This window comes from Maylandia zebra, linkage group LG6, assembly GCF_041146795.1.
Source record: "Maylandia zebra isolate NMK-2024a linkage group LG6, Mzebra_GT3a, whole genome shotgun sequence".
Classification (NCBI taxonomy): Eukaryota; Metazoa; Chordata; class Actinopteri; order Cichliformes; family Cichlidae; genus Maylandia; species Maylandia zebra.
The window spans coordinates 29,538,266-29,592,369 of record NC_135172.1 but is presented as its reverse complement, the minus strand read 5'-3'; the positions used below and the strand labels follow the sequence as shown (position 1 = coordinate 29,592,369).

Genomic DNA, 54,104 nt, shown 5'->3' with positions numbered 1-54,104 from the left:
AGTCGAACACAGATTCACTGAGCGCTCAACACAGACAGCATCGTCAGAAGGAAAATTGATAAAATAAATTACAAATGTTGTATTGTTCGATACATATGCGTACCGAACCGAAAGCACTGTATCGAACGGTTCAATATCGATACGAATATCGTTGCACCCCTAATATATATATACACATACATACATACATATATATATATGTATATGTCTGAAAAAACTTTGTTCCACTATGAGTGGTGAAAAGTAGTTACTCAAAAGAGCAAAGGCCAAATGCCTTACTGTGCCCTTTGCTCATTCACACACCAGAAAATACTAGTGTATTTAACAGCTAAATGTGACAATGCATAGTAAATGGGCTCTACATCTTCTTTGAGATGTTAGCACCGCCAAATGGCCACATGGTAAAAGGACCTGTGACATAAAAATATGAAAGAAATACAACTCTAATCAGTATCACTAAGATGACACACACATGCAGGCTGGCAGTTCCTACACAAAAATCTGCAGGGCCAGATATTGCAGATTGAAAAACAAAAGCAGAAGCATCACGGCATTGGCTGGGGGCTTTTCTCAAGCCTTGCCCTCAAACCTCAGTGCATTGTCCAATGCAGCAATCACAAGATAAAATGTTATGTTGTGTTTGCTTATACTCTTTCACATTCTAATCAAGTGTTAAGCCACTAAAGCAATTAGGTTTGTCTAATATGTCAGTAAAGCAGTAATATGTACGATCACAAAGATCAGACAAAGCCTCTACACATCTATACTGCTTATCTGGAGTATGGTTGAATATAATAGTCAAAAGGTCCCATATGTCTTTTCCCAGGAATATTTTCCAGCATCTCTTGAAGGAGCCCAAAGTTTTTGCAGACCAGATGGTGTTTATAATTGCTCCTGCATATTCTGATGTTCCCTGGGTCTACTACCAGCTAGAACATGAAGAGTGTCATTCAGAAAATCACAATGCTGACTGGCATGCGGATTCAGCTAGGAAAGTGATTGTTCAGCACTCTTTTTGACACAAACCCCGGGACAATCCTTCAACCAATATGTTTCTTTTTACATTATTTGCCTTGATAAACAGTTTCAAACTCATTTTGTTTCTCTGAAAATCAACTGTTAAAATGTCTGAAGGAAAAGCAAGGCAATGAAACCATAAATAAAACAAAAGACAACTTTTTTTTATCTTTATAAGTGGTTTTTACTAAATTTAAAAAGCTGCTCTACAACTTACAATAAATCATCTCCAAGTCATTAAAAAACATGGTCAGGAACAGAAAGTTAAAAAGCTTTCAAGATAAAGGTTATTGGCACAGACCTTTCCCCAGCTTATGGACTTTCAGGCCTGATAGTTGCACATAACTCTGTGACTCCACAGGAAGACGGGTAGGGGTCGTGGCAACATCACACAAAAGCTCAAGACTGTCAGTCTCTAAAAAACACATTCAGTGAATTCATCAATAATGAATAAATGAATGGCAAGTCAAAGCATTTTACATAATAATCAATAAATAAACACTGAGCTATTCACACACTCTCTTTCTCTCACACACACGCACACAGGCAGACAAAAAGTGGCTTCCAGATGCCACACGATGACATGTAAAACACCAAAAAAAAAAAGGTCTGGGCATGTTTGAGTTGTCTGGTCATGTTACACTAAAAGTGGGTAAAAGGTCAGCAGAATGAGACATGATAGGTGCTCAGTTATGGGGATAATGGCACAGACAGACTCTCCTTCGAGACCTTTGTGACATTGCACTTGTTTTTAAGGTGCAAAAGCTGACGGTGAGAAAAGTAACAGCACAGAGCTTGAAGAGAAGTTCACGTTCTGTGGACTTTTATTTCTGACCAGACCCCTTGTGAAGTGGGCATGACTGTTTGAAACAGAAAGTCTGACAAATTGTTAGTCACAACCTCTGAACTGTTCGTTCTCAACACAGTGGTAGATAATTTTCCTGTCATCTCCTGACACTTACAAAAACCATTCAACAGAAACAAAAACCTGAAAAATGTTCTTGCAGCAAAACTGATGCAAAAAGAAAATGGAAAATAATTTAGTGTTTCTGGTATATATGTTAAATAAAGGTTAGGGTGAGGAGGTATTTGTTGGTTGTGCTCTCTGGACTGCCTGTGGGGGTGACCACAACCTCTCCAAACACTTTTGATGGGCTAAAACTGGTGATACTGGTCTATCGACCAGTATCACCATCTTATATAACTGATAAGATGAGAGGACTCTGCAGCTGATAGGCTGCTGAGTGTGAATAAACCTGCTGCCAGAGTTAGTTTACAGACTACTTTAAATCAACTTAGTGGAAATCAAGCTGCTCATACGAGTAGTATGACTGACTCAGAAAATATCTGCTTCACTCTAACTTCTGGGAGTAACCCAATAAAAACATCCCCCTCTTCACAAAATTCTGACATTACTTCAATGACTCTCTAAACAGATACATTAAACCGGACCTAAGACAAAACAATTGCAGCAGATGTCATGACAAAGAGTCTTGCTGGACTGTATTTCCTCCTTAGAAGCTTGATGAATGTGAGGTATAGGTGACAAAGTTGGCCTACTGTGCTTTTTTTGGTCTGTCTCAAGATGTAAGATATCTAAAACCTGTTACACAGTAGCACTGGAATTCATGTTAGGGATTTTTTGCGCAGGAGCCACTAAAGTCCTTGAAGATATCTGAAGATCAAGATTCCTTGAATAGTTCATGCAGTTTTATTTGCAAACTCAGAGGGAGCCAGACTGAATTTACAATGGCATGCAGTGCAAGGAAACAACACCAGACAAACGCTTGCCATTACACAAAGCCGTAGCTTGTAATAGCTTCTTAGTCTATAAAGAAATCAAATTTTTGTGAAAAGTATTTATTTTAAGTTTAAACTGACATCTCAAAGCTAAACTTTAAAATAACTGACAGAACAATCTGATAGAAAATTGGAATTTTCGAGTCATTACATTTTAAATGCAATAGTACGTATAGCCAATAATTGGCTATATACTGAACACATTTATTTTTGTTATACAGTTGTGGTCAGAAGTGTATATACACTCAGCATGGTAATTTTGGTCTTTTAATGAATTCTTTGAACTTTCTTTTGCTACAAGCATGCCTCTTACCATATATTCCAGGAGCTGGAACAAACCATTTTAGGAGGGGGGGTTATTTATACTTTTGTTGTCAAAATGTTTCGTCTCAACCAAGTACTGTATGCTTTTTATATTTTTAGTAGTGTGTCACACAAACAGCAGATATTGTCAAAATTAAGTAAGAAATCTTTGGGGGTGCTTTGATTCAAAAAGCACCCCCAAAGATGGGCTGAAATCGCCCAAAATGGGCTGAAATCGCCCCTGGCACCACGTATTAAAATGTTTAAGAAAGCCTGTATAAATGCACACACTAAGTATGTATAAAGTTGCATAGAGGAAAAATTTTAAATAAATTCACACTTGTGCACCCAGTTCTTTTTTTCTTTCTTAGGCATTCACGGTGTATAATGTAAAGTCGCTCCACTGCAGTGAATGTACAGCAAAAGGAGCGTAGTTCAAAAGAATGAATTGAAAATCAAAGTTACGACATTCATAAATTTCTGATCTCAGCTGCATGCTTTTTGTGAAAAAAAAGACATATAAACGCACAAATACACAAAAAGCTGAGATTAAAATATTATACTGTCTAAAAAAATGTTTTCAAATCATCACATGATGGTAGGGTAGAAATGTAGATTTTACAAATACATACAGTTTGAAGCAGGGAGCGCAGTGTCCCATTTATCCGGAAGCACGTGAAGGCAGCAGAAGTCACGCGTTGTTTGTACAAATATGGCGGACTATGGCGAGTCATTGGAGTCTTGGCTTAGTAAGTATATATTTAAACTCTTTCCCCCCGCTATTTATTCCTGACAGAAGTAGTCGGGTATGCTCTACGTTAACTTGGTTGTGCTAAATATTAGTTGCACTCGTATGACACAACTGCACTTGGAATTTACCATGCTAATTCATCTGTGTTGTCACAAGAGGTTAGCACGGTCAGCTGCTGTCAACTGATGGTTGATACACGACAAATATTAACCCTTTTTGAATTATTATTATTATTCGTTTCCGGTGGTTATAGTTGGTATGCCTAGAAAGATATGAGTGTTTTGTATTAAACTGGGTCTCCATAATGCACTTATACGTTTGCTTCCTGAAACACCTTTAGGCTTTAACCGAAGTTTAACACAATCTGAAAACGACAAACATAAACAGGATCAGTAAAGTGTCTTGCGGTTTAGTAAGAGTGAATTCACATTAAGCTGAATATTTTGAACAACTAATTGTTCGTAAGGTGGTCTGGGAATGGAGGGAGCTCGATGCTGGAGGGCTGATTGGATTCTTGGTAGTAAACAAATCTGTAGTCTTCAGTGGCTGTCCTTGGATTTAGGTGAACCAAAGAAGCTGTCAGAGTTGTATGTTCATGAGATTTTATATTTTTTTGTTTCAGACAAAGCCACTAACCCTTCAAACCGGCAGGAAGACTGGGAGTATATTATGATGTTCTGTGATCAAATCAATAAGGAGCTAGAAGGGTACGGCCACGTACATTTAATAACCCCAGCCTCTCCCTGCACTCATAATCAAATCGTGTGTCCCCTCCTTGTGGTAAACACACAAGCCTTTGTATTTCTTACATTATTGAGTTTCCATTGCATTGTTTGAATTGCCTTTCTGGCATATTTTCAGTCCACAGATATCTGTCAGACTGTTGGCATACAAGATTCAATCACCACAGGAATGGGAAGCAATGCAAGCATTAACGGTGTGTGGTGGATTTATTTCACTGTGTTTTTCATTCTGATATTAGTAAAGATACTTGTTTGGGGGTTTTTTAAAGAATATTTTTTGAGCTTGTTTTTGTTTTTGCAGGTTCTTGAAGCTTGTATGAAGAATTGTGGGCGAAGGTTTCACAACGAAGTTGGGAAATTTAAGTTTTTGAATGAATTAATTAAGGTGGTTTCACCCAAAGTAAGTACCAAATGTTTTACATTTGCAGACAGCATCATACTTTGAGTTGTTGTTTTCCTTTATTAAGCAGTTCGTCTACATCTTTTTTTTAGTACCTGGGAGATAAAGTGTCAGAACAAGTGAAGAAAAAAGTGATAGAGATGCTGTATAGTTGGACAGTGTCTCTGCCAGATGAAACAAAGATTGCTGAAGCATATCAGATGCTGAAATTACAGGGTGAGACATACACAGCTTCAAAAATGATTAAATATACTGAGTGAAATTTAAACATTATGAAGTGATCACAGTAAAATCCAAAAATCACAGCGTGCATTGTGCTATGAAGTCCTGAAGCTGTCTTTACCAAAGTTCAAAGCTACCTGTTTTTATTTTTAGGTATTGTTTTAGCTGACCCAGAAATTCCTCTTGATGCCACATTAATACCATCACCTTCTCCACGACCCAAGAATCCTGTGTTTGAGGATGAGAAGAAGAGCAAAGTAAGAGAAACTATTTTAGGATATTGTGTGAATGCCGCTTCTCATTAACTGCAATTAATTCTTGTTTTCACTTCTCCCGTCTCTGTTACGGATGTAGGTTTTTAATTATAGGTTATTCGGCATTATTTAAGATGGTATATCACTTATACCTCAGAAGATAATAGTACAATAGTGCATTTCAGGATGGAGCTCATTTGGTAGCTTAGGAGTCAGTGGCTATATGAGTCATCATGGAAAAAATGTGGCCCTGCAAACACCTTTTGTTGCACACTGAGAGATGTTTATATGTCTGGATTTATGTTGGTGCATTTTGTCAACGCAGTAGCATCTCAACTATGCATTATGCACCCCCGAAACTTTAAAGGTGTGGCGTAGGGATGAAGAATGACAAGATTGTGCTGATCCTAATGTTGTTATAGGTCTTGTTTGTAGTTCAGTTGACCTATTGATTCATATTCTTTTCTTTCTGTGCTGAAAATAAGTATGCCTACGCAGGTTTTCAGTACCACTCGGTCTTCATATTATGGCCACACTGCAGAAACTATACTGAGAAAGACCTGTATGCGACTCAGGTGTGCAAAAATGCAGCAGTTCTGAACTTAACATTTCTTTTGCAATTAACAGCAAAAACAGCAAGCACTGGTAAAATGATTAAGCTCACAGGCTAATGATTCCAATGGATTGGGCAATTAAGCACTGGTTGTCAATTAGAACTTCCTGATTCCAGCTTCTAGTCAAAATAAAAGTGCGATGTGAAGATCAATGGTCAAAGAAATGAGTCGTTGAATAATGCAGTAATTAACACTATTAAATATGTATGGCATAACCGTGAGTTGAGATTATCTGTGGCCATAAATTGCCAGAGTTACATGAGAACCATTCTGATATATGCACTTAAATACAAAGCTACAGGCAGAACACAGTTAGAGTAGCCTTGGGCAGTCAGAGAAACCGTTTAAAAACACTTCAGAGATATGGATAAAGTTCAGTGAAAAAAGTCTAATGCTTTCAGAACAGATTTTGAATAATCTTTGCTTTGTGACAGCTGTGAGCTAGCTTCTTTTCCCAAGGCCTGTTATGCTTCACTTACTATCTGATGACATTAACTTCACAAGCTTTGGCCCATATCCCAACTGAAGCCCTGAAATACTGGCCGTTTGTCTTCAGCAGCTCAGCTAACAGATTCCAGCTGATGGCTTTTCAGTCTGTTCTTGCCAGTACCTCTATGCCGTTTTCATGCTTGAATAGGAAACTTTGATTATTGGATTTTCTCACTACATACTTAAAATCGAAACACTCCAAAAGATCAAACGAAGAGATTCTCTCATGGCTGTCTCTTTGGGGGGTTTTCAAAATCCTTTCTCACTCTTGCATCATGATTTTCATTGTGGCATTTCACAGAAATAAAGACCAACTTTGTACATTTATGATGCTGCTTAACTAGCTCATTGGTTGCTACAAATATATTGGGTTTACAGGTAGGTGTGTGGGTGTTTACTTTGGGTTCACAGCAGTTGATCTAATAGTTCTCCTATCTCTCTGCAGAGATTATCAGAACTGCTGAAGAGCAAAAAGCCAGAAGATCTGCAAGAGGCTAACAGGCTCATCAAGAACATGGTCAAGGAGGTGTGTCAATGTCAGATGAAATGTTTTTGTTGTAATATTTGAGTATGAATGAAGTCGGACCTCTGGCTGCTCTCTTTTGGAGACATTTTACCTCCTTACATCAGGAATAAAGAGTCTGATCAACAAATACTAACAAATGTAGTTTTTCTTTTTCAGGATGAGGTGAGAACACAGAAAGCAACAAAGCAAAAAAGCACACTGGAGGCGGTGAACAACAGCGTCAAACTACTTAATGAGATGCTTGCACATTTCAACCCAGAAGACTCCACAGACGCAGACAGGGAGCTTATTAGGGTTCGTTATTTACTGGCTAAGATTCAAATGACCTTTTTGAAAAGATTAAAATTCAAATTGATTGATCTGTCTATTATTAGTTGACCTTTCTGGAAATACTAATAGAAAATTCCAAATGTTTCCCATACAACCCTTAAGCAGTTTGAGGTAATTCTGGGCTTTTTAATTTATAATCCCCTATGAATAATTTCTGAATTAGTTTGAAATTCTAAACTTATTTTATTTATTTTTATTATTATTGTTATTATTTTTGTAGTTTAGTCCCTTTTTAAATAATGATTTCTTTTTCATTGTTTTCCAGGAGCTGTATGGTGATTGTGACAAACTCAGGCAAACGGTAGTTCAGCTTGCTACTGAGACCGAGGATAATGACAGTAGTTTGGGTAATAAAATATTTGATTTGTTTATTCTGCTGAAATGTCTTGCTCAGTTTGCTTGGGTGTGATTCACCCATCAGACCCAGGTGACTCAGAATCATTCTGCTCACAGTTTGTAAATTGTCAGTGTCTTCACTTGTCTTCTCAAGGTTATATTAAATCTCACCCTGGTCTAATTTATTTTGAAATTCACATGTTAGGAGACATCTTGCAGGCCAATGATGACCTCTCTCAGGTTATTAATTTATATAAGAAGATTGTGGAAGGACAAACCATGAATGGAGAGACTGGAGGACGCCAAACACAAACGTCAGTCAGTGCAGGTAAATTTGAAGTGTAGGTCATTCTAATCAGAGAGAACAGTTCCTAACTATTCTACCATTTGGCATGGTTGTTTGTGACATGTTCTCAGTGGGGTGTATGTGGTATTGACTTTAGTGTTGTGCCTGTCAAAACCGATTAATGCACAGTCAGCACTAGCGTAGCCACACTGAAAGCTTATTGCGTTTGAAGCAGGACTTTGCTGAGAATCCCGACTACCATGTTTTTTAAAATATATTATAATGTGTAAGTACACATAAGGATAATCTTAAGAGTGGATATCCTGTCTAACCTGAGAAAGGAATAACACTTTTAAGTGAATGGCCTTTGTGCGCATTGGAATGGCGTGTACCGTTTACAAGCAAGGTTTGGTCTCAGTATTATTTTTAGGGGAAGTTTTATTGGTGAAGACTGACAGTACTACTGCTTTGAGTGCATTTACATACTGTATCTGATAGGCACTGGAAGCACAAATCAATCAGAGATTTTGATTGATCTGGTGGGTCTGGACATCCAGAGCTCCTCTGCATCTGAGCAGCAACCTCCAGCATCTTCGCAGTCATTTCCTGCTGACCTGTTGTGTGGATCAGCTGCCACTGACCCACCGTCCCAGAGTGTTAACGTACCCTCCACAGCACTGTCACTGCTGGATGAAGAGCTGCTGTCTTTAGGTAACATTCAGCATGATGTGGATTAATCACACTGATTTATTTTTTAATTTTGGAACTGAATGTTAAAAGGACCTATTACGCTTTTCTTTCTTTTTTTGTGTTACTGTGTATTGTTGCTATAGTGCATCCATAATATAGTGGTTAACACATTTATCTTAAGACTCATGATTTGAGACTAGGGTCCCAAGCTAGTGTACTTCTAGTGCAGGTCCCAAGCCTGGATAAATGGGAAGGTTGCATCAAATCCAACACAAGCGTGTGACCCCTTAGGAAACAAAGGAGCAGCCAAAAGTACCTTCTTCTATAGTTGTATTTTCACAGTGCTGATACATGAGCCAAAAACTCAGGCATCAGACTGCTCTAAACACTCATGGAAGTTGGTTGATAAGTGAGTTGGAAACTATTTTGTTTCAGGTAGTGTATGAACTTTGGCCTGTACCGTGAGCCTGTACAAATTTAACAAAGCTAAACTGTATGTTATGCAGCGCTACTGTGGTCCAACAATGAAAATTTGGAGTTAAATATCAAAATAATGGGTCCCGTTTAACAATTGTATCAGAATTTATAGATTTTGATGCAAATTCTGTCACAATTGTTTTTATTTACAGGCCTCAATGAACCTATTACTGAGCTTAATAAATCAACACATGGAAACCCAAGCAATCCGTTGCCATCTACACAGGTATTTAAGTGAATTAATTTAAAGTCATTTGAAGTATTGTCTTGTTGGTTAGAAGTGTTTTTATTCCCTTGATTTCCAGGATTCCAGTCAAGATTTGGATCTTTTTGACACTTTACCCACAGTTCCTGTGTTTTCTACGCCTTCTCTCTTTCTGGATGCCCTCTCTACAACAGGAGCCCCAGCTAATCCTTCCAAGACTTATACACCAGCTTCTTCCTTAAACTTCACTGGCCCTGTCTTTTCTACACCTCTGGCTTCTACAACATCCCTTTCAACAACACCCATTTCAACAACATCCCTTTCAACAACATCAGTCATATCCCCACAACCCTTCAGTTCTATATTGACCACCGTGGCTCCAGCTGCTCCTCCTCAGTCATTCAGCTTGACCTCATCTGCTCCCTCAGCCGCTGATATCACCCCTCAACTAATTTCAACTTCGACTTTGGGCTTCCACTCTCCATCGCTTTCTCCAGGTCAGATCCTGCAAGATCTCACTTTGCTGGATCTGGGCAACAATAATAGGTGAGTAATACATGTGCTGTTGTGTAAAATTCTGTAGACTGGGTCACTCCATCTGTACACTTTCACACATTTTTATTTTTTATTTATTTTTTTTTATAAAGAAACCCAGTATATGGTGCAAACTCTTCATTCCATTAAGACTGTGTCTCTTAATCAATTTTAAAGATGGTATTTATTTATGGTATTTACAGACATGACTGAGGGATAGGAGAGAGAGAGAAAGAGAAAGAAACTCTCTTTGGGACTCAGATTGAGATTACCAGTCAATAGCAACAAGCTCGGCGCTTCAGATCTTTTGTGTTTAATTTGCATTGAAAAAATGAGGAGACAGACTTAATCTGGCCAAGAAACTACTTGTTAGTCACTTGTCCAATTACAGTTGAGTCTCTGAAAATAGGGGGCGTTGTATAAGTTGTAGTACTTTTGTTAAACTCACCAAATCCAATTTATCAGTCTGCACTTACATCACATTTTGATTGTGGAATGTTAAAAGCCACTGTGGTGGTGTACAGAGGCAAAATCACAAAAAATGTGGGTTTTTTCCAAACATTTTCTTTGCTCTTTGTCTTTCAGTCTTGAAGCCACATCCACCCAAATTATATCAGAAGGAATACATGCATGGTCTGCTCCTCTGTCTATCAAGAGTCAGGCAGATGACAGCCCTCTGTTGCGCTCTCTGTCCCCTGTTCTACCCCTGAGCCAGTCAAGTCCAGGTAGAGGACAAGAGGTGTCCCTGGCCAATGTATTTGTCCCTCTTGATACCATTAAGCCAAGTGAGTTCACTAAGTGGTCTTTACTGACTATATGTTTATCTCTAAGTGAAGGTTTTTGTAGCCCATTGGAGTGTTTGCTCAGGGTCCTTGACAAGATTAATTTGAGGTCAAACCAGATCATCTGATGTCTTTCTGAAGGTTTTCAGTGATGGAAAAATGGTGTTTACTCTATTAAGCACTTAACACTATTTTAAGTGCTTAAAACCTATTGGAAATATATATTTCTGAAGTAGATTTTCACTGAAAAGGACCAGTGTAAAAGCTGTTCAAAAAAAGCTTTATGTTCTCAAAATGTGAAGATGTATTTTGTTTTTATTAGGACATTTTTGTTTTGCCAACCAGTAATTTGAAATTTTGGCTGCTATTTGACCATCTATCTACTTCGATAGAAAATCCTGTAGAGAGAATAATCACCTGAGAGATTTTGGGAACGCATTCGTGCCTGCGTACTGCAGATGGTTCACTGACCTCCAGGTGTTTTTTTTGTCAAAACATAATTGTTAGATGGGAGAAAATGAACATATGGTCATTACTGGTGACAGTGAAAAAGTGAATAACAAATTGACAGTGAAAAACGTACTAATACTGTTAGTTTTATGTTCTCACTGTGGTCAGAAATTAAGCATCGCAGCATGCACGAAAGGAACGATGTGCATGAAAGCAGAAATCTCTTCTAGCTGACTCAAATGACTGTGTTGAGGGTCGTGTGTACTGACTTATCAGTTTATGAAGTAATCTCAGTTTATTCTTTTTCTTTGCGCTACCTACACTTTTAGGTAAAGTGTGCCCAGTGACAGCTTATGATAAAAATGGTGTTCGCGTTCTGCTGCATTTCGCCACCGACTTTCCACCAGGCAGGCCGGATGTGCTGGTGATGGTGGCGTCCATGCTTAACACAGCCACTCAGCCGGTGAAGAACATTGTTCTGCAGGCTGCTGTGCCCAGGGTAAAACATGACGTGCATACGTAACACTGTTCCTCCATCATGAGATTAGATTTCAGTAAAAATTGAATTTGGGTGGGATGCAGCTTGTGTTTGATGTATGTGGATGTCTCTTCTGCCAATTCTCCAGACGATGAAAGTAAAACTGCAGCCACCCTCAGGGACAGAGCTGGCCTCTTTTAACCCAATACTTCCCCCTGCTGCCATCACTCAGATCATGCTGCTTGCCAATCCTCTCAAGGTAAAGCTCAGCCTTGAGCTTTTCTGGTGTCCATGCATTTAAGCATTTATTTATTGACAGAGCGCTTACTCAGTTGAGCTGTTCATTCAATAAAGCACAGTGAAACATCTTTTACTGTCTTCCTTGTCAATCAATATGAGAAAATAATGGTTAATGGCTCAGTGTGATCCTTAACTGAAATGTTCTGCTTTTATGTCTTGCAGGAAAAGGTCCGGATGAGATATAAATTGGGATTCACGCTGGGAGACCAGCCATTCACAGAAGTGGGGGAGGTGAATGATTTTCCACCTGTTGATAAATGGGGAGCTCTATAGCTCTGTAGGCTGATCGCTATAAGACTACTTGAACGATTTGGCTTTCAGTGTTCTGCTATGGTCAAAAGAAGGCAAAATATTAAAGCTTTCAGGCAGAGTTTCAATATTTGATAAATGTTGTTGGATTTCAGAGAGTTGAAGATGGTCTGCTGATGTAGCACAAATACAGTAATTTTATTACGATACCAGAGGTAGTCAGTGTGATGCAGTTACTAACAAAATGAACTGTCTGAATGCTAATGGTGGTTGTTTGGTGAATTTTAAATATTGTCGTGCTTTCAATTTTTTTAGTACCCTTTTGATATAATTTTAATGTTCCTATTTGTGTCTCTGTTTTATTGGAGAATAGTTGCACTTTTGAAAACGGCAGTCTTGCATAGAGGTTGAAATGATTATGAAACTGTGGTTGTATGAGCAGGTGATCGCAATCAGAGTTTCACATGATTTCTTGATGACTATGTAAGATTTTTACAGTTGAGACAGGCTGAAGCGAACAAGAGCCCCTCTATTTCTGAAAAATCACTCCAATATTGGCTGATTGGAAATTGGTCACTTCCAGTCTGGCTCAAAACTACAACTGAATACTTTTCTTCTTCTGGGTTTTACAGGAAATCACAGCTCAGCCTCTTATACTCACCACTTATGTTTTTTTTAGTATTTCAGTATTTATTGTCATGAATGTATTTATTTTGGTTAGTGAGGAAGCTATCACAACTCCTAACGTAATGTATGGTGATGCAGTTGTCAGCTGTATTCTGCATACCCCTTATTAATAGATACTTTGAGTATTGTATTAATAGATTAACAAGTTAGTGTGCTTTTCAGAGTCTTTAATGTTACCAAATAGTCATACAGATTTGTTATAAACGTTACATTATTTAGCAAACTAGAGATGGGCTTAACAAGGAAATTTAATTCCTGTTAGAAGAAACGGCGGCCATAGGTCAAGGCATAACCACTGGGTAACTTTACATGTTCATACAGAATTGTGACCTCTTTATCTCTATCTTCTTGGAGTTATGTGTGCTGGAGGTTCTCTACATATTTCTTATAAGTTTATTTATTTGTCATATTGTTAAATTACCTTGTCATTGCATTTTTGAACAACTACTTCTGTGCATGGATAAATAAAGACTGGGATGGATTTTATTTATGTTACACCTTTTAACATGACTGTTTTTTTTTTTTGTTTTTTTTGTTGTTTTTTTCAGTGTTCAAAATCAGTGTAAATGCAACTGAATGTTTTTCAATTTTAGAATTGTTATCTCAGGTCCTTAAATTAGCTTGAAAAATGTCTAAGGTATGCAAAACTGCCACATTTTGCCCCATTGAAAGTCATTGAAATACAATTTTTGATCCTACATTTATTTTTGACATTGACTAATTCATTCCGTTATGTTAAGGTTTTATTTTGGAGTACTCTCCTTCAGTTTTTTATTTTTATAGTTGCCCACCAGGTGGTACTGCTTTTTCCCATTCAAAGCAAGCAGCAAAATTTTGCCTTTTCTTTTTTTCTGCAAGGCTGCTTTGCTACTGAAATAAATGTTGTTGGATAATCGTATGTGTGAGAGAGAGGTCCACCTTTAAGTCTTTTGTCTTAGTTTATAATGCAGGGTGTGGCTTTCTAATTCAATAACAGTAAATGTATTGTATTGCATTTTGTCCATCTCCATATTTTGATATTCTTCAAATGTTTGCCTCCCACAAAGACTGCAACAGTCTGAGTTTGAACCTGGGACCTGCACACCATGCCACCAGCTATGCACTGCTGCTGATTGTAAGTTGTGGCCATGGGAAACACTCAGTGGTGTATATGGACACAGAGGAACTACAGCCTATTTAGGGATGCTCATTTCAGATGGTGTTTGCAGGTAACAAAAATTAATCAGTTCAACTTAACATGTTTCAAGCTGAAGTAGTTTTAAAAGACTGTCATTTAAAGTGGAAAAAGTAATACTATATAATATTTTATTGGTGGGAAGTTACTTTTTTAATAGAACCTAGATTATACACTGTAGAAAAAATAAAATGCTGGAAAATCAATGTTTCTGCCAATCATTAACCTATCCCAGGGCCTAATAAAATCATAGTAATATACTCCTTAAAATTCTTTTTTTTGCTCTTTATCCTGTTGTTTGCTGTATGTGAAGTGCATTAATATAACCAAACATAGTCCATGTGGTGTATTTATTTATTTTCCAATGCCAGATGGTGAGTACGAACTAGAGATACAGTTCCTGTATCCCCAGATTATATGCATCTAAACGTCGCTTACTCATTTTTATTAACTTGACGATACTGGAGCCATGAACTATATTGCTGTTAAATGAAACGCGGGCTCTTCGCTCACTGTATTGCGGCCGACGCAAAGTGGCGCGCTACACTGCGCAGCCGCAGCAGAACAGGCGAGACGCAGGCAGACAGTCCTCAGCAGCAGCCATGGCAGATGGAAAGGCCAAGGTGAGGATTGGACTTTAAATGAATCAGAGCCCATACAAAGTTGAATGTACACGGTAAACTGATGGAAAGGAGTTCGTACAATTATTTCGAATCGTATAACACCAAAGACCGCTTCAAACATGCGCTAACTTTACGGTATTTGCTAGGAAGCTAACGGGTGAAGTTAGCATAATAAGCTAACGTGGCTAACCGACTCGATCCATTTGGTGTATTTTCAAAAAAATCTATATTTTCTGTAAAATAATTTTTAATCGGCACCTCTAAATTTTTGCCATCGTTATGAGTAATGCACATGTAATGGAAAATGTAGTTATCCGATATCCGACTAGATTAAGCACCAGTTCAAGAAAAGCGAGTTAACGCTGAGACAGAACAGAACAACATAAACGGTACAAAACAACAAAAGCCGTAATGTGTAAACGAATCTTACGTTTAAAAAAGGGTACCGTTGTACTCAATCGCTAGCCATACGCCTGGGTAAAGAGATAAGGGTTTTGTTAATAGCACAAGTAGTATAATTTGAATCCTTGCTAGGCCGCTGTGCATCTTGTTGTATTGAAGGCCATTGTTGCTTGAGTTGCCTATAGCTAATGCTAACGTTGAAGTTGTAAATCCAGTCCTCATTGCTCTCGGTACCCACGCTAGTCTCCCGCTCTACGCACATCAGGCAGGCTGGTGTCGCGGAGGATTAAAAAACAAGCAAAAAAACGTAAATCCACACACGTATTGTGAAATTAACTTTTGTTTGAAGACAATGAGGTATCGCTGAGATATGCAAGACACCTATGACTCGGAATTTGAAATGGCGGGCGCAGTTTCTTGTAAATAGTCACACCTCCCCCTTTTTTCTAAATAATCTGACTTTCTATGAACTTGTTTTTTGTCTTTAGGAGGGAGTAAAGACTGAGAACAACGAGCACATCAACCTGAAGGTGGCAGGACAGGATGGCTCAGTGGTGCAGTTTAAGATCAAAAGGCACACTCCTCTCAGCAAACTGATGAAAGCTTATTGTGAACGGCAGGTGAGACTGGGACACAATTTTAACTGTTTCTTATAAGTATCTTTAACCTCCTAGGACCTGGTGTCTACATATGTGGACATCACATTTTGGGATGTCTAGACGAAAATACTTAATTTTTCTCTACAAGGGCCTGATATCCACTTATGAGGACATTATACTGCCACTGTTCTATCAAAATTTAAAACCAATGCCTCATATGTGGATCTCATTTGTCTCAGAAAGAAAAAAAATCTGGTAATTCTTTGTTTTTACATTCATCAGGTCCCAATCAACCCAAATAGCAAAGAAAATTTTAAAATGCATGCCATGAAAGAGTTTGGGTCTTAGGAGGTTAAATGTATTGCTGGTCTTCTAAAATTGGTCATCCCTATTCCAGAGACCAAGAAATTGACATTTTAAAAATACATGGTTCTTGCCAAATCAGAAATGGAGGGGGGGGGGAAAAAGCTATATTTTGACATCCATTAGGGCAAATATTCAAAACTAAGGCATATGTTTTGAACCAGTATTTTTATTAATTGGCTTAATTTATTTATGCTTATATTATGTTTAAGTATATCAGATGGTCAAAAATATCAGATGACGCATCAACTTCTGTTAGCTATGGTAACAAGGCTCTTTGCTTTAACTGTGTGAAGACCAATTGTTTGTATGTATTGCCCCCCTCCCCCACCATCTTGACTTTGTTTTGGCCCTATAGAAGCACATCTTTGTTTTAATTTTGTCATTACTCACATGGTACCCGGAGGAAAGGTTTGGCCCAATCCAGACAACCTTAAATTTATCTGAAAGTTAAGAGTCTTAAAAAACACCTAAGGTCTACTTTATACATAATAGGTGTGCAACATCAGTCCTTCCCCATCTAATGCGCAGTACACAGTGTGATAGTTACCCCTTCTTGCACGTCCTCTGTACTGAAAATAAAGGATTGCAGATTAGAGTAAAATGTCAATCATAACTTTTGCACTGTCCACTTCCTGCTGTGACAAAACAAATTTCCCACGTGTGGGACTAATAAAGGTTATCTTATCTTATCTTATCTTATTTAATCTTTGTAAAATTCTAGATCTTTATAAATTGTGTTATTTGTATATGTTAGAGCTATTTCTCATATATGTAACTTTGTAATATATTGTATTATTTAATTTTGGTCAGCGTGTTACTGTTCTTATTGTCTTGGAGCAAGTTTAACCACATAATTTCCTGTTATCCCACCCTCTTTATTTACATCTAATTTTGAAGAGGTTTTTTAGTTTAGCGGTCAGTAGTGAGAGATGGGGAACAACAAAGGTTCTCCTGAAACTGGAGGTATTGCACTTCACAGCCAGTGTTTTAAACCTGCGGTCACAAAAATGCCTTGTGATGTTTAAAAGTAAACATTTGTTTTTCCACTCAGGGGCTGTCAATGAGGCAAATACGATTTCGATTTGACGGTCAGCCCATCAATGAAACAGACACACCTTCTCAGGTATGTGTACACGCTCTTGTTTTTGTGCACTTTTGGAATCAATTTTTGTTATTGTGAACTACGGCTGAATAACCCTTGGTCCTCACATTCTTGCTACTCCGGATCTTACATTTCATATTAGTTACTACATGTAAACTCACTGCATTATGCTGCAGTACTCACAAACCAATCAGCTGTTTGGGGGATTCCAGGCCAGGCCAACACGACCCTTTTTTGGTTTGGTTTGGTTTGGTTTGATTTTTTTATTTGTTTTTGCAGTCCTGAGATTGCATTTCAGCTGATATGTTATCAGCATATACCATTTACTTTCATAAACTCAAAGACGCAGTAATTCTGCATTACAACTGTACTACAACTAGACCAAGAAAGAGTTTATAATACTTAGTTAGTGTCGTATACAGAAAAAGCATAGAGTTTGCATAAGAGCTGTGATGAACAGATCTAACTCCTTGTTGCGTTTGCAGTACTCCCTTCATGTCAGTGCAGAACATAATGTTTTTACTATGATGTTTAGCGGAAAACAGTCAAAACACTGGGTGATAAATCAGGTATGATACATGAATATACTGATACATTAAGTATTGTTATATTCTCATAACAGCCTGTCTACAAGCACCTTCACATAAAAGGGGTGACATTAACAACATATGACCAATCATGCATATGGACTTTGTAGTGACAGCACACACACAACAAAAATTAAAAGCTATGATATTTTAAAAAAAATTGAAGAGGTTAAGCACACAATAGTAACTGCTGTGTAGGTTTACACACAAGTATTACAGGTCTGTTATTAAAACACGGGACGAGATGATGGATTACAATTTTTATTTCATTGAGTTAATGTTTAGATATGCTTATGTTTTAGGAGAATATTAATGCTTATAGGATAATCTTCTGAACTTGCGGTTGACAAGTGGGGGAAAAAAGCAGAAATTAAGCTGCTTCCCAAGAGCAGGTGGGAAAGACAAAAACTTTAGATGCTATTAAATATTTTTGGACCTTCTTAGGAGGAGATCTGAGGAGATCTTCCAGAAATGGTGATGATACTTTTCCAGAAAAGTGAGTGCTTAGTAGGCAGTTTTCTACCTGTTTATCTCTTATCTTGAGTATAACCTTCTCCAGAACAGCAAGAAGTGAACAGCTTTCAGAATATATCAATAAATAACCCTGAAGTTAGTGAGATGGGTACAAATCCTGCTTCATAGTACAGGCCTCAAGTCTTAAAAAAGTGTAGTCAACATGGATGTGTCTTATATTTTAATGGCCACTAGAGGGCGAGCAATCCTTTTGTTGAAAAACTTTTGATTGTGGGAAAATGGCCCCTGGCTTCCTCCCTCTGTGACCTCGTTGAACACTTTCTTGATGAGTTTTTGGGCTTGGGAAACAAACATCGAGTCCATTCAGAAAGAAGTAAGATCTGTGGTTCATACCGCAGCTCACTGAGTAATAACTTGTTTGTCAAGTCTTTTAACATACCAGTGGGTTGCATCACGGTGGCTTCGGCCACCTTTTAAAGCATTTGTACTTCCTTCTAATATTTAAAAAGTTTTCTTGTCTTTTTCTTTTGCAGCTAGAAATGGAGGATGAAGATACAATCGACGTGTTCCAACAGCAAACTGGAGGCTCTCCTCTTTAAAGACTGTTTCCTATGAACATCCCTACCTCCCCCTTTCATCCCTGAACATCTTTGTTATACCCAGTCTTCAAATGCTCATGACCAGTGTTGATACGATCCAGTGGAATATTTACACAAAATACTCAAAGGCAGCACAGTTAGTGTTGAGTTTGATCACACTGCCATGTTACGTGACATGTTAACATGTCTGAACAGCGCAGTGCAGACAATAAGTAGGCTGCAGTCAGTCTAATGTGCCGAAGAAATGAGAAACTGTTTTTGTTTGTTTGTTTTTTAATTTCAGAAGAGAACGCTTGGTCCTGCTTTTGCTTTTATACTTACCAAGGCTTTGATTAAAGATGGAGGTTTGATTGATGTAACCCGGTGTTTTAAATTCACTGACATCTGTTGTTATTATAAAAATGTATTGTTGGAATAAAATGAGTCTTTTTTTTTCTTCTTTTTTTTTACAAATCTGTGTGTATGTGTGTTTTCGTCACATCTGAAAACTGTTTGCAGGTACTGCTGCAGTCATTTAAAATTGTAGGTTTGAATGTCCTCAGTTATTTGTTTCCATGCAATAAGAGGAAATGCTGACACGTCTTCAAATTATAATCATCAGATAGCAGTTTTCATGTGTGGTTATGATGTAAGCACTTTAAGCAGCCAAATATATAATTATCCATTATTCCATAGCCAATAAAATACAGTGGATATGTAGTCAGTTTTCAAAAGTAATCAGTGTCTAGATAATGATCTCTTGAATGACGTAATGAGCTGTGTGTGCATATGCATGTCCCCACTTGCCCTGCTATTGTCTTTATTCTTCAAGCTTAGTCCCTCTACCAGATGCCTTGGAGTTTGAGTCTTGCGCAGCGTCTTTGCTGTTCCTAGACTACACTACACTTTTCTGAACATAGATCTTTGTCATCCCTACAGTCTGCTGGACGCAAATCTTGTTCTTTCCATTCAGCTGACTTTCAGAACTGGCCTTACTGCAGGTATTTCATAGTTTCCCACGGGTCTCTATGGCTCCAGTTTGCTGGGGGATTCTAAAGTACTGTCCTCAATATATTCAATCTTGCTTTCTAATAATAGTCCTTTTGCTTCTCACTATGTTCCTTCTCTTTATTTACCATCTGACTGCACTTAACCAGTCCGAATGGCATTCCGATGATGATGCTGTTGATCTTACTCAGGAATTGATGTCTCATTCGTGGCTGGCATACAGCTTGAGGTCATCCATGTAGAGGAGGTGGTTAACGTTTGCTCCATTCTGTTGTCTGTATCTGGAGCCAGTCTTAAGAATGATATGGCTGAGAGGGTTCAGGTCTTGGTAAATCCTGCAATTGTACTTTTGCACTAGACGGCCTCTAGTGTTGTTCTCAGGGTCCCTTTGATTGTTCATGTCCATTTGTGACTCATTGTGTCATAGGCTTTCTTGTAATTGTAATTCTAACTACTCTTGTGCAGAGTAGTCACTTTTGAGGCCAGACTGACCAATGTTCCGGCAGCATGGTGTTTTTTCTCTGTTTTTTCTCTCAATTCCTTTCTGGGCCCATGTATTGAGTCCTACGCCTATTCATCTGGAACAGGGGTCTCAAATTTGCAGCCCATGGGATGCTTGCAGCCAGTATGTTGACAAGAAGAAATTCAATTTTGCAGTTTGGCCCTTGAAGTTCCTTTTTTTGTTAGGAAGTATATGTTTTTTGTTGAGTGCAATGTTCAAGTAAGCTCTTTAAAAAGCAGAAACTTATTTAATATGAAGACATTATGAGCAGAGAGTACAAACATGTTGAGAGTTTGGGTGTGTTAGTTCAGTGAAAGTTATTTGTAAAGAAAACAAATTTCACTAGCAGTCAAAAACTAATGTGTACACATCTCTACATTTTTATTTTGTTAAATACAAACAAAATTATAGCCCAAGTGCTGCCACGTGTCTGGTTAGAAAGAGAGTACCAATTAGTGTTTTTTGGTAGTTCAATGAAAGGCTTCAGTTAGTTAAGAGAAGAAGAAGTTTGCTGATGTCTTCAACCTGTCATTATCCCAGGCTTTAGTCCCATGCATTTTCAAATCCTCCACAGTCATACCAGCCCCCAAAAGACTGGACATATCCACCCTAAATGACTTCAGGCCAGTGGCACTCACACCAGTTGCCATAAAGTGCCTAGAAAAACTGGTTCTCACACATATCAACCACATGGTCCCGGACACTGTCCATCCGCTCCAGTTTTCTTGCTGTCCCAATCGATCAGTGGATGACACAATAGCAATAGCCTTACACCACACTCTGCAACATCTGAAGAGTAGCAGAATGTAGAGCAGGATGCTTTTATTGTACTCCAGTTCTGCTTTCAATACCATGCGTCCGGGCAAGCTGACCAAGAAGCTGACATACCTTGGTGTCCCAACTCCCAACTGGATTCTGGATTTCCTGACAGATGGACCACAGGTGGTGAGAATGGGAGGACGAGCGTCTGCTGCGCTTACAGTCAGCACAGGGTCCTCGGCGGGCTGTTGCCTCAGCCCCAAACTCTCCACCCTGTATATGAATGACTGTGTCTCCACCCAGGATAACATCTTTGTCATTAAATACGCTGATGAGACCACCATCCTACGGTTTATCAAGGTGGGCATGAGTCAGGGTACAGCCCTCTTGTAAAGGGGGTATACTTTATAATTTACAATTTATATTAGTTTTGTGTTGTCTTGTTTATGTCCTTCAATGCACATATTAAACAAATATATAAGACTGCGTTCTTCCACTTGCGCAACATCTCTAAAATTAGAAATATCCTGTCTCAGAGTGATGCTGAAAAACTATTTCATTTATTTATTACTTCCAGGCTGGACTACTGTAATTCATTATTATCAGGATGTCCAAAAAACTCACTGAAAAGCCTTCAGCTAATCCAAAATGCTGCAGCAAGAGTCCTGACAGGGACTAGAAAGAGAGAGCATATTTCTCCTGTTTTGGCTTCCCTTCATTGGCTTCCTGTTAAATCCAGAATTGAATTCAAAATCCTGCTCCTCACATACAAGGTCTTAAATAATCAGGCCCCATCTTATCTTAATGACCTTGTAGTACCATATCACCCTATTAGAGCACTTCGCTCTCGCTCTGCAGGCCTACTTGTTGTTCCTAGAGTATTTAAAAGTAGAATGGGAGGGAGAGCCTTCAGTTTTCAGGCCCCTCTTCTGTGGAACCAGCTTCCAGTTTGGATTCGGGAGACAGACACTATCTCTACTTTTAAGATTAGGCTTAAAACTTTCCTTTTTGCTAAAGCATATAGTTAGGGCTGGACCAGGTGACCCTGAATCCTCCCTTAGTTATGCTGCAATAGACATAGGCTGCCGGGGGATTCCCATGATGCATTGAGTTTTTCCTTTCCAGTCACCTTTCTGACTCACTATGTGTTAACAGACCTCTCTGCATTGAATCATACCTGTTATTAATCTCTGTCTCTCTTCCACAGCATGTCTTTTATCCTGTCTTCCTTCTCTCACCCCAACCGGTCGCAGCAGATGGCCACCCCTCCCTGAGCCTGGTTCTGCCGGAGGTTTCTTCCTGTTAAAAGGGAGTTTTTCCTTCCCACTGTTGCCAAAGTGCTTGCTCATAGGGGGTCATATGATTGTTGGGTTTTTCTCTGTATCTATGAAGCGCCTTGAGGCGACTTATGTTGTGATTTGGCGCTATATAAATAAAATTGAATTGAATTGAATTGAATTTATTTTTGCCTATTTTTTTCAAGCATGCTTAGTATGACTGAGAGAGCAAAAGAATTCCAATGTGCCTTGACTGCTGATTTATGCACATATGGCAAATAATGAACCTTGAACCTTAATCTTAGCTCCTATGATGCCTGACAGGAACTTCCATTTTTTGCTGAAGCAGGTTACTGGTTGGTAGATGGATGGGGCCAATCCCTTCTGGGATCCTTGGGCTTCAGGAATGTCTGGCCTTCAGTTAATCATTCTGGGTGTTTCATCCATTAACAGCTGGTTCATTTATGCTGCAAGATGCTCATGAAATGCAGTTAACTTCTTTAGGGAGTAGGTGTGAATCATGTCAGGGCCTAGTGCTGTACAGTGCTAGGATGTCTGCCACTGTAATGGTTACTGGGTCCTGTTTAGGGAGATAGAGTGACTCACACTTCAATAGCTCTGAGTAAGTTTAATATCCATCTTTTGTATGAGATGTTTTTCGTATGGTGTTGAATTTGAATTTATCTTATTGTGTGTCACCTCCTGTCATGCTTCATTTCCTCATTTAGGGACATTTTGTTATACATCCCTTAAAATTTGGAGAAGTGCACTTGTAGTGAAAAGTTTACATACACTCACCATGAGCATGATCATGGTAGTTTGGGGCTTTTAGAATCAGAATCAGAATACTTATTAATCCCAGAAGAAATTATGTATAAGTGAACAGTCAGCATGCTGTTAACGCATCCTCGGGCTTCTTTGTACTGCTCTTTGTCCATGGTGGAAATATTTTACAGCATACATCTTAAATGACTTTAAAAAACAAGAAATCGGTGCGCAAATTTGAAGATATTTTGGATTTGGATTTTCTCTAATCCACAAATTCAAAATATACATACGGTCCAGCTCTAATCAGAGAAAACCGGAAATATGAAAATTGGCTTCACACTTAAATTCAAGGTGTCATTTTTGTTAATGGTTAGATAGCAAAGAGCAACTCCTCAGCTGCAAAATTTATATCCCTAAGCACACTAACATACAGTTTCACGTGAGCTAATTGAACCACAGAATCGCAGCCCCTTTTTTCCCCACAGTTGTCTTATTTTATTTTGAAACAACAGCCGGAAGTGAGATCTCTTTCGTCGTTTAGTTCTACACTGGTCCTCTCAGACTGGAAGCAGGTTGACTGGGAGCCACCAGCTAGGGTGGATAGTGATGAGGTGGTGAAATACTGCTTATGAGAGTGTAGTTTGGTTGCATACTGATAGGCTTAACATACTGTACGACATCTTGTGCAAAAATGACGACTACTACGACATTTCAAGGGATGGAGCCCGGTGCTAAAAGCAGTTCCAGGTAAAAGGCGTCTTTCAGACCTCTGTGTATCCGTTAGCCATCCACCATGAAGCCAACAAGTCCAGCATCCTCTGACTTTACCCCAACGCGAAACACAGGCTAACGGAGAAAAATAGACGACCGTTTTGTTGTTGCCCCTGCCTGTAATTGTTACTAAGGCGCCTAGACATAGTTTGAAAGTAAAGCCGTCGACGATACAATTATAAAGCTTGCTACCACGCCTTCCCATTTTGCCCATCCGGATATAGCATTCGAACGTGAGCGTTAGTTAGCAAGACAACACGTCTGTACCGCTGCCTTTTGTGGAGAGAGGATGCTTAGCGAGCTGATGCAGACTAATCGTGGTTCCGAGGCCTTTTATGCCTTCGTGTGTTTGTACTGCATTTCCTGCTTGAGTATTTTGTGGTTATTGTTTGGAAAACGTAGGGGAGTAAATATATATTCATTCAGCTGGGTGGGGTTCCCGCAGATTTCTGATCAGGGAAGCGAGATTATTATCGGAGGTGCAGTAAGACATGCTTTAGTCTGTCTTGCATATGGTCTGATTGAGGCGAGGGCCATGTTACTGCTGGCCACACCTGACATTATATAGACCATACACTGAATTCCACGTGTATTGTATTCGTTTATTAGATGCAATGAACATCTGATTTAAGACCAATATAAAAAAATAAATGAGCACTATTTAAACGAATGAGTTTTCAGAAAGTTATATGGTTATTGTAGCAAATTCAGTAGCACCATAATTACAGTGCACTTGGACGAAAGCATATTTTAATCATCATCACGCTGTAAAAACACAAACTGTTGTTATCTTTAGTGTTTTTGGAAACGTATACCAAAATAACATTGTTAAAATCTGCTGCATGTACAGCATAGAAAATTTAAGTTTCCTCAATTATATAGTCTCAATTACCCATGTATAAGGCACATCTGTATAAGGCACATCAGCTGGAATTAATTTGGTGCTAAAAGGTGCTCATAATACATTGTATTAATATAGTTTCGCAGCTGTTATAAGTTAGGTAATACAAAATGCAGTAGGAGATATGAGGATTAAAAAATATTTACTTTCACAATATTTGAAGAATCAAGGTATTCTGACACCTGTCATTTATACACAAACCATAAACACGCATATGCCACACCTGTGCATAAAGTACAATCCACATATTTAACACTGTTAAATAGCCTACTCCATTTTTAAGCATAACTAGTATAATGTATCACATAAATCACAGGTTAGTAATAATTATTGTCATTATCATATTTAATTGTTTTAGTGCACCATACATGCCATACATTATTGATTTGAAACGGCTCCTGTTATTTTCTAAAACTATATTTTTCCAGTTTTGCTTGTTTATTTTTATCAATACTGTTCTTACTTTCAGATAAATGTAGATTATACCTTTAGTGCAATAACTTTATATATTGCAGATTTTCCACTGCCCATTACCCAGAGTTCTTTAATAGAATCCCATAATAGACTGGGGGGGGGGGGTTTGCACCAATTATATACTGAACATGGTTGTATTTATGAATTAAACTCTTCATATACCATGATATCACATCTATAGATCTGAGGTTTCAGGTGTTATATTTATTTGATAGATATATCTCTCAAGTCTGTCTCGGTGTATGATATTCTAAACAGCAACTGAGTTGTGAGGTTATGTGGTGTAAAGAAAATTTTAGCCATTTAGTAATTTACATTTCTTTCTCTACCACTTAAAATCTGGCAGATGTACAGAAACCCATCGCTTAGTATAATAAATCTGTCTGATTCATTACTGGGTTAATCTAGTTTTGTTTTCACTTTTACTTTATGTTTCATTAAGAATTTTTAGTTTCAGTTAGTTTCACAATGGAGCTTGCTCATTTCGGTTTAGTGATTTTGTTTTCTTTTTATTCGTTTATTTGTTTCGTCATTGTCAGTGTCCCCACAGCAGGGAGATCCGCATTTTTCATATGGCAGATTATTATTTTTGGCTGACCTTCCTGCTCATTGCCCAAGGGATCCATGTTCCGTTCTTGGAATGAACCTAATATGTTAGTTTTCAGTTTTGTTTTAGTTGATTATAAAAAACTGTAGTCGTGACTCTTACACACATAGGGGTGATCGTGGCTCAAGAGTTGGGAGTTCGCCTTGTAATCGGAAGGTTGCCGGTTCGAGCCCTGGCTTGGACAGTCTCGGTCGTTGTGTCCTTGGGCAAGACACTTCACCCGTTGCCTACTGGTGGTGGTCAGAGGGCCCGGTGGCGCCAGTGTCCGGCAGCCTCGCCTCTGTCAGTGCGCCCCAGGGTGGCTGTGGCTACAATGTAGCTTGCCATCACCAGTGTGTGAATGTGTGCGTGAATGGGTGGATGACTGGATATGTAAAGCGCTTTGGGGTCCTTAGGGACTAGTAAAGCGCTATATAAATACAGGCCATTTACACTCCCCCCACTGGGATGCTCATTGTTGTACGAGCCAAAACACAATTCACTGAATTTTATTGATATGAGTATAAGCGAAGCATTAATTCTAAGGCATAACATTTAATAAATACATATAAATATTGGTAGAAAAGTGAGAAGAAACAGAAGAGTCTCTCTCTTTCCAGGGTTTTGCGCCCTCCTGGTGGTGGCTCCAACATTTCGCTTGGTGCAGATGAGGAGAAGCCGCCTGTCCGGAAAAACAAGATGGCGTCTAGCGTTTTTGCCGAGCCAGAAGACCCTTATGCTAATCGAAGGAACAACCCACCAGGTAATATCTGCATCACATCTGCACATATGTTGCTTTTGTCAAAAAACCTACAGCTCAATTTGCCATAGCCATCTTATTTAGAAAATGTATCCAGAATCTGTTTCCAGTCATGATAGTTCACACAGCAGGTTAGCTTCCCAAAAGATCGTGATTATATATTGGACCAAAAGTGTTTGTCTCGTAAGCAACAAGTTTGCAGAAATCTTGAATATTTGTGTAGTTTTGACTGCTTCAATTCCTTGTTAAAGCACAGGGTTTATTGTTTAAAATGAAAATGTTCAGAATGGCCTTTTTAATTTAATTAATTATTTTTATAGCGCCAATTCACAATAGCAGTAATTTTTTATTGTAGGATGAAGACCCTGTAATATTAGACAAAAAAACAAACAAACAAACAAACCCAAACTACAGTATATTAAATGCAGGAGTGGTGTATAAACGAACAGGGAATGAAAAGCAATGAGTGAAGAAGAAATACTCAGTAGATCACAGGAACCCCCTTAGTAACCTAAGGCTATTACAGCATAACTAAAGAATGATTCAGGGTAACTTGACCCAGAAAGGAATGTTTTAAGCCTAATCAAAAAGTAGAGAGGGTCCCAAATCCAAACTGGGAGCTGGTTCCATAGTAGATTGACCTGTTAGGTTAAAGGCTGTTGCCCCGATTCTACTTTTAAAAAACTACAAACTTTAAGTAAGCCTGCATTCTGAGAGTGAAGTGCTCTGTTAGAACATAAAACCATGGGAAAACAGCAGTGGTTTATTTTTATAGTTTCTGTCAGAACACTGCACCATTCTGGAGAAACTGAAGGCTTTTCAGGGAGCGTTTAGAGCAGACTGTTAGTAAGGATTTACAAAAGTCCAGCCTAGAAGTGTTAAATGTACAAACTAGCTTTTCAGCATCACATTTCAGACTTTTTTTTCGCAAGCTGAATGAAGTAAGTGCTACATATTTGTTTAATGTGCGTGTTGAAGGACATATTCTGATCAAAAATGACTACAGGTTAAAGAGTAAGTATCTGGTTAGACAACATGTGCCGAAGATTGTTAAGATGGAGTACAATAACTTCTAATGTCTGAATTGAGAGGTAGGAAATAAGAAGCAATCCAGACCTTTATTTTTTTAAGACATACCTATAGCTTAACTACACTCAACAAAAATATAAACGCAACACCTTTGTTACTGCTCCCATTCCCCATGGGATGGACGTAGAGACCTAAAATTCATTCCAGATACACAATATAACCATCCCTCCCAAACAGTGGTCACAAATCAGTCCAAATGTGTGGTAGTGGGCACATCTGCCATATTGAGATAATCCATCCCACCTCACAGGTGTGCCACATCAGGATGCTGATCTGACATCATGAGTAGTGCACAGGTGTACCTCAGACTGCCCACAACAAAAGGCCACCCTGGAATGTGCAGTTTTCTGCGCTATTGGGGGTCCGGGGACCCAGAACCGGTCAGTATCTGGTGTGACCACCATTTGCCTCATGCAGTGCAACACATCGTCGCATGGAGTCTATCAGATTGTCAATTGTGGCCTGTGGAATGTTGGTCCACTCCACTTCAATGGCTGTGCGAGGTTGTTGGATATTCGTGGGAACTGGTACACGCTGTCGTATACGCCGGTCAAGCACATCCCGAACATGCTCAATGGGTGACATGTCCGGTGAGTATGCTGGCCATGCAAGAACTGGGACATTCTCAGCTGCCATCTGCCCTGAACAATGTGAACCATGATTCATCCGTGAAGCGCACACCTCTCCAACGTGCCAGACGCCATCAGATGTGAGCATTTGCCCACACAAGTCTGTTACGGCGACGAGCTGGAGTCAGGTCAAGACCCCGATGAGGACGACGGGCATGCAGTTGAGCGTCCCTGAGACGGTTTCTGACAGTTTGTGCAGAAATTGTTTGGTTGTGCAAACCAATTGTTCCAGCAGCTGTCTGGGTGGCTGGTCTCAGACGATCTTGGAGGTGAACCTGCTGGATGTGGAGGTCCTGGGCTGGTGTGGTTACACGAGGTCTGCGGTTGTGAGGCCGGTTGGATGTGCTGCCATATTCTCTGAAACGCCTGTGGAGACGGCTTATGGTTGAGAAATGAACATTCAATGCACGGGCGACAGATCTGGTTGACATTCCTGCTGTCAGCATGCCAATTGCACGCTCCCTCATTGCTTGTGGCATCTGTGGCATTTTGCTGTGAGACAAAACTGCACATTCCAGGGTGGCCTTTTGTTGTGGGCAGTCTGAGGTACACCTGTGCACTACTCATGATGTCAGATCAGCATCCTGATGTGGCACACCTGTGAGGTGGGATGGATTATCTCAATATAGCAGATGTGCCCACTACTACATTTGGACTGATTTGTGACCACTGTTTGGGAGGGATGGTTATATTGTGTATCTGGAATGAATTTTAGGTCTCTACGTCCATCCCATGGGGAATGGGAGCAGTAACAAAGGTGTTGCGTTTATATTTTTGTTGAGTGTAATTGATTTGTGTCATTTAGCCTCATGGATATATACATCCGGGTATCATCTGCATCATCTGAAAATAAATAGTCATTGTCTCATTGTAGAAACCTCTGGAACACCATGGTTTAATAAGTCTTATTGTTGCAGTGCTGAATATATACAGTTGTGGGTATGAATGTGATGGTAAGTTTGGTCTTTTAATGATTTCTTTGAAATATTATTGTGGTAGAATGATTGTACAGCATAGATCTTTAATGATTTTGAAAAACAAAAATGGGGTGCACAACTTTGAATTTGTTTATGATTTTTTTCTAATCCACACATGGTCAAAGTATACATATACCCACTAATATTTGGTTAAATGGCACTTAGCAAGAAACCTCGCCCTCAACCAGATGCTTTTAGTAGTTATTAACAAGCTTCTGGCATAATTCTGGCTGGATCTTTGACCGCTTGTTTTGGCTCATAGAGTTCATTTAAATTGGTTGGTTTCCTGGCACAGACTTGGCTTTTAGGCATAATTCACAAATCGTCAGTAGAGTTAAAAAGGGTTGGTCGGGGCTTTGGGTAGGCCATTCTAAATGGATTAGAGAAAGTCCAAAACAAATGAAAACTTGTGCACCCAATTCTTGTATTTTTATAAATCATTAAAGATGTATGCTGTACAATGATTCCATCCTGAAAAAAAGAAGTTCAACGAAATGATAGAAAACCAAACTTACCATGACATTCATGCACATGACAATGGTATGTAGACTTTTGGCCTTAAGTGTACTTTCCTAAATGTAGATTGATGCACAACAACAAAAAAAACACAGAAAAAAGGAAATGAAACTAGACATGAGGTAAATATGATGCTAGGTATTGCAATTTTTATTTGCTTCTCTTGTTCCAGAGCATTTTCCCCAAATGAGCATGAGACACACCTAAAAAGAAAATAAATTATTTAAACATCAACATAATTTTAAAAGTACATCTTACAAAATAGGTCTATTACGCATACAGCTACAAAAATGGCTCTTCAGTACTGAATGTCTACTGTAAATTTGAAGATCTCAGGGTCTCTAGTGAAACAGTTTTTAATGTATGATGTTAGAAATATATTATAAATTGTCATTAGTAAATTTATCCTTCTATCATTTGGGGAATTGGCCTCTGGATACCTTTTGGCAACTTAAGATAGACACTGTTGTGATAGGCCTGTAAAAAAAGTGGTAGGAAGTATCACATACAATGGTGTGTTGGTGGAAAGTCCAGAGACATGAATAACCATGTGATGACATCAGTGTAAAATACACTTCACCAAGAAAGTAGCTGACATCAGGAAGCCTACATCAGGAAGTGTTCAAGGGTCTATTAATATATGGGGGAATTTACTTAACAATAGAGAGTAGTTTAGTATTAACAATCTTTTCATCTTCTGAGCCACACAATAAAGATTTGAGTAATACTATAGTACCTACAGGATCTTTAAAGTCCTGTATGATTTCATACCAAATGCAAGAAAAGCTTCCACACAGTTCCTTCCTCCTTTTTTACTTCTCATATTGAGTGGTTGAAAGTAATAGTCCTCTCTTTGTTCTGAAAGTTTAAGCTGGATATAATTCACTCAAGTCCCAGCTTTCAGTTCCTTCTTTTACTTCTCTGTGTTTTGGTGTTTTGAGAAGTGGGACACTTGTCCTGAGTTGTTTTGAACTTTGATTAAGCAGAGTAAGGTCTTCTTCGAATTAGCAGGCTCAAGTATATTTCTTTCCTTCTCCTTTCAAGAAGTGATTTACTCACAGTCACTGAGCAGGTTTCTTTTTTTCTGCTTACTTACCTAACCTGATCTGCAACTGCCACAGCATGTTTGTCAAAGACAAGAGAGAGAGTAAGAGATTTATGTGTTTACAGAGACACGTGGGGTGGTATGGGATCACATTACATTTCTGTTTAACACAGTAATGTAATGTTATTTTACTGAATTCAGTAATCACATTATATTTACAAATCAAAAGGTTAATAAATGAATGCCAAGCATGTTTTTTTTTCCAATTATTTCCACAATGACTGATTTAAAAAGGAAAAAAAAATCAAACATGGAATTGTTTTTCACATACTTCCGCACAGTCAGCTGATTCCAGTTGGTGTGCTTGGAGAAGGAAAATGGTAGAGTAGTTTACAGCTTTTTAGAAGTGGAGATATCTGCATTACTTATATTTCTCCTTTATAGCATTCAAGCCTTAGTTCGTACCTGTGGCTGTTTCTACAGTTGACTGGCCACCGCTGCGAAGTACTCTCTGGGCTGGTGTTTAACTTTGCTGTTGTCTTTGTGTTAAATCTTAAAGAAACAGCTTGTGTATCTCTTCATTAGAGTAGTAATTTGTGCCCTTGTTTGGGCTTGTAATTATGTGAAAATGCAATTCAGAAAATATTATGGAGTAAAGCAAAAGTGCTACAGTGAGTACTGTAACAAATTACCTAACAAATTTTTATTTTAGGTAACAAGTAATGTTACTACTATGATATAACAACTCCATAAAATACCAAGACTATAGGAATAGCATGAATAGGAATAAATTTATCTGTTTATTTTTCATTGACCAAATGTCAAATTTTCAGTTGTTTTATGTCACGGTCTCCATTGCATGCTTTTATAAGCTCAAAGTACATATTCACATAAACTAATTATCATAAACGCTTCCTTGTTCTTTCTCAGAAGTGGATTTATTGTAATCCTGTGGCGTCATGAATGCTGCCAAGTCTAGACTGTCTGGAAATAAAGCAACAGGCACTCTATCTGAATAAAACACATTTTTGTGCTCACTATGTTCAGAACTCATGATCACTTTATTAGGTACACCTGTTGGACTGTGCATTAACACAAATATCTAATTGGGCAATCACATAATAGCAAATCAGTGTATTTAGCCATCCAGGCTAGTTTAATTGGATAAATAATGACTTGTGTCAGTGGTTTACCCTGGTGGTGGAATGTACACTTTAGTGTCTTAGTACCAATTGAGTAGGGCGGCAAACAAAAGATTATTTTGGCAGTCGGCTAATCTGCAAATGATTTTATTTTTGATTAATCAATTAATTCAATGCAATTCAATTTCATTTATACAGCGCCAAATCACAAAAACAGTCGCCTCATATATTGTGTCCCAAATCCAAACTAGGGGTGGGTTTTGGTGATTGATTTATCGATTAAAATCTATTCTGGCTTGGATAACGTGATATCGATTCATTAAAATCCTGAATCAATTTTTAAATCTAAATTTGTTGCCCAAAACGCCAGAATCTCAGGTTAAACCTCACAAAATTTCAACAACCACCAAACAGCTAAAATAGTAAATGATAGCAGGTACACAGATTCTGCACTAAGATGTAAACACAAAGCACGGACCCGCCGACGGATCAGAATCAGTGAGATGTCGCCTTTCTCACCCGACGACATTGACACAGTCGGGCTGAAAGCCGACAGCTCACTGATTCTGATGTTTCGGCGGGTCCGCGCTTTGTGTTTACGCCCTTTTTTGCACTAGATTCTGAAGCTGGAGGTTTTTATCTCTCTCCAAACAATATTGACCGAACCAGCAGCAAAAGAAGATCCAAACTACGCTTCACATTTCGCTTCACATATCTTGTTTTCCCTTTCTTACTTTTGCTGTTTCGCTTCCAGCACGATAAAATCTCACTTCAGGCACAGCTCTCTGTCTCTTTTAGTGTACTTCAAGAACAGTGTCCCATCTAAAAATCTCAGTTTTCTCCATTATTTGCTTGCTTATTACCCACCAGTCTAACGTTGTTTACAGTGCTGTCGGCCGCTGTTTTTTTTCCTTTTACTTACTTCTGAAAAGAAAGCTTCATTTCTGCAGTTAAATAGGCTACTGAACAAATTTAAACTTTTTAAAATTATGCAAAATGCTTAGCTGTGCATGTAATAAAACCTCTGTAACTTTGCTCTGCTTCACTTCAGCAGCATCAGGTAATGTTCATCGAATCGAACCGTGGATCGAATCAATTCGGGACCTTCTGAATCGGAAACGAATTGATTCTAGAAATTACCTAGTCCCTGTCAGTACTCTTGCTGCAGCATTTTGGATTAACTGAAGGCTTTTCAGGGAATTTTTAGGACATCCTGGTAATAATGAAGTACAGTAGTCCAGCCTGGAAGTATTAAATACATGAACTAGTTTTTCAGCGTCACTCTGAGACAAGATATTTCTAATTTTAGAGATGTTGTGCAAATGGAAGAAAACAGTCCTACATATTTGTTTAATATTTGTTTTGAATGACATATCCTGGGGAAAAATGAATGACATTCTAAAAATGACAGTGTTACTGGAGGCCAAGGTAATGCTATCCAGGGTAAGTATCTGGTTAGATACCATATTTCTAGGAATTTTAGGGCCAAGTACAATAACCTCAGTTTTATCTGAATTAACCTAGGTTTGTGTAGATGACTCTCCATTTACATGAACAAATTGGAGTCTTTTAAATAGATATGATACAAACTACTGCAGCGCAGTACCTGTAATACACACAGCGTGCTCTGCTCGCTCTAATAGAATATTATGGTCAACAGTATCAAACGCTGCACCGAGGTCTAGCGGGACAAGAGACGAGTCCACCGTCAGAGGCCACAAAAAGATCATTTGTAACCTTCACTAAAGCTGTTTCTGTGCTGTGATGAGCTCTGAAACCCGATTGAAACTCTTCAAATAAGCCATTCCTCTGCAGATGATCTGACTACTACTCTTTCAAGAATTTTTGAGATGAAAGGAAGGTTGTAGATTGGCTTATAATTAGCTAAGACAGCAGGGTCAAGAGACGGTTTATCTACTGCCAGCTTGAAGTCCTGTGGTAGCCCATTATTAGAGATGGGTTGATCATATTTAGGATTGAAGCATTAATTAATGGCAGGACTTCTTTGAGCAGTTTTGTAGGAATGGGGTCTAAAAGACATGTTGATGGTTTGGAGGAAGTAATTAGAAAAAGACTCTAAATATCAATGGTATGAAAGTAGCTGTGGATAATGTTACATATATGAGTTGATTATGAGTCATTTTTTCTCTAATGGTTAAATTTTTTGTGAAGAAGTAGGGTTGTTCTTATTTTCTTAAATCAGTGAAGATGTTCTAACTTTACAGAGGGCTTTTTCAAAAAGCAGCAAACTATTCTTCCGAGCTAAATGATGACCTTCTAAATTTGTATAACACCTTTTCCTCTCCAGCTTACCAGTTACCTGCATTAAGGTGCGCGTTTTAGAGTTACACCAGGGAGTCAAGTACTTCTGATTTGAGGCCTTATTTTTCACAGGAGCTACAGTAGCCAGAGTCATAGGTAGTGAGGAGGCAAAGTTATTAACAAGATAATCGACCCCTGTTAGTAGCGTTCAGGTAGCTTCTCTGCTCTGTGTTGGTACAGGGCATTGAAGATTACAACAGTGGGTGGATTATATTCTTTAACTTTAAATCTACTCCCCACTGCTGTGTAATCTATTATTGTAAATTTAAATGTTATTAGGAAATGATCAGACGGGAGATGGTTTTCAGGAAGCACTATTAAATGTCAGTTTCTATGCCATATGTTAAAACAAGATCTAGAGTGTGATTAAAGTGGTGGGTGGGTGCTTTTACATTTTGAGAGAAGTCAGTTGAGTCTAATAACAGATTAAATGCCGTGTCGTGACACCAGTGTGTGGACATTTTAAATGTCCGCACATTGCAGTGGTGCTGCTGTGGAGGAAAAGTTGTCTTTTGTGAAATTTCACCCACACAGAAGTCTCTGTCTTGATCTTCTTCCATTATTCCACTTGTCTCTCATTGAAAACGCTAGATCCAGGTAAACAGAAACAACTATTTGGGATTTCCTCTCTTTGGTTCACCGTTGTTTTCGCTGCATTTTTCTTTGTTAGTATTAAGCAAAAAAAAAATTTTCTGGCACAACTTCACCTGCTTCCAAGGTGCATGGAGAGGATGAAAGAATTCACAAAGTAGGAACTCCAGCAACACTTGAGGGAAGATGAACAACTTTAATAATTGACCAACGCGTTTCGGCTTGGGGCCTTCATCAGGGTCACAAGCCGAAACGCGTTGGTCAATTATTAAAGTTGTTCATCTTCCCTCAAGTGTTGCTGGAGTTCCTACTTTGTTAGTATTAAGCTCAGTCTTAGCAGACCATGAGAGAGATAGTGCCCCCATATCTTCCTGTAGTGTATTGCAGATATAAAAACATATTTATTTGGTTTTAGAATATGATGCATCAACATCAAAATTGCATATTGACAATTTTTCAAGTCAGCGTCATGAACTGTGTCGATGAATCACTACAACCCTACAGTTGAACAGTGTCTGAATGCAGCAGCCTACCTGAATAGTTTTGCAGACAATGCTCCAAGTTTTCATGACCACAATGTACTAATCTTCTTATAGCTGCTTCCTGTTGGATAGTATACCATGCCACAAAGCTCAAACCATCTCATGTTCGTTTCTTGAACAATGTGCTCACTGTACTCAAATTGCCTGATCATTCACCTGAGCGTCTTTGCATTGTGCTGAACCGGAAGATTTCCATAATGGATTTCTGTCAAATCTGCAGCAACTACATATCATCAGTATGGATCAACGTCTCTGAGTTTCCAGCACCTTGTTGAATCTCTGACAGAAAGAATTAAGAAAGTTCTGAAAGCAAAATATGGGACCTAAACAATACCAGTAAAGTGTAGCTAAAAATAAAAAGTGAGCAGTAAATGTAATTTTAACACAGAAGTTACTCTTCAAACTATGGAAATTACAGGTGGAAGTGTAATTTGAAATAAAATGTGCAGTATTACCCTGTAGATTATGCGTAGGATATAGTACAAGTACTTAAAAATGAAAATGCTTAAAATTATTTTTTAATAGCAGTGCTTGCGTCAGTGTATTATTTTGCATCTGCTGTACACACACAGTAATGCGTGTACGAGCCAGATGTTCTTATTGGCACCAGTGTTGGGTAAGTTACTTTAAAATAGTAACTTAGTTACATTACTAGTTACTTCTCTCAAAAGTAACTCAGTTACTTCAAGTTACTCGTTACTTTCAAAGTAACTAGTTACTAGGGAAAGTAACTTTGGTTTTACTCAGAATTCTCTTGTTAATGTGTTGCTTCCATAACTTTGCCAATCTTCTAGCTTGCTTACTTGCCACAGTGCACTGTGCCACCTACCAATAGAAAGGAAAAGTAATGTGCATATTTCCACGAGAGAAATCCCACGCCTGGACCGTCATTGACTGCTGCCATGATTCTAGCCTACGTCACAGCGTCATGTGCGCCTTTTACATCCAACACAAAAACTGCAGTCGTGGTGCTTTCGATTGTACTCAGAACTCGGAAATTCTGCCTTCCGAATAGGAAGATGTAGGTAACACCAGACTGCAGATGAGCTGCATACAGAGCTGGACTGGGACAAAAAAAATCATCCCGGGCATTTTGACTAGAGACTGGCCCACCATTATAGGGAAAATCATAAAGCCTTTGAATGAAAACAAACACTGTTGTGACAGTGATGTACACTGTTTTGATGGTATATATGCATCAATCTATCAATCGTTTGTTGTAAGATTCAGATAATTATTTTTTAAAAGCTAGACATTTTAAATGAGAATAAGAAAGAAAAGTATTTCTTTGTGCCCCCCTTTCCCTGTTAATGCCCTACCTGCCCCCCTGGCAACACTTTGCTAGACCCGCCCCTGCACAGTTACCAGCTGTCGGCTACTTAGAAAAGGATCCTGGTGTTATTTGTCTCTCAGAAACAGTTCATAACTTCCCTTCAACTCATTCATGTCACCTAAAAGGTAAACCTGTTTCTCCATCACCTGTTCAGCTCTGATGATTCAGTAAGGACATCTCCTGGTTTCATCTTCATGTTTCCCTCTCACCAGATAACCAAACCATATCATGACCAGCAGCTTTTTTGCAGCTGTGGCTCCAGCAAACATCAGCTGATACTAGAAATTAATATTAAATAAATTCTAACAACAGCTGATCAAGCTTAAACGTGCTGCTGTTGTTTAGCGCGACATCCGCTGGTTTCCTCTTTCTGCGCAAAGTGGGCGATAAACACACAAGAGAGAAAAGACGATCAGCTGATCACTGATCAGTTTTCATGATTGAAGTAGAAACGGGAGAGGGAGGGGGAGAATGAGAGAAGAGGCAGCTGTGCAGCGTAAAGACACAGAGTAACTCCAGCTTTGTGCCTTTTTCATTGTAGCTGAATTACGGGACAAACTGTTCCTTTTCACCTCAATAAGAAACGCGTAATATTTTCTCTGAATACCAGACGGGACGGTTGGCAACTCTAATAACTTATGAACAAAATAAAGTTAAACATCATTAACTTCATAGCACCCACCCAGCTGTATAGAAACTCCGTCATGCTAGCTAGCACGCAGTACGGAAAAAGTCAGAATAACGAAAATAAACTCCACCTAAACTTGGTTCATATCTGACCCAGAGAGACTGCAGGTCATAACTTCTTACCTGAAGTTCAGTTCACACTTGGACCGGCGGCCGCCTCGGGTCTCTTTTCCTTCTGCGTCCCTTTTCCTTCATCCACCTGCTGCCTCCACCACTTGCTAATGTTACTGAATCTGTGGAAGCTCCGCGATAGCCACCACACGAAGTAACGAGTAACGACCCTATCTAAATCCCAGTAACGAGTAACGCGTTCCTGATTTTGGCATAATAACTAGTTACCGTGCTCGTTACCACAATAATAACGTAGTTACTGTAACGCGTTACTTAATAACGCGTTAGTCCCAACACTGATTGGCACAGACCTAAACCCCCAAACGCTAGAGTACTCACTCATGACTTCATGATGTACAAAGACAAACAGCTCTGTGTGTCAAATATTTTATCCTTTACATATTTAGGGAAAGTAAAAACAAATGGCAGTAAAATGTTTAAGCATCTGTCCTTGTGGCAGCAGAGCTCAGTCTGTTAGAGAAAGTGCTCTGCTGACTATCCAGTTAAGTGGTGCACAGGGTGATTTAGTTCATCATGACCTCATAAGGTCACGTTTTCTGAAAATCCTGTGAATGCAATAACTTGAGAACAAGGCGAATTTATACCACAGGTGTATCTACTAGGTGGCTGCGGAGTAGCACTGATGGCCGTCTCACCAGCATCGGTGCCGGTGACACCGAGAGATGTGATGTTAGCAGGATTTGCAGGCATTCATTCAGCCAAAAAAGTCAGTTGGTCCTTTAGAATATGTTATAAAATGGGATGACGGTAAGCTGGTACCTTTTATCTGATATAATAAATGTGCAAAAAAAAATAATACTGAAAAGTTTAAGAAGTTCATATTACGTAGTTGAAATGTCACATTAAGCTGTTGTCGATTTGGAGAATAGGACCACTTTTTTTCCGTGAGAACAAATTATAAAAATGTAAATTTGCCTTTTTGGCCTTCTTCTCTACCCCCAATCATGTGTTGATAGACAGTATTTCTGAATAGCCGTTATTTATACCGAAACTGACAGACACATGCGTTGCTGTTAGGCTTGTGAATAAGGGTACTGAGAATGAACCAGAAACCCCCTGGAGGCGAAAAGGAAATGGCCTACACAGTAAAAGTGGCCTACGCAGGAGAACATGACTGCGCATCTAAATTAACCTCAGTGTGAAAATGGTTGTTGTAAGACGGACATTTCGTGCGAAAGTGTAACTGAAGAAATGTCAAACTTCCCCAGAGCACAATTTAAAACTGGAAGGTCATATGTAGGAGTCCAGTCAGTGCGCAGCTGTTTGAATAGCTTCTATCATGAGATTGTTATTTCCTGCCCTCACAAATGTCATTTATTACTTGCAAATATTTCATGGGAAACTGAAAATGTGTCATTTATCTGCTTATAATCAGGCCATTTATTACATATTTGCATCTGGTTGCATCGATCAATGCTCTCTGATTTAGGTGTCGCTGTTTTGTTTTGTTTTTCAATTAGATTTTGTAGAAAATCTGTGAAGAACGAAGTGTGGAGGATTGTGTCAGTCAGGCGTGTCTGACAGTTGGCTCGGCTTGGGGTATTTTTAAATCTCCGGGGTCTCATTGCCTCAGAGAAGTTTTAATGCACCAATTCTCAGATGTTGTTATTCAGTGATGTTTTTTTGAGATGCCTTTTTATTTTCCACTGGTGGATCATTAAAACACAGTTCTTGAGACATGCTGGCAGTGATAAGGGATAGTCCCATATGTGTGTCTGCCTGTCTGTCCAGCTCTGCAGTCCAGACTGAAACAGCTCAACACAGACACACATATAATACGTGTTTATTTAAATTGGGATTGTCTTTCTCGTTATTCCCAATATTTCATTCCTCTTCTAGGCGGGAAACCAACAGGTGTGCTGTGTGGAGAGCCATCGGCCCCCCTGAGGAGAGGAGGAAATCATACTACCAGTCACTTGGGGGACACGCCCACCACAGTAAGACAAAGGCTCAGATCATGAGATGCACAGAGAAAGGAAGTGAAACTTAAGGCCAAACAAACACCAAGAAACAGCTTAAGTCCAAACTATTTAAAGTATCAATGTTTTCCTCTTCTTCCTTTTGAGAAATTACCAAATGACACTTGGGTTGTAACTAGTGCTGTTGAACTGCGCTGTGAATGTGCGTTTTTCCATCAAAACAGTTGTACAAAGTTCCTTTATGAAGTTGTCAAACATTCATCCTTTCTTTTCTGCTTATCTTGATTAGGATGGAGATATCTCTGTACGTGAAAATGGTAAGAGCATGTTTCTTGATCACATCATTGTTATTTTAGTTCGAAACCTCCCTGCACCCAAACTGTTGGCACATTTATACAAGTCAGTTTTAATATAATGCTTACAACACATACACAGAAAGGAGAGGAAAAGAAACACTGACATGGTAATATTATTATTCCCCCTGACTCCCCCAGTCTGCCTCCCTGAGTTAACTATACATAAGGTTTAATGGTCTGCTTGAATTTAGAGTTGTAGAACCAGTTTACCAGGGGAAACTAAATATGTGCAAAGCAAACTAACTTTCAAGCTTAGTGTTCATTTGAAAACAGGGCAGGAGAAGCAAATTATTGTTATCTGCAGTTGAGTTGAAATGGAGAGTAAACTGAAAACAACAGGAAACACCCACATCCAATGGCATTCATAGTTTGTTTAGAGAGTGAACACGATAAACTTGACACACAGACTGTGCTTTCAAGTAGAAGTCATAAGGGAACATTTCCTTATTTATTTTGTAAACTGTCTTTTGATGCTCAGAAAACAGCGCTGCTGAGCCTGAAGCAGTTCGAGAGCAGCAAGATGAGGCCCCCCAGGCTGAGGAACCCTGTGCAGGACTACCATCTGGCCGCCGAAACCCCCCGGGGGGCAAGTCCAGCCTGATCCTTGGTTGAAAGCCACTCGACTACCCCTCCTTACCTCCATTCATCTTCGAACATCTTTTTTATTTAAAGCAAGAATCCCCAGCTCATTTGTCTGTCCTGCAGGAATCCTCTGATGTCCAGCAGACACCAGTCTCCTCCACACCCCCAAGTGCATTGTTTTGATACCTCTTTTTTGAAAACCGTTTTGTACTGTTTTTATTGTTTGTTTATTTTGACAGAAGCACTTTATGTATTTCTATGTATACGGTTCAAAGTCTGTCTTTACCTCTGAAATGCATTTGACCTGCCAGGTAGGGTACAAGGCTCACATTTCTCACATCAGCCAAATGGTAAATCTCCCCTAACTTTAATGCAACAGCACAAGCTGTGAATGAATAGAGAAGCATTTTGTAGAACACAAGCAAAGGAAAAAAGCTTTTGCTCCGTGTTGATCTTTGACCCAATCTTGCATGCATGTCCAGTCTTTAACGTATGAATGTGAGAAGAAACATAACTGTGAATTTTCTTCCGTTTAATCTGTTAAATACTTTTTCTTTTTTTTGTTGTGAAACAATTCTTGTTCTTGTTGTTGCATGAAGTTGGACTCTTTCTACTGATTATAGTATTATTATCCACAGGATTCTCATAAATTACTGTCATTATGATCTGGAAAATGCAGACATTGTCTTCAGTTGAGTACTGTAGGGTCACATGCCAGGTAAAATAAAAAAACTAAACAAAAAAAACAAAAGAAAGTTGGAACAAGCCGTTTTTGCTACTGTCTCGAGCATTAGATTATTGTAACCCCAGTGCCGGTTTTAAGTGCCCCGTGTTTTTATAGGTAAAATTTACTCCAAATTTTACTCTAAAGTGCGCCTGTTTGTGTGTTAGGCTACAGCATCAAACAAGGTTGGGTTTCTTAATTGCATCCTACCAGTATCACAGATGGGTGTTTTTTCCATTGCATTTGCATTGAAAATCCATGGACTGTTTATAGTCCCGACAGCTGTGTTCCTGGTAAACCCATCCTAGATTTGACAAGTGACCTTATGACAACCCAGCCTTCTTTTCACTGCTCTCCCCCTTTTATACATTAGTTGGTATTCTTGCTCACTGGAAATTTAGAACAATCTTTCTGTAACTTTCACGTGGCATTATTCCAACCAAAATTCTTCTACTTGCTTCTGTCCTCTTGAGTCACCTGCATGACAGCAAGCTGTCACGCAAGAAAATCTGCATTTTAAGTTTGCATTGTTTAGTGTTGTGTCTTTCTCTTATAAGATAACCTTTATTAGTCCCACACGTGGGAAATTTGTTATGTTTATTATGATGCAGCGCTTGCATCATACCATTTCCTGTTGCTGGATGTAAGTCACTGCTGAAATTTAAAATCAATAAATGGCACAAGTGGACATTGACATTAAATCAGTTTTGACCATCGGCTGTGTTTGTATATTTGTAGTGGCTGTTAGTTCGTTTTACTTGGGGGGGGGAACTTTGCAGCCACTAATTTGCCTGATTAATAAAATAAAATATTATTTGAACAGTTACAACTTCTTGAGCTATGACTCAGTATTTGTGTTTTACCCCTCAGCTATAAAAGGCTGATGAGGTATGGTCAACCAGGTGGGCGACCAAAGTTTGTGGATGTGAGAACGAGGAGATGTAGGATTGGTGTTTCTACTAAAAATCAGGGTAAAGTTGGAAGCTCAGTAACCTTGACCTCAAGGTCAGAGGTCAGGTTTTCTCAAAATCTTGTGAATGAGATGACTCAAGAAGAAAATCACTTAGGGTTTTGGAATTGATACCATAGATGCATCTTCTTAATATCTTGGATTAATTTGAATCTCAGTGATCTTGACCTTAAGGTCTGAGGTCAACTTTTCTGATAATCTTGTGAATGCTCAAGGACTTAAACTTTTCATGGTTGTAGCAATCAGTGGTTACACAAATATAAAACAATCCCACTTAACAAACCTGATTGAAAGAAGTAGAAGACTGTCTGATGTGTTGCATTCTTATTTTTATGTGACTCTGACCACGTGCTGAACAGACTGCATTGAATAAAAGCCTTTAGAAATGCCAAAAAAGTACCAGGCACCACATGTGGTCTTTAATTTAAAAGAAACTAAACGAAAACTCTGATAACACATCAGATTTCAATGTAATGTTATGGACTGGGTAGTGTGTTATAAACGAAAGGATGCCATATCATGGAAACGGAAATTATCAGCCTACAGAGGGCTGAATGCAAAGACACCTCGAAAATCAAAGTGGAAAAAATGATGCGGCTGACAAGTGTATTTAAATTATTGTATGCATGTCTGTCAGTGCAGGAGAATTTTTGTCCCAGGTCAGCCCTGCTGACAACAGGAGGGGAAATTCTCAAAAAGACTGCGGATGCCCAGGAGGATCCTCTAGATCTGGACCTGTATCACTGAGGTCCAACCTGTTGGCGATGGATGAACCAAGCCATCGTGCCACAGAGGTGTTCTGCCTTTCTTGGACTTTCTCTCTATGCTCTTGAGAAAAAAAAATGTCAGTCCTCCATCTGTAAAACCATTCATGTCTTGGGCCTTGTCAGATTGTTGCCCCTCTAGTGCGCCTGTTGATACAGTATCTCACAAAAGTGAGTACACCCCTCACATTTTTGTAAATATTTTATTATAACTTTTCATGGGATAACATTGAAGATATGACACTTTGATACAATGTAAAGTAGTCAGTTTACAGTTTGTATAACACTAAATTTGATGTCACCTTAAAATAACTCAACTTACGGCCATTATTGCCTAAAACCCTGGTAACAAAAGTGTGTACACCCTTAAATGAAAATGTCCAAATTGTGCCCAATTAGCCATTTTCCCTCCCTGCTGTCGTGTGGCTCACTAGTGTTACAAGGTCTCAGGTGCAAATGGGGAACAGGTGTGTTAAATCTGAACCCTGAAACTGAGCTGCAGCATGGTGGCCAAGACCATACAGCAGTTTAACAGGACAGGTTCCACTCAGAACAAACCTCGCCATGGTCGACCAAAGAAGTTGAGTGCACGTGCTCAGCACCATATCCAGAGGTAGTCTTTTGAAAATAGATGTATGAGTGCTGCCAGCATTGCTGCAGAGGTGTGGAGGGTCAACCTGTCAGTGCTCAGACCATACGCTGCAAACTGCATCACATGGCTGTCATCCCAGAAGGAAGCCTCTTCTAAAGATAATGCACAAGACAGTCCGCAGTTTGCTGAAAACGAGGACATGGATTACCTGTGGTCTGATGAGACCAAGATAAACTTATTTGGTTCAGATGGTATCAGGGGTGTGTCTCCACACTTAAAGCCTATTGAGCATCTATGGGGCGTCCTCAAATGGAAGATGGAGGAGCACAAGGTCTCTAACATCCACCTGCACAATGATGCCATCATGAAGGAGTGGAAGAGGATTCCAGTGGCACCTTGTGACGCTCTAGTGAACTCCATGCCCAACAAAGTTAAGGCAGTGTTGGAAAATAATGGTGGCCACACAAAATATTGACACTTTGGGCACAGTTTGGACATTTTAACTTAAGGGTGTATTCACTTTTGTTGCCAGCAGTTTAGACATTAATGGCTGTATGTTGAGGTATTTTAAGGTGACCTCAAAGTTACTCAAAAAATGTAAAGGCTGTACTCACTTCTGTAAGATAATGTAATTTCATTAACTGACCAGAACAATATCTCAGATATTTAACTAACTTGATGCTATACTCTAAATAAAAAGTGTTCTGTAATTATCCTTTTCATCTAGGCCTGTACAAAAAAGATGAATGAAAAAGCTTTCATTTTGCTAAAATGCCCAAATTCGAACATTTTTCTGTGGATTGAAGCTCATCCAGTGCTAATGCCTCCTGTTAACGTTGCTGACAATACATTAGAATTCTTTATTTAACAAAATAAATGTCTGCTCCTTGTAAAACAAGAGGCGACGGAAAGCCAGTGGGTTGTCCTTTTTTTCTGACTCAGAATGAAAGTGAAAGTTAAAAAGCCAGTTAAGACTGTACAACCCAGTCCAGGCATCACATCTCCGGTGAAGAGGAGCGTGTAATGTAAGTTGAACTTGATCGACCATTTGCGGTCATTTATATTAGTACGGCCTTTACGACTTATATGTCTCCTCGGTGTATAACAGATGCAGGCAACCGAAACCTACGGGTTTGTGTATTACGCTCAGTCGACGTGGAGAAACGTGGCCGACCGAGTTATCCGCGTTCAAAAGCCATTCAAGAGCTGAGGACTGTAGGCTGCTTGTCTCTGACGCTGACTCGGAGGTCTTGTGATAAACTCTTGCTTGAAAATCTCCTTATAATTGTAATATAATATACATATAAATTATAAAGCTGTTTTGTTGGTTTCGTATATGGTGTGCGGTGTGTGCGCGTGACCTGTTCTTTCTGAGAACAGCGATACCAGCAACAGTTTGTTGACCGTGACTTATGTCCGTGACCCTGTCCTGTGAATGTGGACACATATACATGTGTGTGTGTGTGTGTGTGTGTGTGTGTGTGTGTGTGTGTGAGAGAGAGAGAGAAAATATGTACAGGTAACGTGTTCAAAGTTCAAGTTCAAAGTTCCAGTTTGGAAGGATTATTCGCTGGTTTGTTGTCGCTGTTCTCAGGTTACATTCAAATTCTCTATGCAAACAAACTGGCGTCTGTCCCACGATAGTGCTTCTGTCTGTGCATTAGGAGTTTTTGTTGTGGATCAAGCTTAGTTAGTGTACAGCCTGTGAACAGCCAGAGAACAGTGTGGTCTGTTTCTGACTGTGTGTGTGTGTGTTCAAAAAACTGCAGTGCGGTTTTGAGCCAGAAGCTGCAGTCCCGTTTAATCAGCGCCTATAAACCACTAAACGCGCCTCTCATTATTCATGTAAGAGAAATGCTTCTTTTTGTGCTGTGATCATGAATCATGAAACTGTGACGGCAGTAAATACACACAGTGAGTCATAATGTGCTGACCTGGAGTGAGAGTTAGACTATACCTGTGCGCTAAATATAAGTCTAAGTACATATATGTCTGTGAGAGAGAAGCTGCCCGCCAGCTGCAGAACGAGGTTGTGGGTTGACAGTTGACACAAACATTGGGCTAACATTAGTGTGTGGACGTGTTGTCTCGGTCACAGGTCCATGGAAAAAATAGTTGAATGAAATCCAAAAACTTTGTCTTGATCATTTGTTGTTGCCTGTTGCCTTTCTTCATGTCATCTCCCTGCTCTCACCCCCCACAATTTCTCTTGGTCTGTTCTGTAACTTATCTAGCTACAAGAGGCAAAACAAGCCAAAAAGAACAGAAACAACTGGCAACGTGAGGGGCCTGAATAATAGACTGACACAGCAGTGTCAATACAGATATCGTACAAACGGGCCAGACTCTCAGGGCAGTATCGTCCGAAGGAAGGGAAAGAAAATAAGCGCACACATATCAGGATCATATCAATATTTCTGTATCCTGCATTCTGTGACCTCGGGCTTCGTGACATTTTGCAAACTTCATTTTGACCTGTTGTCTCAGTTGCATGAACAGGATGTGGAGAAGTTAATTAATGCTCATCTGGAGCCTGCAGATGTCTCCCAGCTGCACTCAAGAAATTCTTACTCTGCTGCACAGCCATAACTGCTTTCAGAATTAAAAAAGCATTTCTGTACAAAATTGTAATGCATTGCACTTGAATTTTGTGACGTGTATATGAAGTAGATTAATCATGCATACAGAAAAAAACAGAACATAAACAAAAAGACAAGCAAACCAAGGAGCAGAGACGGCAGCTGAGCTGACTCCTCTGTAACTTGTGATCCATGACGCTAACACTTTGGATGGAAGAAAACCACAGAAAATGACACATTGATTTATATTCTTTTGCTCTTTTAGTTGCAGTGGTCATAATATGTGGCACAGTTTCAGCTGAAATAAAAAGAAAAACTAACTGGACACTTTCTCTTTCAGTATGACTCCTCATTTATAGACCCATTAAAAAATGCAACCCACCGAACGGGCCGCAGAAAATAAATGAATGGACATTATATCAGAATTAAATTTGCAAACCATTTAATTCCATATTTGAAAGAGGAAGATGAAATGGCACAATAGTTGGCACAAGGGTTACAAGTTTGAATCCATCAGCTGACTGGATCCTTTCTCTGTAGATTTGCATGTTTTCTATGCTTGTGCCGGTTCTCTCCGGGTACTCCAGCTTCCTCCAACAATCCAAAGTCATGTATGTTTGATTAGCCCTGCAATAGATTGGTGACCTGTCCAGGGTCTGCCCCGCTCTCATCCAGTGTCAGAAATGGATGTTAAATCTAAGATCATCAGTATCCTATTTTTTAAATTTTTTTTAAAGGGTCAATATAAGAGAAGTTTTTGATACTAGAAATTTGCCTGGTATAAGTCATGCAATATAAATATCAGGAGCATGGTGCACAACACTGAAAGTCTGTAGAAAAACAACAAGTTGTTTTTGTCTATAAAATTGCAATGTTTAGTTACAAAAACATGTGGCACTTGTCATATACTGTGTTGCCTGCGTTGAGCAGGTGGGCATTGCGGCTTTACGCCACCCTGACAGGCTTTGCGGCAGGGCTGTCCGTGGCAGTTCTACACCCGTTGTTGTGCTGTAATAACCCATGCTGGATATACGCTCAATAAAGCAGCATCACAAGAAAGCTATCGAGTGGTCATTCTACAGCACTGAGCCTATTTTTCAGTAAATCCTGGTTCCCATGAAGCCATTTATATATAAAAATAAATAAATAAACGTGTGCTAATATCCTATGCTGGAAGGAAAGTTTAGTTTTCTGTTTTTAAATTAAGATGACATACCAATATAGCTTTCTTTTCAAAAACACATAAATGTATATGTAACATGTACATAATTTTTTTTTGTTTTAATCTGGGTAGCTTAAAGTTTTAATGAGCTAGGAGTGTTTAATATAAAAGAAAACCTGACAAATGAGCTCATTTTGCAGAAACTCCTTTTTACAAAGTGTCAGATTTTTTGGATTGATGAGTAACAGCTTGGTAATAAAATTAATTTAACTCCATTACGCCAATGTAAACACTAAGCTAGGCCCATCTTCCCAGTCATGATAAAACTGTGGACACGTCCACCTCCTGTCGCTGCGTTTGCATAACCTCTGGTGACCTTTTCTTTTTCATTCTCACAGCCAGCGTAGAGTGTGGCTCCCTTGAACAAAAGTGAAAACACATGTGATACATGTGGCATAAAGAAAGAAACCAAGCATGAGCAATCATACTGAGTGGGCACAAAAACTTTATATAGTTTTAAAGACCAGTCCTTCTGTCTTTTGCCCACTAACAAAACTTATTTAGTAACATACCAGTGAAAATGAATGCCTTCAAACAAGCAGACTCTGGGCCCTACAGACTGCTTTTCCCTTGTTCAGTGCTATGCATTTCTCTACCGTTAAGTTCAGTCATCATTCTCTAAATGAACAATAATATTACATAGGCAGGAGAGAAACATTAACATTAATTTTTTTTTCGCTTGTAAAAATTGCATACTCCTGTTTTTGTGCAGGAATTTCCCCCAGAAATACTTTTGCTGAGTGGGATAATGAACACACACACACACCACCCCAACCTGATGTGCTGCATCTTCTCAGGACTTTGTTACACTTAAATGTGTTTTGCATCTCACCGTTTGATTCATAGAAGCAGATCCCTGTGACATAAAACAGGTATACACTGATCGCCACGTAATAACTGTCAATTTTAACTGTCTTTTCAGGTAAAGAAACATGGCCTCCAGTGGAATCCTTGTGTTCATTTTCCCTGTCCTCTGCATCTGTGCAGTTAAGAGTGGTAAGTTTGTTCATAGAGAACTTTAAGCATGGAGTGGTGTTTGGTAGTCATGTGACCTCAAATCTAATTTTGCTTTCTTTTCTACAGGATTTGTGAAAGTGGAATGCAAAGCTGAAAATGTGGGACACTATGGCCAACAGTCACTGCTGGAGTGTGTCGTCAAAACATCATCAGATGTAAATGATCCAAATATTCGTATGGTCGCTTGGAAAAAACTGACCTCTCCAGAAGACGAAGGTGATCTCGTGTTGGGTTTTAAGAGAGGGAAATTGGACGAGCCAAAGCGAGGCTACAGGTTTGCTGAACCATCATGGGACGGGAAGAACATGAATGTATCTCTGCTCATCACCAACACTGCAGTGGCAGACGAAGGAGATTACAAGTGCATAGTGATTACAGACAGTGGTGATGACAACATGGTCACTACGCTTAAAGTCCAAGGTAAAACTGAAACATTTTTATATTTTTAAATCAAGGATGTTTTTACATTTTATAAACACCTTGTAAGCAATGAAGATTGTCTAGAGATTTGGGGACTTTCCAGGCCAATCAGATTGGTATTCCCCTTGAGCAACTCTAGGCTTGTCTGCTTACTTTCAGTTTCATTGTGACAGCAAAGACATCTAGAAATACTAGTTGTACAAGTACTTGCAGCCATTTACTTAAGCAGCTTGTACTGTTTGACTTGTAACTTCTTAATGCATGTGAATACTATGATTATCACATCTTAAGATATTTAATTGAGGTAATTTTATTTGGCATCAAGGTGCAATGTTCAGCTCAGTGATTGTGCTTTCCATTTCGTCTCTGCAGCCAAATACAGTGTCCCAACTGTATACTCCATCCCTGAGAAAATTGTCCCAAATACAGACAGTACCCTGGTCTGTGAGTCTCATGGAGGCTACCCACAGGGAACAATTCGCTGGTTTGATGAAGAGAAACATGAGTGGACAAAAAGCTCTGAAATGGACGCAAAACAGTCAGACGATGGTTTGTTTCAACTCACAAGTAGACTGTCTTTGTTGGGAGGATCCACTTTCTCAAAGTATACCTGCGCTGTGTTCAATGCCAGTGGAGGCAAAGAGGATGAGAAAACATTTGAAATGCCACCACCACCATCATCCCAAGGAGGTATAGTTTATGACACACCACACATGATAGTTGTTATGCCTGCTGGCACCATCCTACTGCTCACAATACTGTTTAGTAATTTCAGCCAAAGTGGAATCAGAGAGAATTTAAATCTGAACCAGCCCGACCCCTCACCCCCCCACTCCACCCCCAAAAGTGTATATGCAATTTATGTAACCATTAAACACTTTATTGTTTGTGCGTATGGGAGATTTAATGGGGGCTGAATTAGAAACCTCTAAGCACTAAAGTGTGTAGGTAATATTTACATATTTTTAAAAACAAAGAAATCCTGTAAATGTCAAACCATAATAAAATAGGAGCTCCACAGAGTAATTAGCAAAAATAGAGTTCTGATTCACATTTAGATGATTTCATAGATATTTTATGTTTTTTATTTTATGTATAACAAAAATGAAAGACTGTCTGTGCTGTAGTTTTTTTACGCTCTTCAGTAATAAACAGTTTGCAATATGTTCCTTACCAAAAAATTCTAAACTTAAAACAGTCTGGGTGATCCTTCGTTTGTCATGGAAAATGTAACTTAAAGATGAAATTTGAAAATGCAAACTTATTATCAGGTTTTCTTGGCAACTATCCAGCCACTCAGATCATTATCTGTAGTTCTGTCATCTGTCACACGGTAGCAATAATGCAAATATTACCCTCTATGTTGTTCTTGTTTACTCTCTGCTTCTGCAAGTTTAGTGTTTTAACATGAAGCAGATGTGCAATTTGTACTGACACCTGTGTCTGTTAATGAGAAAGTGAATTTAAGAATGAATGAATGTAATGTGTACTCTGTGTACTTTTAAAGATGAGCTCACTTCATGTTTTTTTTTTCAAACTTCTCATTTATTCAGGGCTTTTTGTCCCCGGGTCACCTGAGACCTCTAAAGTAGTTGCTCCTTTGGTGGTTATCGGCTCGCTGATCATAGGGTTGCTGTTGCTGTTGTTGTACAAAAGGCGATCTCAAAGTGAGTAATTGTTTTTTTTTTTTATTAAAATGACTTGTTGAACTGTATGTGATTAAATAATAAAATATTTGTGAGTAAAGACAAATGAGACATAGAGAAATATATTTAAATATCTAAAGTCGTTCATATTTGAATATTTTTAATAAGGCTATATAATTATTCAAATTTCTGCATGTGGAGCTCCAGCATTCTTCCATGCCATGTGAGAGTTCATCACCTGCTTCCTGTAAACAATACAAGCTGAAAGGAAAAAACGTGCAGCATGATGCTAACGTGAAGCAGAAAAACCTGTAATGCTCGAGGCCATGTAATTCAGGATGGAAAAATACACTCCCATCATTGTTGTGCTGGTTTAAATGCGCCTTTTAAAAACTGAACAAGTTCAAACAGCAGTCTAAAATACTTTCCATTATTAAACATCAGATAGATGATGAAATACAGCGAAAGATATCTGCAGGGAGAACTCACTGCTGTGACATTTTTTTGACAGAGGCTCGGAGGAACTCTACAGCACCCCTTATGGGTACGCCCATTTTTGGACATATTATTACTGCTCTTTTGTTTCTCCTTTCTAACTTGCTATAAAGGATGAACACTTGCTGTGTCTGTAGAGATTTGGAGAGGTTCTATTTATCCTTCTATCGGCTTTTTAATCTACCTGAATCTGAGAACTGCTGAAATATTAAAAAGCGCTGTTTGCTGGGTTTTTTTTTTTAAGTTTATTTGTCTATAGAACTAAGTTTTCTAAATCTTTTGGTCATTTTGATAGTTTGGATATTATTATTAGACATTATTATTGCACATTGTTATTTCAGCTGTAAATATTTGAAATATTTGAAGGAATATTTTTGAGATAAAAATGGCTACATTCTCCACAGAAGGTTCAAACAAAACATTTAACAAAAACTTTTGGATTAAGGTTCACAAATCCACTTGAATCATGTGCTGGTCATTAAACAAGGATCTATATTGTTACTGGACTGAATAGCCATCAGTTTCCTCTCACTTGTCCCAACCACATTATTACACTGAGCATCCATTCCCTTCCTTTGAGAATTATTTATTTATTTGCTTTGGTCACATTACTCCTGTGTCAGATAGTTACTGCTGGGTTTCCCTCTATGCTTGCATGGCATGATCTTGTTTAACATGGTTATGGTTTTATATCTATCATTAGCTGTCAAATCATTCATTGTAAAACACAGTCAAATCTTATACAGTGTTATCATTTTTTCTAGATCGTCGTGATGCGGCTCCTACAGATGTTGAGGAAGGTACGTAAATCACATCAGTCTGACTGTCTGTGTTTAACTAATAACACTTTGTGTTATTACAGCTTTAATTATCAAACCGTAAGATTTCATTCAGATTTTAATGTTAAATCTTTTGGCAGGTTATAACTCTCACGAAGATGAACCAATCAATCAAGCCCAGTCCTGAGGTAAGAAAAACTCAAAATCTCTACTTGGACTTCGCTTCTGTGTTTACAGGCAGGCATATATCAATTTATAGATAAGGGGTAAGAACATAAAGTATCAAAAGTCTAAACACTCACTCTCTCTCTCTCTCTCTCTCTGCAGGAGGCACCTTGTACCAGATGAATATACTGTAATAATCTACTGCCAAGACTCCCTTGTTTGCTAATTGCAGTCTGTCTCTGTACTTTCCTTTTGTGTAACCAGGAATAGCCTATATTCCTCTGATTTAGCAGACAAGCTGTAAGATCTTTATTCACATAAGCTCTGTATTTAAACAAGCAGGTCTTGAGCTTAAACCAACATCCTTGCTGAATCAAGCCAAGATCAACTATAAGAGAGGGGGATGTTACAGGCCAAGGGACTTTAAAACAAGGCTCAAAGTGGAACATCACCAAGATGTTTCATAAGAGTTGTTTGGTTGAGGAAATGTTTATACATAAACAATACAACTTTATCAAGTCTATGTAGAAACTGTAGCCTTTGGCAGCCAATCAGGAGCAGCATTTCTTCTCACTTCCTCTTCTTATGTTCTGTCAGGGTTGTAAGGGGAATAATAAATCATGTTTTGGGATAGCGGCAAGTTTTTATATCTTCCTGTATGAACAGTATATATATATATATACGTGTGTGTGTCTGTGTGTGTTAAGTGGCTCTAACTGAGGTTAGCTGACCTGATCTTTTCCAATGATCCATGTAACTCAGTAATTTGTCTGAGAAGTGTAAATGTGCCAAAAGTTAGCAACAATTACTCTTACTGTTAGCAAATCCCATCAAAAATAAAAAATCACCAGTTTGCTCGTACAGTTCCAAAGTTTTCCAAGTGTAAGCTATATAAATATATTGTTTTATAAAATATGTTAATGTCACATAGACAATGAGATGAGATATGTAGGACTGCTTGGCACTGAATTGCTGAAAACACTGGATGTTTGTCAGAGCAACATTTCACTGCCTTGAATGTTGTTCTGACAAACTATCAACTGTTATTATTTCAGAAGGAACAGTTGTTTTTTTCCCTCTAGGATTTGTTGCTATTTTTTAAGTGTTTTTGTTCAGGAGTTTGCTTTTTTGTGTGTTTTTTCCAATTGTCGTATCTCTTTAAGTTTAAGTCATACTCCTCTTAACTCACTGGGAACAGTTTGATGTAGGAAAGTTCATATCCTTTTTCTCACCACTGGTAATTTCATGTCACATGATTAGCACCTGTCACTTGTGAAATACATGGTATGTGGTCTCTAAAAGCCAAATGCACTATATTATTTTTGTTTGAGCCGTGACTCTGTTTATGCAACTTTTGTCAAGTTCACTGTGAAATCAATCCATGCAAACTCTGGTGGTAAAAGTTTGGTTTCATTCTATTCTTCAGATAAGAGCTTGCACAAAAAGTCTTATCAGGAAGTCTCTGGTACAGTACCAAGATTAATCATTCACCAACAAGTCAATAATTTGCCATCGATTTTTTACGATGAAAAAAACACGAGCTTAACAATAAAACAATCCTAATTTAAGCTCTACTTTCAACTTTGAATCAGAAGAAACACTTACTACCAAAAATGTTAAACAATCACCTGTAAAGTTTTGTATATACTGTGTTTTTAAATCTGTGAATTTATACTCCAGTTTAGGTGTAGATAAACCTTGCTCTGATCTGTTAAGTACAAAGAAAGTTTAAGTTTCTTTACAGTTCGCTTTATTTGAACGACATCTGTTCATTATTGTTTTGTAACATGATTAAAAGTTCTAAAAGGATTCTGTGTGATGACGGATATTTGGGATGATTTTTTGCTGACTCTTAGACTGTATTTACTAGTTCCTGTTCATGTTGCACACATTTCTAGATAAAATAATGTCACTTTCTTGTTTATTCCTTAAATTTCAAAAGAACGTAGATATAGACACGTGATCTAGCATGAACCGTCAATTGTTGCCCCAGCAACAAAAACATTACCATTATCAATAACATCTCTGGTCTCTGTTTTAAAGATAAAAGCTTCTTCCTGCTGCTCCCTGAACCACTACAGTTGGTGGCTTTGCATGTTTAATTTGGCACTGTTTTTAACAGATGCTGGTCTGTAACCCTTCCATTTATCTGGACTTGGGAACAGCACCAGGCGTACACAAGCCAGTGATATTCTGTGCAGATTTGTGTGGGTGTTACAAAGATGCATTCAAAAT

General features: G+C 38.8%; 4 protein-coding genes across 6 annotated transcripts; all 4 read left to right on the top strand.

The window, feature by feature from the left end:
• Window positions 1-3,774: 3,774 nt before the first annotated feature.
• On the top strand, window positions 3,775-13,418 carry gga3a (golgi associated, gamma adaptin ear containing, ARF binding protein 3a). 2 transcript variants are annotated; one of them, XM_004539286.4, is made up of 17 exons: window positions 3,775-3,869; window positions 4,494-4,578; window positions 4,733-4,808; window positions 4,916-5,014; window positions 5,107-5,230; window positions 5,390-5,493; window positions 7,039-7,119; window positions 7,276-7,413; window positions 7,715-7,796; window positions 7,991-8,113; window positions 8,570-8,782; window positions 9,391-9,464; window positions 9,544-9,989; window positions 10,563-10,762; window positions 11,539-11,708; window positions 11,836-11,946; window positions 12,150-13,418. In XM_004539286.4, exons 1-17 carry the CDS (start codon window positions 3,833-3,835, stop codon window positions 12,258-12,260), a joined length of 2,274 nt encoding a protein of 757 aa, XP_004539343.1. In that variant the 5' UTR covers window positions 3,775-3,832; the 3' UTR covers window positions 12,261-13,418. The 2 variants fall into 2 exon arrangements, with proteins under 2 accessions (XP_004539343.1, XP_076741172.1); XM_076885057.1 differs by having other exon boundaries at window positions 9,517-9,989.
• A 1,151-nt stretch (window positions 13,419-14,569) lies between these two features.
• sumo2a (small ubiquitin like modifier 2a) lies at window positions 14,570-19,302 on the top strand. Its single transcript, XM_004539285.6, has 4 exons — window positions 14,570-14,720; window positions 15,611-15,742; window positions 17,139-17,210; window positions 18,784-19,302. The coding sequence occupies exons 1-4, from the start codon at window positions 14,700-14,702 to the stop codon at window positions 18,847-18,849; spliced, it is 291 nt and encodes a 96-aa protein (XP_004539342.1). The 5' UTR covers window positions 14,570-14,699; the 3' UTR covers window positions 18,850-19,302.
• Window positions 19,303-23,673: 4,371 nt separating this feature from the next.
• On the top strand, window positions 23,674-41,921 carry jpt1a (Jupiter microtubule associated homolog 1a). Its single transcript, XM_004539287.4, has 5 exons — window positions 23,674-23,889; window positions 26,495-26,637; window positions 39,479-39,576; window positions 39,848-39,875; window positions 40,393-41,921. Exons 1-5 carry the CDS (start codon window positions 23,834-23,836, stop codon window positions 40,524-40,526), a joined length of 459 nt encoding a protein of 152 aa, XP_004539344.1. The 5' UTR covers window positions 23,674-23,833; the 3' UTR covers window positions 40,527-41,921.
• Window positions 41,922-44,451: 2,530 nt separating this feature from the next.
• zgc:174863 (CD276 antigen homolog) lies at window positions 44,452-53,678 on the top strand. 2 transcript variants are annotated; one of them, XM_076885055.1, is made up of 9 exons: window positions 44,452-44,571; window positions 48,270-48,343; window positions 48,431-48,784; window positions 49,157-49,474; window positions 50,338-50,451; window positions 50,942-50,974; window positions 51,690-51,725; window positions 51,845-51,892; window positions 52,032-53,678. In XM_076885055.1, the coding sequence occupies exons 2-8, from the start codon at window positions 48,280-48,282 to the stop codon at window positions 51,889-51,891; spliced, it is 966 nt and encodes a 321-aa protein (XP_076741170.1). In that variant the 5' UTR covers window positions 44,452-44,571; window positions 48,270-48,279; the 3' UTR covers window position 51,892; window positions 52,032-53,678. The 2 variants fall into 2 exon arrangements, with proteins under 2 accessions (XP_076741170.1, XP_076741171.1); XM_076885056.1 differs by lacking the exon at window positions 50,942-50,974.
• The last annotated feature ends 426 nt before the right edge of the window (window positions 53,679-54,104 follow it).

Bases quoted from the DNA above. Each gene is read 5' to 3' on its own strand.
- jpt1a (XM_004539287.4), top strand. From the start codon at position 23,834: ATGACGACTACTACGACATTTCAAGGGATGGAGCCCGGTGCTAAAAGC. The intron at 26,638-39,478 runs GTAATATCTGCA...TTCCTCTTCTAG, and splicing joins TCGAAGGAACAACCCACCAG to GCGGGAAACCAACAGGTGTG. The intron at 39,876-40,392 runs GTAAGAGCATGT...TTTGATGCTCAG, and splicing joins TATCTCTGTACGTGAAAATG to AAAACAGCGCTGCTGAGCCT.
- gga3a (XM_076885057.1), top strand. From the start codon at position 3,833: ATGGCGGACTATGGCGAGTCATTGGAGTCTTGGCTTA. The intron at 7,414-7,714 runs GTTCGTTATTTA...ATTGTTTTCCAG, and splicing joins CAGACAGGGAGCTTATTAGG to GAGCTGTATGGTGATTGTGA. The intron at 7,797-7,990 runs GTAATAAAATAT...TTCACATGTTAG, and splicing joins GGATAATGACAGTAGTTTGG to GAGACATCTTGCAGGCCAAT.
- zgc:174863 (XM_076885055.1), top strand. From the start codon at position 48,280: ATGGCCTCCAGTGGAATCCTTGTGTTCATTTTCCCTGTCCTCTGCATC. The intron at 48,344-48,430 runs GTAAGTTTGTTC...TCTTTTCTACAG, and splicing joins CATCTGTGCAGTTAAGAGTG to GATTTGTGAAAGTGGAATGC. The intron at 50,975-51,689 runs GTACGCCCATTT...CATTTTTTCTAG, and splicing joins CTCTACAGCACCCCTTATGG to ATCGTCGTGATGCGGCTCCT.
- sumo2a (XM_004539285.6), top strand. From the start codon at position 14,700: ATGGCAGATGGAAAGGCCAAG. The intron at 15,743-17,138 runs GTGAGACTGGGA...TTTTCCACTCAG, and splicing joins AAGCTTATTGTGAACGGCAG to GGGCTGTCAATGAGGCAAAT. The intron at 17,211-18,783 runs GTATGTGTACAC...TTTCTTTTGCAG, and splicing joins AAACAGACACACCTTCTCAG to CTAGAAATGGAGGATGAAGA.